This window comes from Trichosurus vulpecula, chromosome 7 (assembly GCF_011100635.1).
Source record: "Trichosurus vulpecula isolate mTriVul1 chromosome 7, mTriVul1.pri, whole genome shotgun sequence".
NCBI lineage: Eukaryota > Metazoa > Chordata > Mammalia > Diprotodontia > Phalangeridae > Trichosurus > Trichosurus vulpecula.
The window spans coordinates 163,983,845-164,055,933 of record NC_050579.1 but is presented as its reverse complement, the minus strand read 5'-3'; positions in this window follow the sequence as shown (position 1 = coordinate 164,055,933).

Here is a 72,089-nt window from a genome sequence, read left to right as displayed (position 1 = left end):
AGGAAGGAAAGAAGGAAGGAAGGAAGGAAGGAAGGAAGGAAGGAAGGAAGGAAGGAAGGAAGGAAAACAACTATGCTAAAATACAGAAATTCCTTTTCTGTATTTAGGGTACCTGTGCTTGTGATATTCTCTAATTGTACCTTTCTAATATGAAAGAGCATTGAGCCTCACAATGGAACTTCTTAAGTGCTTTTTAAGATCACCATTAATTAACTTCAGACCAAGGCCCTATGAGACTATTTAAATAAAATAAGAGATCACCAGAGCCTCTCATTAAGTTAAGACAGGATTCTTGTGTTGAGAATAATACTGATTTCTCATGTGAACAGATGAGAACAGTTTCTAATTGGATTACTGATGTCACCCTAGGGTCCCAAGGAGAGGTATACTGCTGAATTAGATGAAATTTCACCTAACTAAAAGGATTTACTGGAGGAAAGTGGTGGGAGTTTTCTTAAGTCTCTAGAAAGGAAATAAACTGGAATAGAATATCCAAGTCAAATTGGAATGCCATGGGAGTGTCTTAGACTGTATTAGTTGTTCTCAGGCTCCTTTAAATACAGAGGATGTGCCAGGTACTCTCAGGATGAATTTAAAGAAGTTGCACTTAAATAATCACCCCTAAGAATCCTACTATGAGCTTCCTTTAATAACAAAACTATATTAAACCTATAAAAGGCCCCACTTTTCTTACAGCTTAAACCTAATTCTTCTATAATATGTCCTATTCTCTAATCATGAGAACTCATATCTAATACCTGGGAACAAGAGATTGTTATGGCTATGGATCCGGGGAAACAAGTTTAAGAAATAATAACAAAAACCCACTTTATACACACTAAAATCCACCTTACAATTGTAAGAAGCATGAAAACTTCAAGAGAGGTGTATTTAGGATGCCACAATGGAGAAAACTGAGCAATTGGATTTGAAGAAAAGACATGCCAGCATATGAGAGAAAGCTATTTAAAAAAGGCAGGGTAGTTAAAAAGAAGAAAAAAACATCTTCAGCAATTTTCCTAGGGCCCTACTGGTAGCAATTCTAGGCAAACATACTACAGAAAATCACTTCTTTATCATGACACCTTTAACTCATTGCTATAAATCGACAGGATCTGTCAAACCATCTACACCTCAAGCAGGGAAGTCTGTTAGTTGAATAATTTGTCACAATATATAAAGCTACGAATCAGTGTTACTGAAGGTTTGACTGTGTTAACCTAATCTGGGAAATAATCTCTGTCACTAGGGTACTTAGGGATCAGAAAGTTTCTTGAGGAGCTTGGACACTGGCTAACTCTATTTTCCCTTAGTCTCTAGAGTACAAAGGGTTGAAGTACCAATATGTCCTGTCCGTGTGTTGTCCCTGCCTCTTTACCTAGGACAGTTTCAAGTTTCATGCTGTCTTTTTTTGAATGCCCTCAGGTAGGATAAACCTTACAAAAAACCGATTCTTTTCTTGGGTGTCTCAACTTATTTCCCTCCTTGGCTACCCAGATCTTATATAAGAGCAGGGGTTAGATTCCTGTGACACTATAAGTTAACAAATGTGAATGGTTTTCAGAAATGTATGAGAAGATTATCTGATGCCTAGTCTCTTTATCAGATGTAAACTTCTCTCTAATTGATTCAAAAAGGGTAGAATGCATTGGCAAAGCAAACAGACCAACCAGGCCTCTGAGGATTGTAAATAGAACAAATTTCAGAAGTTATTCAATTTGACAATAGAGGATTTTAGTTTACAAGATTCCAATTATTTCTAAGAAACAAGTATTTGAGGAAGAGGGCTAATCTTTTTATTGGAGAGCCTGGACCAGGGGAAGATAATACATTCAAAGGACAAATTGAGGATAGATATGGACATAACACAGACAAAGAAAACTATGTACAGTAGAAAATAGGGTGAAACCTTGAACCAGAGATCAATTTGAGCTATGAATTAAAAAAAAAGACATTTTCCAATAACCAAGAGTTGTGAGTAACCTCTTTGCCACACGTGTTCCCTGTACATGCCATTATACTTAAAGTTTGAACCCACTTTTATATATACAAGGAGATCAAATCCTTTGTTTGGGGGAATGTTTTATATTCATTGTAATTTCTATTACTGTTTATAAATAACTTTTTCTAAAAGTTAACTGTAGTCTAGAGCTAACAAATTGTTAATGAAAAGCACACTAGTGGGAGTTCAGAAACAATAGTACTAGAAACCCAGCCCCTGAGAGTTACATTTAAAACTCTTTCAGCCTCAGCAATGTCATTCACTAGCACTGAGTTAACTCTTCTCAGAGCCAGATTCTCTGGGATCTTTAAGATAGCAATTTGCAGATCTTATTACCTCCTTAGTATGTATTAGTCTACAATAATTGAAAAAGAGTCCTTCCTCTTTCTCCACATAACTCACACATTTTAGTAGTCCCTTTCTGGAGATAATGGTATACCTTTTTTTAGCTTACTGATACCTCATGGTAGATATATTTCAAGCCGGAGCAGAAGCCTTTATTCTACAACTAGGATAACTAGTGCCTGGAAGGCCTTCTCAGAACATAGCATTTAAGCAGCTTCCTCATTCATTAATACCTAGGATGGGCCCATTCCTGGTATTTGGGTATTCCATAATGTTCTTACACAAAGGTCAATTTTATAATATTACCTACAGCTCATCTTTGTATAGCATTCTAAGATGAAAAAAAAATGTAAAAACCCACTTTCTCACAATGGTGAAATATTAGGGTGTGTGTGTGTGTGTGTGTGTGTGTGTGTGTATGTGTATGTGTGTGTGTGTGTGTGAGAGAGAGAGAGAGAGAGAGAGAGAGAGAGAGAGAGAGATTCTCATTTTATAGATAAAGAAAATAGAAGAGATATTATTCGAATCCTCATGTACTAACAAAATCTAGCTGTGTTCGCACTCCACAGACTGCTCTAAAAGTGAGTAAAAAAGTTGATGAATTGCTTCAGTTCATAGTTATAATTCTCATATTTTTGACAACCAGTTTTGTGTAATGTTTTTGTTTTGCTCTTTTGAAACTAGCATTCAAATTTTTTTAGTATTTTGTATCTGTTATCATGTAGATAAAAAGACTTCTCTTGGGTTAGCTCCACATAGGCAGGGAGGAGAAGAATCTTATCCTTAAATATTTGATAAAATTTATTTGTAAATGATTTGGGGCCTAGAAATTTTGGGTTGTTCTTAATAGGAGTTCATTTATATCTGACATAATTTCTGTTCCTAGTATTAGCTGATTTATATAATTTTTTCCTTCATTTTGGCATCTTCAGTTCTTAAACATAATCATCCATTTGCTTTAAGTTCTAAATTTTATTGCTGCATAATTTCCATTTATTTTTGTATATTGTCTCATTTATATTATTCTTTCTAATTTTCTTTTCTGTTACTAGGATTTAATCTTAACTCATTAAATAGAATATCATTATTTAGTTTCAAGTTAAGTCTATATATTTTTGTTTCAAGTTTCCTCCATAACAACTTTCAGTGTATTGTTTGTCCAGTCAATTATATTAATCTACTTTTAATGTTTTTCTTAGTATGCAATAATTGTGGTAATTAGTAGAGTTATTTATTATTATCTCCTTATATATTCTTGATGTTTTCTTCTTTCAGGGGAATGGAAGACAGAGTGACAAAGACAGAGAGACAGAGAGAGAGAGAGAGAGAGAGAGAGAGAGAGAGAGAGAGATTTATAACAACATACTATTTTGTAATTTGATTAGTTTTATAAGAAATTCATACATTAATCAGGGTAGTCCACCATTTTAACTATATTGGTATGGCCCAACTTTGAACAAAGAATATCTATCCAATTATTGAGGTCTTTTCTTTCTGGAAAATTTTTTTGTAGTTGTATTTGAGTCCTGTGTTTCTCTAAACAGCTTAATTTTCAAAACTATTTAATCCTTTTTTTTCTACCTCAAATGAAATTGTTTGTTATATCCTCCTGCTGGGCTTTGTTACTTTTGTTAGTAATCTCATAGCAACAGTTGCTTTTGCAGATTCTGGAACCCCTTTTTCCTCAGCATCCATAGCTCTTAAAGAACCAGAAAAGATTGTAGTCAAAGAGAATAAGATAGAACATCAATGGAAATGATGGCAAAGAGCATGCATTACCATTTGCCTTGTGCCCAAACCTTGAGGAACACCAAACCTTGCCATCAGCCATGCTTCTTAAACCTCCTTTATATTTTATCTCCCATTATTAGAATAAAACATCTTGAGAGAATTGTCTTTTTAAAAATTTATATCTACAATATTTAACATAGTATTTTGCAAATGGTAAACACAAATTTCTCTTTCATTCACTCAGTCTTTCATTCCATTTACAAAAAGGTGGTGGTTTGAGGGATTTACTTTGTATCCTGCTAGATAGCTAGAGCTATAATTTTCCTAGATTGGTTTTTGAACTTCGCCTAAGATTCTCTAGGTAAACCAACATATTTTCTGTAAATGTAGATGATTCAGACTTTTTCCTTGAATTATTTTTCTTGCCATATTGGCAGATAGCTAGATAGTTATTCAAAATTATATAAAATATGAGATATAGGGGCAGCTAGGTGGCGCAGTGAGTAGAGCACCGGCCCTGGAGTCAGGAGGACCTGAGTTCAAATCCGGCCTCAGACACTTGACACATGTGCTAGCTGTGTGACCTTGGGCAAGTCACTTAACCCCAATTGCCCTGCCAAAAAGCAAAAAAAAAAAAAACATATGAAAAAAAAATATGAGATATGTTTATCTCATCACTAAATTTCTTTTTTCAGATTTTCAACTATCTAGGTTTTTTATGATCACTCAGTTTTTTCTTGGCCAATAATAGAGATTATGGATTCATCCTCCTAAAATTTATTCTGACATTCCTTAATTTCATAGTACTTCAACATTTTTGAAGATTTTCTCTTCTTTCTTATTCATTCTCTTTACTGTTTTAGAGGGCATTTCTTGACAACGATTTCTTTCCTTATTGCCCCCACTATTTTGTTTTATTTTAAAATTTTCATGATATTTTGAAGGGATTTGGAGGTGGGGAATATCTTGGCTTAAACACAATCTTCCATTCAGCTATTTTGCTAGAATTTGTCTAGTTTATTTAATAGAAATATAGTAAAAACTCCTTCATATCTCTGATTTAATGCCTTGGGAAAGGGGGTGTTTTAGGCTATACATTATTAAAGTTGAATAAAAGCTGAAATATCTTTCAAAATCAGGTTGAATCAAAACAATTGTAAGTGGTCTGAAAGTACACTAAAGAAAATTATGAAGATATGTTTAATTTGTATATGTTTTCATTGTCTTTAAATTAGAACTGATACCAGCTCTACCTTCTAATGCCTTAGAAACCAGATGGAGATGGAGAATTATAGGGAAGGTGATTAGTAAAAGAACTCAATAAAATGTTTATAAGGTATGATAATTATGCTACCTGATGGGAACTTACCTTAATTGAAAACAAAACTCCTAACAGAAGTTCATAGAATTCAGTGCTATAACTTTGCAAGGCCAACCTTAAGAAACATAAGAAGTTTTACATGAAATAAAATAAATTTCAGAGATATGTGAGCTTGATAGCAAAACTGGCTCAAAAAATCAAAAATGAAAGATGAATAAAATTGGTTAAGTGATCACATAAACCTTTCAGGAAAAACAAACTATCGTGTAATTTTTGTTTGATGGAGTTCAATGAGGCTGGTTCTGTGTATGTATATGTGCATTTGTGCTTGTACAAAGCTAAAATCACACTGTTAAAGAGAAAAATGAGAGATGGGGAAAAGAAGCTTATTCAGAAAGTTGGGTTAGTTTCTTCTACGAAGTTGTGTTTGAAGTTTCTGCTACGAACATTTAAAAAGGAACTTGCCTAAAAACAATATGTATGTTTCATTTTGAAAACTGAAATTTAAAGAAAAATACATACCATGATAAGTTTATTTCCTAGTAATTTCTTAAAGATTCATGTCAACATCTATTATATCTGGGGAAATATGTCCTCAATAGAGATGACCCCTGGTCACTATCATATTTTGGTCCTTCCAGTTACAAGTTTGAGGACCACAGAGGTCTTATTCTAATGAAATCCCTTACTTGGTAATGCCAATAAAAGAAAGAAAAAATAAAACTGCGGCAGGAGTGCTTTAAACAGACAGGCGACTGAAAGTTGTCATTGCCAAACCAACTATAGCTCAGCCTTTCTGCTCATACAAAAATTGGATATTACTATATGTGGTATTCACTTTTATGCTTTCATATATAAAGGCAATGTGGCTATGATACTGTTGCTCTGAGAGATGACTACAATTTATGCCCCAGGCTTCACCTTGGGACAGGGAAGCTCCAGAGCCCATAACTATTCTTTTCTCTGTCTTTTTCCCTTTGGCAAAGAGTAATAAAAGGCATTTGCTTTACTACTTATTTGCCACCTATAAAAGAACCCATCCTTTTTCAAGTGTTAATTCATGTAGTCCTCCTCCCCTCCCCCCACTAAAAATAAAAACAAAACTTAACACATTTTTGAACAGTGTACGCTTCTCTGTATTCCTAAAGGGAGAACTTCTGTTAAGATATTTTTATAGTATATTTCTAATATAATACGATGGATTGGATGCTGTGTCCCCATCTGACCTTTCTTCTGCTCTCTTCTATAAATTTTTAAATGCTTCTTTGACATTCTTTTTTCCTTTTTTTTTTTTGGAGGAGAGAATATCACTATTATTCCATGCTACAGTCTTATGAAACTTATGAGAGTATCTTATGAGACTCAAGTCACAGTGCTTCTACTTTTGTCCTGAACCATAAAGATAAGTTTGTCTCTGGAAGATTACTACTTCATGAGAATTGTCTATTAGAAAGGAGGATGAAATCAAAGTATCAGAGGTACTCTATTTTTCTGGCCTTCACAGAATCAGCATTTGGCAGGCAACAATATATCAGGACTTTCTGGTTTTTTTTCCTGTCAGCATAGAAACTGAATATTGCCATACATGCTCTCCCAAGTCCTTTTTGCATTCCCATCTCTACAGAACTCCAATAACAACTCTGAGAGATTATGAGGGACCAAATTAACTACAATCCATTTGTGTAGCTCCATGAGTGGCAGGGGACAATACGCAACGTGCTACCATTTACAGAGCTATGTGGATTGATGCTAATTGAATTAACTCTCCCTCCTTGTCCCATGTGGTTCCTGCTCAATATCCAGAGCCCCAATCTCCATAAAAGCACATGCTGAAGTGAGGCACTCATCTACAAGTACCTAAATCACCTTCCATTTGCGTGTAAAAAAATACAGTGAAGGAAAATAAAAATTTTCTTTCTGTAATAAGAGAAAAATTATTGAAATTCTGTGACTGGCTTGCTATCAACACATCTAGCTCTAAAAGCTGTATTTCTAAATGTTGTATTTGCAAAGAAATGCAGAATTCATATGCAATACAGATATTCAGTAAAATCTTACCCATTTTCCCCCAGAATTAGGCTTTTATCATTATTCTGACCTTCATGGTTAGAAAATTAACTTTTTTTCCTGTTGTATAACTAATTGAATAAGGGTATGTATGAGTTATTATTCCTCACCCTGAAAATAAGTTGGAGAGAATTTAGGCACAATTTCCATTTTGACCAAGGGAAAAAAATCATATGAATTGCAGCCTGTGAATCAAAGCCCATTCACCTAAAATTTTCTGTTGTTAGAGATTTGTTACTCAATATTCCATACTTCTCTTAGGGGTGAAATTGATTGCAGTTTAAGAGAGGAGTGATCTTGAGCTTCTGGCTCCCAGCTTGGAGAGAAAAGTCATGACATTCTGGATTCTCTATGCAAAGGGGACCCTGAAGCGAAAGATTCTTAAAGAAGCTTACATGTAGAGAAGCCAGAACCTTATATCTTATTCATGTTCTCATTCCCACCAGAGACTTCAAGGAATTTCCACTTGGAAATAATATCTCTCCCACACTCCCTGTGGCTGGCACTCTTTCTCTCTCTCTCTCTCTCTCTCTCTCTCTCTCTCTCTCTCTCTCTCTCTCTCTCTCTCTCCCTCCCCTGCCACCCCACCTCATTCCAGGGAGATTTTATAAGCTTATTTACTCTGTGTATTATCTGGTATATTCTCATCTATATCATTCTCTTATTTATTTGCTACTTGTTAGAATAAATGAGTTTTGGTTTTGGTTTTGGGTTTTTGTTGTTGCTGTTGTTGTTTTTGTTGTTTTTGCTATTTGACTTATATGGTCATTGTGTAACTAGAATTTGGTGGGAAGGGAATCAACCCCTGGATCACTCCTCATCTCTTTAAGAATAATAATCATGAGTGCAGCTTAATTCTAAAAATTATTTACCCTATACAAACAGTAGTTGGGCTAAGGACAGATAGATATAACTTCAGCCCAGTAATCACTCTGAGGAGAGCAGAGTATTCCAGTTTTCTTAATCCCCTCTGGGCGGGAATCTGACTCCTTGAATAGGGATGGGTAAAGTTGAATTCCAACTATATTTCACACACAATGCTAGTCACTAGTGGTAGAATTGGTGGTTCAGCAGGGGAGGGAGGGTGTCTAAAACTATTTATTCATGCCCTCCTCTGAGCTACATCTATACCAGAACTATGTGGAAAACTTACTCACTTTATAGAATAATAATTGTAATTCATCATTATTTTTCAATTTGTAGATAATTTTCTATACTACACACCAGTGGTACAGAGAATACAGATACCATTTCTATTTTAAAGGGAAGGAAACTGATATATACCATAATCTGGGGGAAAATGGAATACTACATGACATTGGTTACAGAAAATCTCTCCCATCTCAAGTCATCTTAGAATTATTTGCTTATAGATTGTGCTGTCCAGTAGAGTATAAGCACCTTAAGAGGAGAAGCTATTGATTTTGTCTTCATATTCCTAATATTTGTCACAGTGCCCTGCACGAAGTTACAGAGGAGCAGCACTTAATTATGATTTCTCCAATTGAATTCCAGGAAACTTAAGTTTTTTTTTCTGATATCCATTTAGATCTAAGATCCTAAGAAGGAGAAGGAGAATATGCCAAACATTGATTTGTGGTGATATCTTCCTTAAGGAAAAGTAAACTGAAGAAAACATTGGAAATACAGAAAATTCCCATATATTAATTCTATTAGACTGGGAAATAGACTCACTAGGGATGTCCTTTCCAAGAATTCACTGAAAATTAATTTAAGAACAGTTGTAAACAGAAACTATAGAACCTTTTTTCTACTCTTTCAGGAAAATAGAGTAGATGATCTCAAAAAATATTGACTGGGTTTCATTTTTTTAGACATATATGACTTCATGATCCTGAGTTTCTGCTCCTACACTCCTGCTTCATTGTGTATATTTCTCAAGCCTCAATTTAAGACTTTGCCCATAAGTTTGGAGTCCCCTCCTCCACCTTCAATCCACATTATTCTTCGTTTCAGTTCACAATTTTCTCATTTCCCTCCAGCTTTCATGGACTTCCACCTCCAGTGCAAAAATCCCCAGATTTCCCATACATGGACATCAGTTTCCTACTTGGGAAAGAAATGCTGAAGAAACATCCAGAAAGAAAGAAAGAGAGAGAGAGAGAGGGGGAGAGAGAGACAGGAAGGAAGGAAGGAAGGATGGTAAGAAGGGAAGGAAGGAAGGAAGGAAGGAGGAAAAGAGAGGATGAAAAATCTTTCTCTTCAAAGGAAAATAATTCCATTTTCAGGGAAGGTGACTTTCTTTTGCTCTGTATGCATATTGTATGTACTTTAGCTCCCTGAGACAGGAACTTTTGGCTTTTGCTTTGTTTCACAGTGCCTGGTACATGGTAAGCATATAAATGTTTATTCGTGGATTGACTTGGCTTGGCTGTGGTAACTCTAGATTCTGACCTTCTAGGTTTTCATCTACTGACTCTCTGGCAATGTGATTCCATCTTTGGAACTTAAACTCTTTTCCTTTTACCTTGATCATACTAATCTATTGACTTTCTTTGGGCTCCCTATTTTCTATATTCATATATCCTACTGATCTGTTTTATTTATATGTCCCTGCTAACTTCTTAGTTCTAATTGTAGTGTCCTACTTTTTTTCATTCTGTGCCTGTCTTTGGTGCCTGATAAAGGATGACTCCTCATACTTGAACCCTAACTACCCCCTGGATTTCTGACCTTTTTACGGAATCATGGTCTCTGGAACATGTGTATCCCCTATGTCCTTTCTTCTTGCCTGTGAGGAATATGTCAAAATTCTTTCTCTACTCTTAGAATTCCTCTGGCCCTTAGAATTTAAAGCAGAGTGTTGATGTGACTTGCTACACAAGATCTTTCCTGATGCTCCTGTTTGTTAGTGCTTACTACCTCAGTCTACTAGTTTATACAACTGGCTATCTAATTTGTATAAACTGATCCATGTATGGGTTGTTTCCTCAACGCCTCCCCCATTTGCCTTTATTCAATAAGCATTTGTTAACTTCCACCTATATTTCAGGCACAATGCTAGTCACTAATGGAGGAATTGGTGAGTCAGCTGAGGAAAGAACAGTCTATGCCCCAAATGAGGTTACAGTTTATCAGTTTTTGAATATAAGTCCTTTGAGGTCATAGACTCATTTTTTGTTTTTTTTTTCTACATTTAATGCCTTAGCATGACATTTCTTTTTTTACTGATTTATGCAGATTGTTGGCCAGATGTGAAGATATAGGTAAAGAATTGTCTCTCCTTTATCTTCTAATGAATAATAATGGGGCTTTTGTGTTGTCCATGTCTCCATAAAAATAAATTTTGGTATGACAAGAACATGGAGGGGTGGAGACTGAAGTTGTGCTCTGGATAGCACTTATGTTATACAGCTGAGTGATCACAGAAGCTGCCTAATATTAGCAGAGATGATGGCTGCCAATAAACAATGATGGCCTCAGACAGCAGCTTCTGGTGAAATTCCTGGCAAGAGGGTAAAAACAACGACAACACTATGAAAGCCTTATACACTTCTTCTGCTAGAAACTATACCAGGCTGTTGGCAGCAGAAAGCTGGGGGTTGGGGGGGGACTTGGGTCATTGGAGAAAACATGGAAAAGAGCACAGAAGGATATCTTTATGTCATCTCTTCTGGAGAGGGGAAATTACTGAGGCCCTCCTTTCTCGTAGGAGGAAATGGTAGGGACTAATTCACAGTGAGTTTTGATGTGCTATTAAGGAACAGTGTGATCATCCTCTCTCAGCCCTATACCCAAGCTAAAAATCATATAAACCCAGTAATGTGAATGCATTGCAGGTTCCTATTACTACATGTCACATAAACTATCATTTCTTCTCGTTTAACAGAATCTCTCTTTTCTAGCCTGTAAATACTATACGCATCGATCATATTTTCATAGCTTTTTCTATGTCAGTGTTTTTATTGCTATAATAATGATAGGCTTATATGCCAGACTGCCTATTATAAGTACAAATACAACCTCCTTTGGTCACAGGAGAGTGGGCTTCCTAAGAACCATGTTTCATATAATCACGTATCATAGGATCATAGATTTTGAGTTATAGGTGACTTCAGAGTGTATCTATTCCAATTGTCTTATTTAATAATAAGCATATAGCAATAAAGTATTCTATCTGAGGCATAGAGAAATTAAGTGTTTTGCCCAAGGTAATAAAGGACAGAACCTGAGTTTACACTGACTGCATTACATTCCCTCCCCTCAGTGTACAAGATGAGCATGAATAAATGCATGTTTGATCGCTTGAAAATATATCCCTGTTTTTCTTGCTTTCATATTTACAGGGAATGTAGAACAGATGTGTAATATAAAGCTCTTCTCCCATCAGAATAAAACAAAAACATTGCAGAGAAATTTGTTTTTGCTTCTCCAGTGGAAAATGAGCTGCCACCCTACCCAACACCGTGTTTTATTTTGTTCTTTTCTCTAGGAAATCTATAAAACCACCTAGGTGGAACTGCATTTTAAAGAAAATGGCTTTACCCTATTTACATCTTGCAGAAGAAACCTAAGTGTCTTTCTAGTACTTAGTGGAAAAAACAATTAATAAGAAATTGCAAGAGCTCATTCAGGTTTCAATTTGGATTCCTAGGTAGTAAATGGTGATGAAGTGATTTGGTCTTTTCACATCGTGCAAGAGTTTAGAGTTCTCTATGTATTGTGGAGATCATGATGAACGCATAATAAAGAGCTGTCCTGTCATGGATCACCACTGCTTTCTAAAACCTTTGGCATAACCTCCTTGCTATGCAGAATTAGGTAAAGCACTGCGCAAATCTTAAAGAAAGATCTCGTTGACTGTTGCTATTGCTATCATTGCTGTCACAGTCGTTGCTGTATTCAGCTGAAATCTCTGAGCTACAGAGCTTGACCTCAAGCTTGCGTGATAGGCAACCAACTATGAGGTATGACTTGAGGAATGAAAGACTCCAATGTATCTTCTCCAGCAGTCAGAGATGGTTCTTGAAATTCTTGCTATTACTATTGCATGGTCAAGAGCCCAAAAAGAACTCTTGGAAGAATTTTAAAAGAAATTCAAAAATCAAATAAGAGAGATTGAGGGAAAATTAGGGGGGAAAAAACATTGCATGGATTGATCATTCTTATAGCTGCTGCGGATACCAACTGAGATACAAAGTCGATTACTATGTAAACTGAGTATGGAACTGGCCATAAGTTTCATGGAAATTATTACTATTGCTATTTCTGGTTTTTATTAATTAACAATAATGATACCATGATCACATGATAAATGGGGCTATTAAGGGCTGTAGAGATATATCTGCCTATTCAGGGTATTATCAGATCAGGTACAGACTATAAAAACCAACACAGTAACAGGCTTTCTACTTGTTGTCTTTTATTAATCCTCCCTCAGTGAACAGAGGCTACTTACAGAACCTGTCTCTTTGAGAGCATTGAGTGGAAGAATGAATGAATAAATAAGTTAATGAATGAATTAATGAATGAACAATTATTAAACATTTACTATATGCTAAGCACTATACTAAATCTGAAGCATTCAAAGGAAATATCAAGCCAGTCGTTGTACTAGTAGAGCTCACATTCTAAATGTGGAAAATAGTACACATGGTAGGGTTTGACTACTAGATGAATAGAACGGTGCATTGACAGATGCAATAGAAATTCCTTGTTATTTAGAGCATGTAGGAAGAAGACAGATTGCAAGTCTCTTTACCCCTTGTCTGAAAACTGACATCCCTTTTCCGATCCCTTTCCCTGAGAGAACTGAAAATCACTTCATTGCCAGGAATATTCAGTGGAAAAGAGCTTCCAGTAACATGAACTTCCTACTGGACCCACTGAATGGGATCTGTGCAAAAAAGGTGGGCCAAACAGAATTCCAAGTATAATAATTTCTTTGCATAAAATTGACTGTCTTTAAGTATTAAAATGTTGGCTGAGAAAGGTAATAATTATTGTTGTTCACTGTTCAGTCATTTCACTCATGTCCAACTCTTCATTACCCCATTTGGGTTTCTCTTTTCAAAGACACTAGAGTGGTTTATCATTTCCTTCTCCAGCTCATTTTACAGATGAGGAAACTGAGGTGACCAGAATTAAGTGACTCGTCCAGGGTCATACAGTTAGTAAGTGTCTGAGGCTGAATTTGAAACTCAGGTCTTCCTGATTCCAGGCCTGGCACTCTATGTACTGAGCCACATATCTGCAACAATTATTAATTATGTTAACTCCAATCAGTCTCATGAGAGTATATAGAAGTATAAGGAACCAAAAAGAACATCTAATGCAAGAGAAGAAACCGAGTCCCAGCGTGTTTAAGTTACTTGTCCAAGGTCAAACAGATAGTGAGCATCAGAGGTGGAATTTCAACCTCTTCTATCTCCAGAGCTAACAACCTTTCCACAATGCCATATCAGTTTATCAACTTAGCTGGTCATAAAGGAAGAGCCAAAGGAATGAAACCTTTAGAAGGAGAATTAAGCAATCACATAGTCTAAAAAGGGGATAAGGTGATAGATTTTTATTTCCTATTCTTTTCTTCCTTTATTTTATATACTGAACTTGGAACTCTCCCAGGGATTCTAATCCTTTAGAAATCCTTTGCCTTGAAATCCTTCTCCAATATCTCATCATGTCAGGGAGCTGATCCTGATGTCAAATGCATGTAGAGCAAATGCTGTGGCAGGTGCCACCAAGCTGGAAAGTCTTTGAGTTTAGCCTTACTGGTAGGCTTGCCATCTGAGCACCAGTCTAACTTAGAGAAATACATCACTAGATCACCCACAGGATCATGTTTTGGTGGGAATTGTTCCACCTCAAAAAATCTAACTTGTAAAGGGGAATGTGATTTGCATTCATGGAGCCAAAACTTAAATGAAATCTAGACCTTTGAAGGTGTTATTGTCAGAAAACTTATTTTCTTACACACATGCCTCACTACTATTGTGGTCTTTTTTAGGTCTACTCCTCCCATGGATGCTGTACGTATTTGTGGGAAGTAGTGAACCAGGTTCTAAGGAGGTTTGTATTAACTGTCTTTACCATGTTATTTGAGAGTAGTAGTAGAAGTTGGAAATGGTCTTCATCTTCATCATCATTTTTTTAAAAATTTGGAACAATTTAATTTTGTTCAACTCAATTTTCATTTTTTATTTCTCCAAATAGAGGTCTGAAAAATCAGGCTTTTAAAAAGGCCATTGCCACTTGACTATGCCTTTAAACCTGAGTCATTCTAGTTTTCATTGAATAATAGTCCCAGCCCAAGCGTTTGTCTCTTATTGTTTAAGTTTGAAGGTTTAGAGTGCACGTAAAAAGCGATTGTTTACTGCTATGGCCAGAAATTCTGAGAGTCTTCCCTTCCCAGATTGATATCTTCCTGAAGGTAAATTGACCCATCTTTTGTCTCAATTTTTTACCTAGCCCTTAGTCATTGAATGGGCATGGCTTCAGACAGCCTGAGACTTGGGAAAGACCTTAATTTAGAAAGACCAAGATCACCCACTGCATCCTGGGCCACCACCAGTTGTCCTCACCTTTGTCTTACCACTGGACTCCTTTAATGCCAGAGGAGAAACGGAGGCTGACAACTTTGCACTGCTCTGCCTCACTCAAATCCAATTCATGAGCAAGTCAAGACATCATGCTCAAGATGTCATTGCTCCTCTTTTAGAATGAAGGACAAACAACAACATTAGAAAATTTGAATAATAACCAGAAACATAGAAAATGAATATCTGATTCTATCTTTTGCTTTAGCACATTAGCAATGTTGATACCACCTATTCTCCTATGGGTTCCTTGTATTTCCCAAGGGTTACACATACACCTGACAAACTGTCTCAGAATACTATAAAATATACCATGTATGGTTACCATTGGATACAGAGGTAGGAAAAGAAAATTTATTCCAAGTTGGATGGTAAAAAAATTCCTCAAATTCTATATCCCATACTTCATTTCCATGAAGTTGTACACATCTACCATGCCTGGAATATGTTAGTACTCTTCTCTGCCTCTCAGAATCTTTATGTTCTTTCAAAGATCAGCTCATGCGTGATTTTCAATCTGGTCTCCATGGTGTCTAAAAGTCTCTCCTTCCTTAAGTTATCGTGTATTGTTTTATCTGTGTGTGTGTGTGTGTGTGAGAGAGAGAGAGAGAGAGAGAGAGAGAGAGAGAGAGAGTATGTGTGTGTATGTATGTGTATTTTGTGTCTGCCCAGTTGAATGCAAGCCTCTTAATGTCAGTGACTTATTTATATTTAACTTTAAATCTCTAATGTCTAGATCAGTTCCTTGCAAACAATAGATCTTTAGCAAATGTTTGTTGAATTATATTGAAGAAAAAAATTTTCCCCGTTCTATGGTCTGAGGTACCTCTAGAGCAGAGGTTCTTGGACTTCTGTGGATGTCTGATGAGGTCTATGGATCCTTCCTCAGAATATTTTAATTGAATAAATACAGAGGATTACAAGGGAAATTAATTACATAAAGTAGCTAATAAAATAACAAAAAGAGAGAGGAGGAAAAGGAATGAGCATTTATTTAGGGTCTATTATATGACATGCACTGTGCTAAGCAATTTATGAATATTATCTCATTTGAAGAAAAGAAAACACAAAAAACCAACCTCATGGATCTTTAGGGCAAGAACTGATGTGCTAGAGCTTGGGAAAGAGTATCAAGCTTTGCCTGATAGAATGGAAAGCATGTTGGACTTGGAATTACTTAGAAATTGGGTTTAAATCCTGCCTGACATTTGACACCTGAGTCAACCTGGGTAAATCACTTAGTGACACTGAACCTCAGTTTTCTCATCTGCAAAATTGAGATAATGATGCCCATAATTTCAATGTCATGAGAAGTATGGCACAATGGACAATGAATTAGCCCAGGAATCAAGACCTAGGTTTGAGGCCAGTCTTTGACAGAGACTGTGACTATGAGAATATTAATTAATCTCTTAGTATCCCTGGGAACTAAGACTGTTAAATTGCATAGCAAGTACTGAATTGCATTAGAAGATATTTTCTCTTGGTGGTATCTATACCAATAAAATCATGAGTCCAGTCTCCACCACTTACCTTACTGGGCTATTGTAAGGACTGAATGCTGCCATGTTCATTAAGCACTTTGCAGACTTGAAAGTGCTACATAAATGTTACTTGTTATTATTGACAGCTATTATGCAAATTCTAGCTAATGGCAACATAATAATACAAACTATTCACTTTCGGAGGAGCTAACAAATCAAAAACACCATTGGATCAGCTCCATTGAAGAACAGAAAACAATTTGAATTTTAAAAAAAATTCTTTATTGCATGATTTTGATTTGGTTAAAAATGAAGTTATTTATTAGAAAACCCATAAAACTGGGGCATGTAAAATAATGGAAGAGTAAATTTTTAAAGAGAACAAATATATTCATGTCTTTTCCACCTCACAATTTCTCAATTCCTTTTAATATAAATGTTTCTGGTGTCCTCTTAACTCACTTTAAAATTACATAGAACTACTCAATATTCACATGTCCATAGGTTTAGAGAGTTTCTGTTAGCTGGTGAACCTGAGCAGCATTTCAGAAACAGCCCATTTTAATCCCTGAAATGATCCAATTTTTATCTTTATCTAATTATAGAAATATATTATTTTCTCTTTCCATAATTCTATCAATCTGAAATTTCACAGGTGGCATAACAGTGCAGTTTTATTTCTTCATTCATAGACCCTTTAATTCTTCTGTTTGGGGACTATAATAAGAAATAAATTTTGGATTGTCTCTAGGTCTCTACATGTGTTGTAGTAAACACCTCAAAATAGCTATGGAATCTTGCCTTGAATTATGAAACAGTAGAACCTTCATGTACTCATATACTTAGAACTGAGGGTCACTTTAGAAGTCATCTCTTCATTTAGAAGTCAACTCCTTCATTCTATAGAAGGGGAAATTGAAATTTGGATAACTTAAATGACCACTTGCCAAAGATCACACAGGGAGAAAGTAATAAAAATTGGATTTGAATCCAATTACTCATATTTCAAATCTAGCATTCTTTCTACTATCCCATATGGCCCCCCAAAGAGAATAGTTCTTTTTCAATAATCTATGTTTACATTTTGTCTGTACTATTTTCTTCTAATTATATTTCATCCTAAGGTTCTCTTCCTTGTCTTCTTTGCAAAATTATATTATCTTCTTGTTTTCTTCTATCTGCTTTGAATGTTGTATACCAAATCCCTACCTGCGGATACTGTTCCACTGGTACTTCTCTCCTTCTTAGTCTGGAGGTCTAGACTTCAACCCTGTTTAATTTAGCAAAGACTACAAACTTTGCTTATTCCTTGAAGGTTTATTTTTCAACTTGGTCTATGATTTTGGATCCATTCTCTGATTTTGCACCTGTCTTAACTAATTGAAGCACTACTCTTTCAATGTCCCAAATCCCTTCCCTTCCCACTACTCCATTGTGACCTTAGGCCCAGATATCAAGCTTTTGACCTATCGTATTCTCTTGCCCCTCACAACTGAACTCTGACAAGTTGTAAATGACATAAAAGAATTATGAGCCTCTTTTTATTATCCTTATTTTACCCTGAAGTTTTAACACTTTTCACAATTCCTTTTCTCTGTTCCTCTTTCATGTGGAAATTGGTATTAGACACCATGAGATTAAAGTCTTTCTGTCCCAAGAAGATTTCTTATAGATTTACATATTTTTCTTTTAAAAAATCATTAAACTTCTTTGAATATATCAAGCATATCATTTAAATGAAAGTACTTAATAGTTTCCTTATGTGTTTTCTTTTGTTCTTTACAAGATTTAATGTTAGCCAATCCTATTTGAGTAACGTTAAGGTAAGTAGGACCAAATCAGTGTTAGCCACTTTATTGTCTAGCAACAATTAGAAAAAACATCCATAGTACTCTTCTGGTAGCAAAATGAGTAAAAAAAATTCAATCAGTATCTCCTATTCTTCACCAATTAAATCTTCAAATAAGAAAACTAGCTATTATGTTAATAGGGGTATTAATTTCTTGGAGATCTGTTTTATCTAGACCCCACTATTACTAATTCATCACAGAATAGGATGTTTACGGATAGTTTGCTCTAACACTCAACATGTGGAATCTCAGTGCCCTCTGGCTTTTGTATCTAGAATGACCAGTACCACCTTCACAAGATCTTGTGATAATCATTTAAAAATACTACCCTAGCCTTTCAATAACACTGTATTTAAGTAAATATTTATAATAGAAAATTATCTGGTCTCCATTCATACTGGAAAAGAAATTGAAAATATTCCAGTAAATTAAAAATCCTAATTGTAGCTCCTTCTGAAGCAATTCCTCTAAAGGTTCTCTAAAAGAGGGAGATCAGAGTAATGAGGAAGAAATAAGATAATTTTTCAAGTAAATCTCAAAATACCATGCATTAAAGTTTTGACATCCTATCTCATTATGTAGATCAAAGGATTTCTACAGTGAAAGCACTACCACATGGTAAATGTTTACCAGCCAAAAGTTCTAGGTTTCCATATTGGTGCCTCTAAATATCCTGACTCTTACCTTATTCAATATAGAATATCTGAAATATATCTAAGGCTTGGATTCTACATTAATTAAAAAACTATATCCTTTTCTGTATCAGTATTCAACTAGTATATTTACATGACTATGTTATATGGAATGTAACAGTCTCTCAAGAATTGAAAATGATTTCATGCACAGGGCAATGGAGAGGCAGTTGGTATATATAAGGAGACAACATATAACCAATGCACTGCTTTGAGGAATAGGAGAAAAGATATCATCAGGAAAATGTATGATAGGAAGAGAACTGACAAGGCTGAGGGAGGACAGGTGGATAGTTTAAATGTTCTTCTGATAACTTGCAGTATGTGAAAAAATAGTGAAGAAAATCACTAGTGTATTGGAAGCCACTCTACCTTTGTGGTGAATTTAAGAGAGAACATAGATAAGTATTACAGAGAATGGGCAAACAAGGATGACTGTTGATCTTCGTATTTGAAAGGAGGATACAAATTGATGAGTTCACCGATCCAGTTAATCATTTGACTACCATATAAATAATCAATATTAAAATTGTGATCTGCAAAGTAAATGGTCTTCACCTTTGAACCCATATGCTATCTTCCAAAGTTACAAGAAGCTATTTTTTAAAAAAATATTGTACCAGTTGACTTTTTACTTATGTATTATATATGTATGTATTATTATTTTCCTTTAGCTGATTAGCATGACTTTAAAAAAAATTTTTTTAATAGTTTAGCTACATTTTTCACTAAGCTACAAGTCCTTCCACTGCTCTCTTTCTCTGGTCATTTGAATATCAGTTATCTTTAAGGACACAATTAATAGTGGGAGATAGCTCAGTACCACTATTTTTTTTGCACAGTTAACAGCTTATCATGAAGGGCAAACCATCTGCAAAACACAGCTACTCTAGTATGCCTTAACTATTCCAATGTATCTAAGACACTCTGTTTAGAATAATATCTGTTGCCTCTATTTTTATTACAGGTCATAAGGCCATTGGTTCCTAGATCAGAGCATCATAGACCAGTAAACTTTGAAATATGACTGTGCATTCTTATTAGTGTTTAAAAATAATACAGTTGAATGTAAAAATTATTTAAGGGCCCTTGTTGTGAATCCAAATCTACAAAAAAAGAAACATATCATTTAGAGCCTGAGTGAATATGACATATGACTGAATTTTAATTGGCCAATTTGCTTTGCTTAACTAGTCCATAAGCTAATAGAAGTGAGCAGTACCTAAAATTAATATTCAATGCATAATCACAGAAAATCTGCAAAAGTCGTGGAAAACTACACTAGTATAACATTATAACATTTGTACTGCAATAATGTCAGCTCTAGAGGGGTACTTACTCTGAACATGTGAATGAAAATATCTGTGCTAATCTTATGGATTCCCCTGAAAATAGGGTCAAGAATTATAAAATGAAATTGATCTATATGTTTAGCATATGGCTATCTAGCACGTTGTCTTAAAGTTAGCAAAACAAATATGGTCATATCTAATATACCTGCATTATTTCCTAGAAATGCAGCTTCCTAGTAATTAAAGTGGTAACCTAATATCAGATCAGGTAAAAAAGAATGCTATTGTTAATCACAAAATTGATTATTTTTTCCAAAAGATATAGAAATAGCAAAAGAGAAAACCTGAAGGACTGCATTTCTTAATGTGTGTGTGTGTGTGTGTGTGTGTGTGTGTGTGTGTGTGTGAAAGGGAGAGAGAGAGAGAGAGAGAGAGAGAGAGAGAGAGAGAGAAAAGAGAGAGAGAGAGAGAGAGAGAGAGATAGAGAGAGAGAGAGAGAGAGAGAGAGAGAGAGAGAGAGAGAGATCTCAACTGGAAATTATTTTGTTTAAAAAGTCTTCCATTCAGAGAGAACTCACAAAACACACCCAATGATGATGGGAATTTGAATAGAAAAGAGGATCGGTTCATATATTCCCTCAAATATAGTATCTCTGCAGAACAAACTCCCATGAGAGAATATAATTGTCCTATGATTTCTTTGTTAATCATGTCCCATACTACTATTATAAAAAGCCTCCATTGTATTTGTCACACATAACACATAAAGATCAGAATTGTATCATTTCAACGATTTAACCCATTGTCAATAAAGTATTCTCATACTGACATCCAAAATGTGACTTTCTGAGCATGATTTTAGGCAAAAAATATAGACATACTGGGAAATGATAATACAATGAAAAAATAAAATTATGCTTATGCCCAACTGTGGTACTGCTCAGTGGCAGAACATTGCTTTCTGTTTGTTTTGGTTTGTTTTTTTTTTCCTGAGATTACTCACCTGTTTTCTGATCCATTAAGCTCAGCAGTCTTTACAAGGGATAGCAGATATAATAGTCTTCCCCTGTGTATATTTTTATTGTGACATGAATACAAAGTACATGTAAAGCATAAATAAAATATTCACACTGCCAACATATTTTTTAATACTCTTAAGCTGCCTGGGATGTGGAAATATTTACTATTGAAATAAATCTCCTAATTGTTAAATATCTAAAGCAGTTATTTCTTGATAGCATTGCAAGTGTTCCTTATGGTCTTATACAATTATTATTCTTTTCACTGATATATGCATCACAGGAGATACCCTCTAATATTTCATAAAGTAACAATATAGAGAATGATTAATCAGAAGCCTACCAAATCTATTTTTTTCTTTAAATATACATCTAAATTATAGTATACAACACCTCCACAATCAGTTTTCTGTATAGGACCTGATGCCCTTCATTCCACTTTATTAAGGAACCTAAATACTTCTCAGTGTGATTTTTTGGTTTAAAGAACAAATCAGAAGTTAACCAAGAAATCTCAAGAGTAGATATCCACTGGGAGTGTCAATGAGGTAAGTTTTATTTTTCTTGACATAGTACCCAGATTACTGAACTTCAATTTGGTTTGCAAGATTAAACAAGATTGAAGTAAATAAGCTGTGCTTTAATAGAAGAATAGCCTAACATCCAAGACACGTGTTTGAGGATGAAAGACGATGGCAGAGAAGAGTAGAAGCTGTCATGGGCAAATCAGGTTCCATTATTTTCTCCAAAATGTGCTCTGAAACCTAAATCTCTAATTTATGTTTCCACAAAGTCTGTTAATATGAAGGAAGTTGGGAATGTCTCTAAAGGTGTTCTCATTACTACTTTCTGCTGCCTTTCTACTGCACATGGGTTACCCTATTTGATCAGCCTGCCAAAAAGTTTGTGAAAATTCCAAGTCAGGCTGACAGTTTTAACTATCTTGACTAGTCACCTCAAGTCAATGCAGAAAAAGCAGTCTGTATGGTTTATCTATGCTGACTGTGAATTTGAATAGTAATTATTTAGTCATATTGCTCCTTAGGTAAACAAAATAATAATGGTGATAATAAGTAGCATTTATAGAGGTATTTTGGTTTGCAAAGTACAAACTAGCTATGTAATTCAGAGCAAACCACTTAACAGCTATTTGCTTCAGTTTCTTCTTCTGTAAAAAGGGGGCACCTATCAGGGCCAAAATGAAATAATTTCCATAAAGAACTGTTTAATCATTTAAAGATTTTTCTATTAAAATCTAGATGAGTTTTTGTGCTATTTGTACAAAAATCATATGAACATTTCTAGTGATTGGCGATAATAGGATCTGAAATTTTAAAGTTATATTTTTTTAAAGTCCTCTATTCTAATTTTATTCAGGATGCAACTCCCCACCACCATTTATCCACAATCTATTTTTGAACAACAAAGATACTCTAAACTTCATGAATTCATGATTTGTGGTAAGGACAAGGAAAGAGGAAAAGGCAACATGTTCCTCTCAAGGACAGTATCTAGATTGCAGAAAGAAAACCAACAAAAAACAAAACAAGCATCTGCTATATTGAGTATAAAAATGTTATCTCAAAGAGAATTAAACATAAGGAAAAAGGCTGGTTATGAAAACAAAATAATAGGTCCTGCTTAGGATCAAAACATATTGTTTTCTCCATTTCATTTTCTTTTTAGTTTCCCTATGCCCCATTGGATAAACATTATTTTATCTCCCTCTCACATTCCCTATATTGATTTAAAGAAAAATCTTGTGGTAGAATTGTACCTTTTATGTGGATCAGTTTTGCAGATATGCTGTTAACAAAACCTAACTAAAATGATCTCAGGAATCCTGGCACCCCAGACCATTTTGGAGGGCAGTTGACTCCAAAGCTAAAAGGAGTCTTCCTTTTCTAGGATTTAACATGTTTCCAAGCTTCTTTATATTCTTAATATTCATTTATCTGAATTGCATTATCTTTTCTGGAGTAATCAACATTTCCCTCTTGTTGGACTTTTAAGTTTCTTTTAAGTTTTTTTCCCCACAATCACAAATAATGCTAATAAAGATCTTTAAACCTATAGGTCTTTTATATTTTAATCACACAGGATATACCTCAACAATGGAATTATTAAAACAAGGGGGAGGCGTGATTGCACATACTCCACACTCATAGACTTCTTCATATTCAACAATCTGTGAAATTTTTGTTCATTTTTTTTTGTTTAGGGCTTCCACTGATAATCTTTTTGTTGTATTGAAGGCCTTGCTTCATTCCTCCAATATTTCATGGATACCACTGCCATTCTTGAGCTGTCCATCTGATATCCTTCATTCTCATCACATGACCTTCTTCTTATACCTCCTTTCTATGTTTCTGAGATCATAGGGACATAGGATGCCAGATTTATAGAGTGAAAGATCCTTTGAGTCCACCTAGTGGAACTATCTCATGTGAAAGATGAGGAAGCTGGGTCACAGACAGGTTAAATGCCTTTCTTCAGGTCACACAGCTAAGAAATGACAGAGGCCAGATTTAAACACTGAGCCTCTACATCCACATTCAGTACTTATTCTATTATGCCTGGCTAAGAGTAAATCCAATTTTCCACTTTATAGATCAGAGTTTTGATGGTATTATATCAACATAAGGAAGCTCTCCAATGCATTAAACCCCCATTTCCCTCTTTCGCCCTCTGCTTTCCTGTGCTGCACCAGCTAACAGGCCGTTTTCTTAAGTGTCGTCAGAAAGTGCATCATTACCTCTTGAAAGCTTGCATGGGAAAATTGTGAAAAATTCTACAGGTGAACTCAAAGAAAAGGACTAACTAATCCACAGAATCACTGAATACCACACTTTAATGGGACATGTTAAACAATAATTTAAAACCATTTCATAATAATTATTACCTCTTACAAACTACATCACAAATCTTGAAAGAAAATGCTTGCATAAAGCCAGTAATGAAAATTCAGGTTAAGTCCAGTTTATTAAATGTTTGCTCAGTTGGTCTGCATTAACTGTAACTGACCAAAAAAAAAACCAGAAATACCGAAGTTGATATGAAACTGACAAATGACTGCAAAGGACTGCAACAAAAATCTTTCCTTCAATATTGGTTTATTCTATTAAATAGTTCCAGAAAATAAGGAAGAAAAATAAAATGACATTAGTGATTTGCCTAAGATTCAATTGCTTCATATTAGCTTCAAGTCCCACAGAAGCACTATAGAAATCCCCCATAGATCTCTAATCTTACCATCCAAGAGACATGTCCCAAAGCCTGTGCCAGAAGCATCCAGCCTGTCTTCAGTATTTGATGGCTGAATCCAGACATACTGTGGAATAATCTGACTGAACAAATTGGTGAGTCTGATTTCCTAGGGACAATCCAATTGGCTTTTTGTAAAATGGGAAACCCAGAAGTACTAGTCCCATGAATCCATACTGAATAAGAGCTATCAAGCCTTTTAAATTTTAAATTAAATTAAATCTGGCATAGAGTCAACCTGAAATATATTTTCAGTTTTGGATTTGGTTTCCCTCTTTGTTAGAAACATCTATAGCCACCTTTAGATGTTTTTCAACAAAAATAAGACTTTCAAGAAATGGTTACATTGTTTGATTAAAAAAAACCACTTTGGCTCTTTTTTTCTAACAAGAAAAAATATATGCACCTTTTGCATAACATTTTGTTTTTTTTTTCAAATTATAAATTATACTTGTTATATATTGATGGTACTAGATACTGTATATTGAATTCACACTTCATGTATATTACATCTTAACATTAAAAAATTACAAGATATTCTTCGCTAAATCATATATATGTACATATTATTTCATAATGTTAATATTTCAGTGTGATATTAATTATTTAAAATAGCCAATGGATTTCAGTTTAATGATATCTTCTTGTAAGCCTTCTGTACAAACTTAATATTTCAGTTACTTTGTAACTATAAAAAAATTAGGATGATGGTCTTTAACTGAAAGTGACAGAGAAATAGGAATCCTCAAGTTGACATGAAGTTAAATAAGAACTACCAAGGATGTACAAAGCTACCCTGTAATATTGCATATTTTGCCTTATTTAAATATTACTGGAGGTTTAATTCTAATTTTACAATTCATTTTAAAAATTGAAGATAAATTCAAGACAGTCATAAATGATTACATTAGCAAGATGCATGACTAGAAAAGAAGGTAGACTGTTCACATAATGAAAGTGATGCTTAACAGATGGACAACCTGTGTGCTGCCCTGGAACATATGGAAGGGTAAGACACTTATATGTCCATGGTACTAAGGGTAAATCTACTGTGAAAGATTTATGGGAAGAAGAGGTAAGGACCAATTATGGAATTTTTGCAATCTGGGCTATTAATGAAAGAACGCACATTTTCAATTAAACATTTTCATTAGTTATTGAATTATAAATTATTATTATAGCAAATATTATCTATAATACTTAGTGTTTATATAGTACTATAAGATCTGCTAAATGTTGTATATGTTACCTCACTTGATCTTCATAACAACCCTGTGAAGTAAGTCCTATTATTACCTCCATTTTATGAATTAGTAAACTGAAAGAAATTAAATGATTGCCTATGGTCACACAGCCAGAAAATGTCTTAGCCAGGATTTGAACTCTTGTCTTCCAAGTCCAAGGCTATTACCCACTGTACCACCTAGCTGCCAGTCCTAGGCCCTTTGCTAGTTGGATGTAATCACAGATGTAGATTTAGATTTTATTCTAAAGTTGATGCTATTGTATATTGATTATAGAAGGAAAATAGGGGCCATGATTCATGAACTTCTTCTTGTCTAAACTTCTATAAATATTTTGCCCAGAGTAGGGATATGAAAAAAATGTGCTGAATTGAATTGAACTAAATTGAATAACATTAAGGTTCCTACTCTAGATTCCATGCTCCCACAAAGAATGCTTTTCCACCTGAAAATGACAAGATTTGGGTTTTTTTTTAATCACTAAGAACTAAAAAGATAAAACAGAAGCAGAGGGAAAAACACTCAAAGAACATAAATTACCAAAGTGAAAACCTCTATGGAAATGAAGTGTTATGGGATTAATTCCATTTTCTCAAGATCTCAGGTTCTTTGTTGTAAATTAGGCAACTTCAGAAGCCAAAAAATGTTGTAAATCCAGTGGGAATTCTTTCAACAAATTATATATGTTACAGTAACAGCTGGCTTTTATGAAGTAATTTTATAGTTCACAAATGTTTCTATGTACATAGTTTCATTCTATACTCATAGATTTATGCAAGTATTATCAACTACTTTCTACCATGAGGAAACTGAAATTGATGATGAGAAAAGTGACTTGTAGAAAGTCAAATCTCTGGGACTTTAACTTAAACCAGCTCCTCTTATTGCAAATTCCATGCTCTTTACATCACACCAAGCTGTCTCTGAATATAGAAAGAGGAATCCCTATGTCAGCAAAAGAAATAGTAAAAACAGATAAATTAGAGATGATTAACTGTACAAAAGAATTATTTACAGAATGATATAGTCTATATAGTTACGCTTATAGTCAAGAAGACCTGGATTCAAATCCTGTCTTAGTCATCTTATGACTATGGGTAGTCATTTAAGTTCTCTGAGACATAGTATCCTTATCCAGAAAATGATGTATTATCTACCTGGTAAGGTTGTCTGAAGTCAGGAGAGAGTCAGAAATGAATTACAATGTATGCAAAGTATTTTGTAAACTTTAAAATGCTATATAAATATTAGTTATTTTCCTCCTTGCAAGGTCCCTTTTAAAAAGACAGCATCCCTCAAAGTATAACTAAATTTTGAAAATTCTGGTTTTTTTCTTTTATTTTCCTTCTTTTTTATGCTGTATTGCCAAGTCATGCAGTCTAAGGATGCAAGTCGATCTGTGCAAGTAAATAGAAAGCTTAATCTTATGCTACTCAACTAGATACTTCACTCTAGGTGAGCTGCTATCCATTTGGATGCAGGGCATTTCTCCCAGAATTTAGTCATAGTTACACAGGCTACATTGACATTGAGCCAAATGTTTAGGTAGAAAGGGAAAATGTGGTCATTCACCCAGATGTTTCCAAATGCTTATTGTTTCATTATGTAATTAAAAATTCCAGAATTGTCATTGACTTTTTCTTCCTGTTTCTGTTGCTTGTTTGGCATACTGCAGATGTAGTCACAGATGCTGGGTGCACAATAAATATTAAATAATTATAATGGGCACAATATTCCTTCATAGTCAAAATTCCCATTAACTTCAAGGTTGAATATGGCCCCAAGACAGGAACATTTTTCCATTTTCATTGTTATCATGAATTTTCCCATTATCTCTAGACAGTACTCAAACTTTACAATGTAACAATGTTTTATTCTGCTTTTTTTTATTTCTATGGTTGCCATGGGGTAATAAATCAATGAATGATTCCATAAAAGTCCATATTTCCTGACAGATGTGCCTTTTATACTGGATGGAGGGGAGATAAACAATATATACCAGGGGCATAATTGCCAGTATCCATTTGAAGGAGATTGGGATTTTTAGTCTCAGCTCTACCTGTTATCACATTCAAAATATGGTAGCTAAGGAAGTGTCTCCCCATGTCAGACAAGTAAATCACTCCTTTGGTCCTTTCATCCTATTTTTTGTGTGTGTGACAACAGCGATGAACCTTCCCTTAAATGTTCTCTTTTTTTCTGAAATACATTTTTAGTAAACTCTTATAAGAATTCTGTGTTTGTACCCATATCCAAAAACTAGTCACTGGCCATTCCTGAGGCAAGCTTCTGTAGGACGTGGCCATTGAGTACTGTAATACAGCACAGGCATTCTTAAGCAATATGAAACAATCAGGTTCGGAATACGTATTGACAAAAAAAAAAAATTCATAAAACCATATTGACAATTTATGCACATGTGAATCACACAGGTCACACCAATTATGAACTGAGGAGAACTCAAATCAGAAAATATGAACCTTGTTGTGAACAGAAATATCTTCCTGCTGGTGTTGACTGTCTTTCCTAGGTTAGATTTGTTGTTATTCTTTCTCCATTTGCATCCACAGCTCTTCGGGTGATCATTTATTGAATGATTTCTCAAGTGCCTAATGAATTAACTTAGGATGATAAATCAGCCTCTACTCCACCATCAGAGCTGTTTTGACCATGCAATTATTTCACACAGGCATAAACAGTGACAACAATTCTCCAGCCTTAGAAAATACTTAAAGGGCTTATTATCTTATTTTGAAGATCCTGTGCCTAGAATATTAGACTTTTTTTAAGTTAGCTGTTTCATAAACAAATGCCGTTTGCATAGCTAAGTGTTTTGCATATTCAACACTAACCATATTAATAGGATCAACTTATCATTTATCTCTGAATCTGACACCTCTAGTTGGGAAATTTACATTGCTAGAGAAATGATTAGGAAAATTCCATTTCTCTTGAAGCTTTTGTTTCTCTAAAAGCTAGCCAGCAAATCACTCTCAAATTGTAGGGTTCAGTAAAGGGAGTTAGACAAAAAGGCAGACAGGAGCAAAGTTGGCACCACATATTTTGTATGTAGAAGCAGATTGATCCATTTAACTAACCTTTTTGTCATTTAATTCATCCACAAATGTATCTACACAATGTCAACACAAGCAGACAATTAAATGAAAAATCTCAATCAGGTGACATGGTGCCATGTAATCTGAAAAGAAAAATGAAATGAAGACATGATTATTTACTGATTTCTTTCACTTTTCCCATGACTATGAGTATATTTTTTTAGACATCACAAAACATGCGCATTTCTAAGAATTTTCATACTGAACAAAGACTCACAAATTATCCTTCTCTGGAAGCTTGCCACCTATCAATTTCTTGTGAAAATTATAATTGTGTATTTCTAATTTTCATATTATCTCCATATTATAAATAGAGTACTGAATTTGGAGTTAGGAAGATCTGGGTTCATATACTGCCTTTGCAAGGTAGTAGTCATCTGACTATTGGCCAGTCATTTTACCTGTGTTCAACTTCCCCATCTGTGAACTCAGTATAACAATATCCACAGTACCTATCTCACTTGTTTGTTGTGAAGTTCAAACAAAGGGAAATATTCCTCTTACACAGACACAAACACACACATATAAACATTTTGTGTGTACATAAACACACATATACATGCGCAAGTGTACCTTCACTATTTTTCTCTGTATACTCTCTCCTAACAGGTTATCTAGAGAAATGCTTCTCTAACTTAAAACACACAATTCCAAAAATCCGGTCACTTGCCATCTTCAGCTCAAATGTGTAAGGGTTCTTTGGTCACAAATATTTATCTTTCTAGACAAAGGTGTGATGCTTTTCCATAGAGATTAATTGTCTGCCTCTAGTGAGACTATATATTGGAAAGAAGAGCTGAGTTCTTGATTAAGGGAGAAGGTTCTATCATACGTAACATATGCATCCTTTCACATGATTGATTAGGCATTACTTCTCCTACTTTGATGAATGCTGCACTATACAAAGGATAAATTTTTGAAATAATTTGTTGATTACCCATGGGTATTCAAAGTGCAACATTACAAATGGGGAAGTATAAGGAAAAATATTTTCAATTAACATGTTCCTAATTTTTCTTACTTCATCATCCAAATAATCCCATGAGAGAGGTCTGCATTATTATAACAAGTTAAGTAATTTCTCAAGTGTTAAAAGATTTTATGTATCTAGTTGAAATTTGAATATAAAATCTCTTCTAGTCAACTTTTTTCCCAATGAGGAGTTATCTGGCTTTATATATATGTAGGAAATCCTAACACAATCATGGAATTTGTGGATAACAAAAAGTTTAGAGAGATATCATTATTCTTTCCACACCAAAAAGGTCACAATGGTGGCTTGAAGAAAAAAGGTGAAGTTCAATAGGGATAAATGTAAAATACTAAAAGTAGAGTTCAAATAATCAATTTCACAAGTATAAGTTGAAGGAGGACTGGATAGGAAGCAATTCATGTAAAGAAAATTTCAGGCTTGAAGAATAGAACTTAATTAAATGGTATGCATTAATAGACTATAGCATATGAAAAAGAGGGAAAAAAACATTGTATATTTAAAAGGAATAGCAAGTTATATATAATAAATTTTCAGTTTCACGTGCAATCATCTTTTTATTATATTATGTTATGGAAATACTTGTTTTATTCAATAAATTAAAAATAAATGAAAATTTTAAAATAAACTATATCATTCGGTATCATTTCAACATCCATTAATCATTGCATATTAATCTAGTAGCTATAGCTCTTCTGAGTTATCTCATTTGATTTTCTTTGTTCAGAATAAGTGTTTGTCTTCTCTATAGCTATCATCCATTTCATCCCTCCCTGACAAAACTATCTTATCCTAGGGCTTCTCATTTCTTCAGTGAAAAGCTAATATTTTCTTAATAATCTTAATGTCAGAAATCATGAATCCTTTTTGTCACTGCAGCTGAATAGTTAATCCTAAAGACAGCAAAATTAAATATATCAAAAAGCAAAAATTTAGCCAATTGCCACATAGAGAAGTTAATCATAAAATTATTTACTAATGACTTAAGTCATAGAGTCATAAAATTAATTACTAATGAAAAAAGTTATCTAAATGTGGGTGGCAGAATGACATTGCAAATACCCAAGATCATTTAATTATCATTAAAAATTAACCTTAAAAATCACCAAGATAAAGACTATGGACATAAGATTAATCAAATAAATTTATCAAATTATTTTAGATGATTAAAAAATTAAGCAGAATCCAAGAACTAAAACAGTACTTTTTGGCATATGAAAGGTAAAAGACATGGCTAGTGTAATCTTTGTCAAGTTGATATGCTTGTGCCAAGGGAGAAAGAAACAAAATGAGCTCTTTAACTATCTAGGAGTGGAAAATGTCCTTTGTCCTTCATCCAAAAACAAACAACAAAAAATATGCTAAAAATGTTAATTTACCAGCTATTTTTATATATGGACAGCAGCTGCTTTATCTAAAGGATACTGCAAATTACACAGAAACTTGAATAGCAAACTTCTTTCCATTAATTTGCCAGAGCCTCTGCAGTCTCCATTTCAAGTAATAGAAGTTTATCTGAATACATTGTCTAATTAAATAAAACATATATAAAAATCAGTATAAATGTATGTTGGTTCCTGTACAGTTCCTAATCAATGGATTTACAAAGATCCACAATGATTATGTCTGAGGAAAATTATGTTTTCAGAAGAGTTGGTTTTATTTTTCAAGTTTCCATGACTTACTCAGCTATACTCCATGATGGTAATAACATTGAACTTTCCACCACTCACAGCTCTATCACTTCCTTCTTCATGAACTGTGGAATTCCTTTATTTGATAATAATCTTTTTGTTATCTCATCTTCTCTTAAGTTTTATGACCCTTAACTCTGCTCCCCCCACTCCCGCCCCTGTTCTTTACACTGAAAATATTCTCCTTCTTTTTCTCTAACTCTTTGTGAACCGACCCAACTTTACACTACCCTCTACCCTTAAATGCCTTGTTGTTCACTGATCATGTCCCACCAAGCCGAACTCATGAATAATTTTCACCATCTGTCTCTTTGGTTACTATTTCTATGTTGCTGAACAGATATGGAAGAAATCACAACACCATGCTTACTAGGTCAACTTTATTTATATTATCTCACCTCATTTGGTTGTCATTGCTGTAAGGCAGAAGCTGTTCTAAATCTTGCTTTTGTCACCACTCCCTCCACCAACTCAGCTGAGAACCTCACATTATGCTTCACTAAAAAGCCCTTCTTCTAGCTGAGGCAAACCCCATTTACATGGATCATTGATCCCACTCCCTCTTAACTTCCCCAGCTATTTGTCCCTATCATCTTCCTGTGCCTTTTTTATCTTAAATATCTGCTACCTATAAACATGATCACTTCTCCCCCATCATCAAAAAATCCTAACTTATTCCTATCATCCTTACTAGCTATTGTCTTTTACCTCTCTTCCCCATTGTAGCTAAACTTTTTGAGTGATCTACACTCTGACTCCACTGTATTTTGGCTTCTGTCTTCATCATTCAATTGAATCTGGCCTCACTAAAGATATCAATGATTTCTTAATTGCCAAATCTTTTCTCAATACTAATCCATCTTGACCTCTTTTAAACATTTATTGATTATCTTCACCTCCTGTGTTATCTCTCCCAAGATTTTGTGTCACTGTCTCCACAACCTAGCAGTTAGGTGGTACAGTGAATAGCGTGACAGGCCTGGAGTCGAGAAGACTCATCTTACTGAGTTCAAATATGGCTTCAGACAGTTACAAGCTATTTGACCCTGGGAAAGTCACTTAACCTTGTTGGCCTCAGTTTCCTCATCTGTAAAATAGATTGGAGAAGAAAATGGCAAATCATTCTGGTATCTTTGCCAAGAAAACCACCATTGGAGTCACAAAGAATTAGATGTGACTGAACAATAACAAAAACCTTCACCACATCTCTCATATATGTCCCCTTCACTCCACTCACCTAGCCACAGCCCTACTTCAGGTCCTTATCATCTGCTGTCTTATCTCTTATTATAGCCTTCTAACTGGTCTTCCTACTTCAAGTCTTTTCCTTACCCCAATCCATCGTCTACTCATCAGCCAAAGTGATTTTTTTTTAAAGTGTAGGTTTAACCATGTCATTCACCTGCTTCATGAGCTTTACTGAATCCCTATGTCCTCCAAGATCTTATATAAAATCTTTTTGCCATTTGAGCTATTTTGTTTCATGGTTCTTTCCTAACTTTCTGGGCTTCTTATAGTTTATTTTACTCCATACACTCTATGATCCAGGGACACTGGCCTCATTGTAGTTCCTTGAGGATCCTAAGCCATCTCTCATCTCTGCAATTTTTCACTGGCTGCCACACAACCTGGAATGCTTTTCCAACTTACCTCTGCTTCTTAGCTTTCCTGGTTTTTTTCAAGATTATGCTCAAATTTCAACTTTAGGAGGAGGTCCTGCCTGACTGCCCCAGGTGCTAATGCCTTTTTTCCTCAAATTATCTTCCATATACTCTACATATGGTGTTTTTCAAATGTACCTATTTATTTACTGGTTGCCCCTTCCATTACAATGTAAATCCTTAAGGATGGGGGCTTTTTTCCCATTCCTTTGAATGCCAGGTTAATTATCACAGTGACTGATATACAGTAGGCACTTAATAAATGCTCGCTGATTTACTGGCTGATTCAAGTCAGAAATGAAAACAAAGATATGAATACTACCTCTCCGTGCTGTGGTGGTCAAGAGACTGAAATAGCCAGACCATCACCATTCATGGGGCCAGCTAATGCCCACTTAAATGTATCTTTCAGTTTTTAGTAATAAATAGAAAGGCCAATCTCAGCCATGTAAGAAAAGGCTGATTGGAACTTGAGTGCCAGGAGTGCAGTATATTCAGGAGGCACTCTTGATATGACATAAAGCTCAGTGCTTCTCTTCTGTCTACAAAATGGAGAAATGAACTATCACCTACTTCATAAGAGGGTGAGGCAATCAATGATTTTAATATATGCTGTAACATAAAATGTGAAATAATGAGGAGACATTCATCCTTACAATACAAGCAGAGTATCTCAGCAGGTGAAACAGGAAAGAAAGCAATCATGAGTGGAGGGGTGGAATTTCTTCTTCATTTCTTTACCTGATGAACATTCGATTTTCAAAATAATATTTAGCTTATTCAGTATAACTGACTCGGTCAATGTAATAGAGAAAGAAGAAATCATTTTATTGTTTACCATCTTACCCTCTCGCAGGAGAAAACTGAGAAGATACATTCAAAACAATCAAACATCTTTCTGGAAGCCTAGGTAAAATTATTAGGATATGACTGCCAAGAACAATATTAAGTGTGCATATGGAATAGGCGTCTTTAATGTCTAGAGAAATGTGAAGATATCATTCCATATTTTGCATTCCCTATCTTATATTTAAATTTATTTATCGATCTTTTTATTATTTATTTTATCATATTTATTTGTTTAGTTTTATTTATTTACTATTTTATTTTTATGTACACTATCAGAGTTAACACATAACAGAGTTATGTAACTACAGAGTTAACAAATTGATTCATTCATAGGACAAAGGACTAAGTTAGTGGTGGGAGACCATATGTATCCTTCTAGGTCCTTGGGCGTGGCATTTTGACTGAGTACAAGTTTTAGAGAACAAATACTTTTATTAAGAGGATTTGTTCTGTGAAGTTTGTATTAGGTCAAAGGGCCACACTTGAGGACCTAGAGGGCCACATTTGGCCTCGAGGCCACAGGTTCCCCACACCTGGACTAAGGGATGAGACTGAGACCTAATTAGCTACTTTGAGAAAAACAGGATAGCAATCTAAGACATGACTTTTTGCTACTGCAATTGAAATAGAAAAAAAAATCATGACTCCAGAATTCTGCAATAGTCTCACTTATCTTTTTATTTTATTGAGTCACAGAACATATTGCCTCCCATAAAGAATTTGGAATATGATTCTTGAACTGGCAACTTGGGTGAAGATTCACACTCAAAGGAAATAATCTAGATCAGTGAATCAAATCTGTAACCAAATTCCACAGAACTCCCCTCCCCCCTCAAAAATGAATCTTGCTGGATGTATTGATGATACAGTAAAGTCACTTCACTTTAATCTACTTCAATAGAATTGGCATTTATTAATTGTCTACTGCGTGTCAGGTAATATGCTAAGTGAGAATAAAAAGATGTGAAAGATGGAATGTTTGTTAGAGTTAACCAAAAATACGTCTGTTTGACTGGAACTTAGAAAACTTGCAAGGAGTAATATAAAATCATTCTGGAAATGAATGAAAAATCATTTTTTGATTTTGTTTTTGGAGGGGGTAGGCAAGGCAACTGGGGTTAAGTGACTTGCCCAAGGTCACACAGCTAGTAAGAGTAAGTATCAACTGTGTGAGGCTGGATTTGAACTCAGGTCCTCCTGACTCAAGGGCCATTGCACTATTCACTGTGCCACCTAGTTGGCCCCCATTTGTTTCATTCTGGAAAAACATTCTGGAAGTATAAATGGGAGGCAACTTATAGAGTATCTTCAAATGTCAGAGAAATGAGTTTTTATTTGATCCCAGATCCAACAGAGATGCACTGAAGTTCATTGAGCAAGAGAGTGGTATGATCAGACTTCTGCTTTAGTAGTGTCAATTTGGTAGCTGTGTAGGGAATGACTTGCAAAGCTAAGAGATTGGAGATGATGTAATTCAATGCAACCAATAGAAAAGCTACCATTTTGCATTGTGCTTTGAAGTACGCAAAGCCTTTTATATACACAACATTTTTTTTCCAGCTAAAGCCATGCTTCTTTAGTATAATTTCTTTTCTGCAAAGATAGCTATTTGGAACTATGCCCTACTACAAGGAATACTGAGAGATTATCTATTTCTAAAACCTTGGTCACACTCTCATGTCAATAGTGTGATAATATAACAAGGAATTAGAAATGGTCAAGGCCACAAAACTAGAGAATAACTAGTCCTCTGGTTCAGAGTCAGCCCACTTTGTGCACTAGAACGATAGATTTACAATAAGAATACTTGGAATCAAATGTGGCCTCTGTCATTTAGTCCCTGTGTGACCTTGGGCAAGTCACTTAACTTCTCTGGGCCTCAGTTTCCTGAAATATAAAATGAGGGCATTGGATGAGATAACCTCAAAGGGCTCTCCCATCTCTAAGTGGGTGATCCTTTCACTTAAGTCTCAGAGGAAAATACTCTATAGCAGGAATGCCCTTAGGGAAAAGGAGTTTATGATAATAATTTCTAGCATTTATATACAACTTTAAGGACAAAATGGTTTTAATAAATAAGGCCACTTGATCTTCACAACAATCCGGTGAGGTAGGTGCCAGTACTATCCTCATTTCGCAGATGATGAAACTTAGGCTAAGGAAGGTTAAGGGACTTGCCCAAGGTCACACAAAGCTTGTAAGTGTCTGAAATAGGATGCAAACTTGGGTATCCTAAACTCCAAGACCTATGTTCCATCACCTAGGTCACATGGATGTGCCCAAGCAGAAGTATCAGATTGGCAAGAATCTGTCATGCCTGTAGACATATAACTCAGCAGTAGGCACATTCTTATTCTTGCTCAGATTCCCTAAACCACAAGCTGCTGGCAAACAATCAGAAGAAGAGATAAGAATCAACTCGAAGGATTCAAAAGTCTTTCAAGGTAAAATCTCTCATCAAGGGACAAACCAGGAAGGCAAAAGACCTGAGAAGAAAGGGAATCCTAGATCAGAGTGACCTTGATGCCTCTTTGTATCAGAGACCAATAGTCAGTTGTCTCATTTCTATTTAGTTGTTCACCTTTTGTCTACTGATTGATGGAGCCAGTCTCTGAATAGCAGGGATTTTTTTTAAGTTGCTTTGTCCTGATTTCATCATTAAGTGATTAATTATTCACCTTCTAATGTGCAAGTGGAAGCCGAGTTTGCTGCTTTCCCAGAGTGCCCACAATCAGCACTGCTGCTATCCCTGCTGCTTCTGACACGAGCAAAAGCAGGCAATTTGATCATTTTATCAACCCTGACTTTATCTTGGTATCACTTGACCTCAAATAAAGTTACAATAAAGATTCCAATTTATCCATTACTTTTCTAGAACTACCTGACTCTTTCTAGGATAAAATGTAAACTCTTCCCTTTCCCAAAATGACTCAAACTTTCCAGAGTTACTTCATATTATTCCTGGTCATACAACTTTATATTACACTAACATTTGCCAACTTGTCATTCTCTATACTAAAAGTGTTTTGAATAGGATGTGTCAAATGCTATGCAAGCATACCCAAATCACATTTTCCTCTTAGAACCCTTAGCTTCAGGCACAGCCAATATGGCAGAGTAGATGCAGAAACCCAGCTGAAATTTCTCAACACTCCCCTCCAAACAACTTTAGAATAATGCCTCAAATTGAATTCTGAAGCAGCAGAGCCCAAAAAAGATCAGAGTGATCCATTTTTGCAGTCTAAGACAACTTAGGAGGTCAGCAAAGGTCTATGAAAATGAGGTCAGGCCAGACTGGAGCATATACCTTGAAGGTGGTTGTGGCTATGGTAGCAACAGCAACCACTCTGGGAGCTTCCAGCCAAGAGTCAGTGAGGGGTTGACAATTGATCAGAAAGATTACAGGGGATCCTTTGCTGACACTAGGCCTAGACCTGAGACTGTTTGGCAACTATATTGCCCATATGCAGTGGTGGGACCCAGTTCCTAGTCACACTTACAGGGAGAAGGGCATTTGTGAACATTCACAAAGGAGCAGAGTCTCTAGTTATGATTCCCAGGCAAAAAGAAGTGATTGTGGCTGTAAGAGAGCAAAACACCTGGTCACAGTTCCAGGGATAAGAGGAGCACTAGCCTTTGTAGCTGCAGGGGAGCAAGGACCCTTTCTGGGCAAAGTACAGACCAAGAGAGCAGAAACCACAGCTCTGCCTAAATCATACCACCTTGGAAGCACTGAAAACTTACAGATTCCCAGAACTAGCTCCAAAAACTGCAGTGCAGAAATGGCCTGAAGCTTAGGACACTGCCTACTCATTCCCAGGTGGGCAGAGTCCACCTTTAACATAAAGTCCAAAAATAGGTTGGAAAAATAAGCAAATACAAAAAAAAAATTAGTCATAAAAAGCTAAGGAGTCCAAGAGACATCAAGAAACAATAAAACAAAGTCAAAAGAATTTTTTAAAAAGAAGAATAAATATCTCACTGGATAAGCAACTCACCTGGAAAATAGATCAAGGAGATATAATTTAAGAATTATTGGAATACCTGAAAACCGTGATCAAAATTTTTTTTCTAAAGAACCTAGACACAATGTTTCAAGGAATTATAAAGGAAAACTGCCAAGATATCTTTGATCCAGAGGGTAAAATAGACATTGAAAGAATCCACTGATCCCTTCCTAAAAAAATTATACTCACTTTTGCTTAGTAGGTTATTCTTGGTTGTAAACTAGCTCCTTTGCCTTCTGCAATATTGCATTCCAAGCCTTCCATTCCTTTAACATGGAAGCTGTTAAATCTTGTGGGATCCTGATTATGGCTACACTTTATTTGAATGGTTTCTTTCTGTCTGCTTTCGATATTTTCTCCTTGACCTTGGAGCTCTGAAATTTATCTATAATATTCCTATGAATACTGCAAATTCAAGTATCATTTTCTCACTTTGTTTTTTTTTGCTTTTCTTGTTGTATTTTGCAACATGGCTAACATGGAAATATGTTTTGCATGATTTCACATGCATGATTGATATTACATTGTTTGCTTTCTTAATGGGTGAAGGAGAGGCTGGAGGGAGGGGGGAATTTGGAACTCAATTTTTTTTGTTAGAAAAAAATCCTCCTAATTTCATTTCAAATACTACATCATATAGGACACACTTTCTAACCCTCCACCCAGTTTTTCATATGCCCCATTCTGTATTCATTTTGTGCATATTACTTCTCCCAATAGTAGGTCAGATGCAATGACCATTTTTGCCTCATTATCTCCAGAACATAATGAAGTGCCGGATGCATGTTAGTGACTTTATAAATAATTGTTGAAGGCTTGAACTTTACCTTTATTCAGAGAAATTGCCTACTTGAGAGGACTAGGTCTTTGGTAAGAATTATATCAAGATTTCTGCTTGGGACCTAGGTAGCATTAGATTAGAGATTAGTGCTCTTACAATAAGCCACCTGCCACCTTTACTTTTGTTATGATCTTTAAATAAAAGACAAAAAACTAAATTATGATTTATGTAGTGTGAGAACTCCTGATGAGAAAACCCCCTTCAACCAACCTGGTTGGCACTTGCTACATACTTTTTGGTCTTAGTAAGCTGCCTGGAGCACTGAGTCAATATGTGATTTTTCCAGGGTCACCCAGTCAATATGTACCAGGGATAGGATTTGCATCCAGGTCTTCTTCTGAGACTTACTCTATAACCACCAAATCTTTCTCCATCTCTTGTTACAAAAATGAGTTAAAATAATCAGTAGAAAAAGTCAATTTAACTGAAGGATTATCATTTTGGGTAGCTTAGATCTAATTTTTTGCAAACAAATTGAGGAAGTAAGTCTATAATATGTTCTGCAAGTATGATGTGGTCTTATATTTATTTTTTTAAATTTTTTTTGCAGTGCAGTCTTTTAAATGCATCCTATTGGGGTTATTATTCTACATCTGGTACAATGGATCAGTCAAAACCAGAAGGTTCAGACACAGTATTTGAACTAAAATCACATTCTAGTACTTCCAGGTAGAAGCAATTTTCAAGAGAGGTTAAAATAAACTCAAGGAATAACAACAAATGAAAACCTCTGGCAAGAAGGTGAAAAAAATCAACAAAACATTCCCTGAGGTCTCAGCAGCTCCAAGATAAAGTCTTTTTTTTGTATTTTTACACAAGATTTTAATATTTTTTTTAATTTTTTTTAATTTAAATTTATTTATTTAACATATTTGGTTTTCAGCATTGATTTTCACAACAGTTTGAATTACAAATTTTCTCCCCATTTCTACCCTCCCACCCACTCCAAGATGGCTTATATTCTGGTTGCCCTGTTCCCCAGTCAGCCCTCCCCTCTATCACCCCCCTCCTCTCTCATCCCCTTTTCCCTTCCTTTCTTGTAGGGCAAGATAAATTTCTACACCCCATTGACTGTGTATCTTATTTTCTAGTTGCATGCAAAAACTTTTTTTTTTGAACACCTAATTTTAAAACTTTGAGTTCCAAATTCTCTCCCCTCTTCCCTTCCCACCCACCCTCCCTAAGAAGTCGAGCAATTCAATCTAGGCCACACATGTATCATTATGTATAACCCTTCCACAATACTCATGTTGTGAAAGGCTAACTACATTTTGCTCCTTCCCAACCCATCCGGCTTTATTGAATTTTCTCCCTTGACCCTGTCCCCTTTCCAAAGTGTTTGTTTTGATTACCTCCACCCCCATCTGCCCTCCACTCCATCATCCCCCCCTTTTATTTTTTTTAATCTTCCTCCCTCTTCTTTCCTGTGGGGTAAGATACCCAACTGAGTATGTATGGTATTCCCTCCTCAGGCCAAATCTGATGAGAGCAAGGTTCACTCATTCCCCCCTCACCTGCCCTCTCCCCTCCTCCCACAGAACTGCTTCCTCTTGCCACCTTTATGCGAGATAATCCACCCCATTCTATCTCTCCCTATCTCCCTCTCTCAGTATGTTGCTCTCTCATCCCTTAATTTCATTTTATTTCTTTTAGATATCTTCCCTTCATCTTCAACTCACCCTGTGTCTGCTCTCTCTCTTTTACATATATAATATATATATATATATAAACACACACATATATATATATACACATACATACACATACATACATATACACATAGATATATACATACATACATACACATTCACTTATATATATATAAATATATATATATATATATATATATTATATATATGCATATTCCCTTCAACTACCCTAATACTGAGGTCTCATGAATCATACACATCATCTTTCCATGTAGGAATGTAAACAAAACAGTTCAACTTTAGTAAGTCCCTTGCAATTTCCGTTTCTTGATTACCTTTTCATGCTTCTCTTGATTCTTGTGTTTGAAAGTCAAATTTTCTATTCAGTTCTGGTCTTTTCACTGAGAAAACTTGAAAGTCCTCTATTTTATTGAAAATCCATATTTTGCCTTGGAACATGATACTCAGTTTTGCTGGGTAGGTGATTCTAGGTTTTAATCCTAGCTCCATTGACCTCCGGAATATTGCATTCCAAGCCCTTCGATCTCTTAATGTAGAAGCTGCCAGATCTTGGATTATTCTGATTGGGTTTCCACAATACTCAAATTGTTTCTTTCTGGCTGCTTGCAGTATTTTCTCCTTGATCTGGGAGCTCTGGAATTTGGCAACAATATTCCTAGGAGATTTCTTTTTGGGATCTATTTGAGGAGGCGATCGATGGATTCTTTCAATTTCTATTTTGCCCTGTGGCTCTAGAATATCAGGGCAGTTCTCCTTGATAATTTCTTGAAAGATGGTATCTAGGCTCTTTTTTTTGATCATGGCTTTCAGGTAGTCCAATAATTTTTAAATTATCTCTCCTGGATCTATTTTCCAGGTCAGTGGTTTTTCCAAGGAGATATTTCACATTGTCTTCCATTTTTTCATTCCTTTGGTTCTGTTTTATAATATCCTGATTTCTCATAAAGTCACTAGCTTCCACTTGCTCCAATCTAATTTTTAAAGTAGTATTTTCTTCAGTGGTCTTTTGGACCTCCTTTTCCATTCGGCTAATTCTGCCTTTCAAGGCATTCTTCTCCTCATTGGCTTTTTGGAGTTAGTCTGTTTTGTAAGATGTTGTTTTCTTCAGTGTATTTTTCAGTATTTTTTTGGGTCTCCTTTAGCAAGTCATTGACTTGTTTTTCATGGTTTTCTCGCATCCTTCTCATTTCTCTTCCCAATTTTTCCTCTACTTCTCTAACTTGCTTTTCCAAATCCTTTCTGAGTTCTTATATGGCCTGGGGCCAGTTCATGTTTTTCTTGGAGGCTTTTGTTGTAGGCTCTATGACTTTGTTGTCTTCTTTAGGCTGTATGTTTTGGTCTTCTTTGTCACCACAGAAAGAATCCAAAGTCTGAGACTGAATCTGGGTGCGTTTTTGCTGCCTGGCCATATTCCCAACTAACTTGACCCTTGAGTTTTTCAGTGGGGTATGACTGCTTGTAGACTAACGAGTTCTATGTTTCCACATTTGGGGGGGAGGTGCCAGCTCTGTCAGACCCGCACTACTCCTTCCCCAAGAACCCCCAGCCCAGGCTGGGCTTAGATCTTCAGCAGGCTGTTGCACTCCTGCTCTGATCCACCACTTAATTCCTCCCACCAGGTGGGCCTGGGGCCAGAAGCAGCAGCAACTGTAGCTGCCCCACCTCCACTGCCCCCGGGGCTGGAAGCCGAACCGCGAACTCAGCTTTTCCACTTTTTTTCCACTCCCACAGCTTTTCCCACTAACCTTCTCCGCAGTCTTTGGTGTTTGTGGGTCGAGGGGTCTGGTAACTGCCGCAGCTCACATATTCAGGGCCCTAGCGGCCCCATCCGCCTGACTCTAAGTTTGGTTGTTCCACACCGCTCAGGCTGGGCTCTGCTCCACTCCACTCCCAGCTCCCAGCTCCCAGCTCCGTGTGGAATAGACCTCACCCAGAGACCATCCAGGCTGTCCTGGGCTGGAGCCCTGCTTCCCTCTGCTGTTCTGTGGGTTCTGCCATTCTAGAATTGGTTCAGAGCCATTTTTTGTAGGTTTTTGGAGGGGCTCTGTACGGAGCTCACTCTAGTCCCTGCTTACCAGCCGCCATCTTGGCTCCGCCCCCCCCCTCCAAGATAAAGTCTTAAAATACCATTGTTTTCCCAAAGGACAAGCAACTGGGTCCCAAAGCAATCCACCTGGTGACAAAGTTAACCCCATCTCTGCATCCCAACTTCCTTCATGGTTGGTCTTTCTGACTTAAGTCTCTCCCCACTCCAGTGACCTTTTTAAATTGTAAGTCTAACATATTACACTCCCCCTGCCCCATTAAATAATCACCTGAGGCTTCCTAATACCTCCAATACTAAATATTAAATCTTATGTTTGCCTTTTAAATCCTTTTATAACCTGACTTTTTCCTAACTTTCTAATCTTCTCATACTTTATTACCCCACCAATTACTCTCTCATCCACCTTGCTCTTCCCCACACAGGACACACCATCTCCCAACTCCAAACATTTTCACTGTCATGCTTGAAACATTCTCCTTCCTCATTTACTCCTTCAGCTTTACTGGTTTCCTTCAAGTCTCACCTCAAGTTCCACGTTCTTCAGGAAACCATTCTTAGCCCTCAGTCTTTGTGTTTTCCCTCTGTGATTACCTTCAATTTATTTTGCATGTATCTCTATTTGTATAAAGTTGTTTGCACATCATCACCCTCATTAGACTGTGAACTCCTGAAAAGAGATTGTCTTTTACATTTCGTTGTATCCTCAACACTTAAGTGCTTGATAAATACTAGTTGATTTGTGGAATGATTGAGGTTGTAGAAATGAGGGAAGTTAATTCATACCTCCTAGGCTATAGCAAGATTAATTAGGACAGTCAAAACTTAAGGTAAATCCTTCTTTCTATCTTTCTTTCCTTCCTTCCTTCTTTCTTCCTCCCATTCTTTCTTCCTCCTTACTTCTCTCCCACCTTCCTGCCTTCCTATCTTCATTCCATCCTACCCTCCTAAATTTCTTTCATCCTTCCTATCTTCTTACCTTCCATCCTTTCTATCTACCTTCCTTCCTAGGAAGTAACACTCCCTGTCATGGACTATTTCGTTACCTCAAAAAGGAAGGTAAAAATACTTGTTAAGCCTACCTCATAAAGTTCTTGTGAGCATCAAATATGATATATCTAATAAGATAATTTAGGGAAAGGACTATATAAATGCCAGTTGTTATCATTACTTGTCTTTCAATTGAAAGAATTTATACATTTGTAATAAAACAAGTTACTGATATCCAGAAGCAGCTCTGGGACCTGAGATTGTACCTGCTTGGTGTTCACAAGGAGAGAAAAATCCTTATCTTTCAAAGGAGGGAACCCTAACATTGAACAATTAAGAGTATATGTCTGTGGATAGACTGCCTTCTCTCTTCGAAAACCAGCCCAGCTGGGTGGAATTCTTCTCAGCACTTATATGCTCAGTTACTACATTATTTGTTTTTTTTTTTTCTGAGACTAGGTCTCCTTATGTCACCTGGGATGAAAGTATAACAGTCATCCATTGGCTCAATTCAACTACTGATCAGTCCAGACATTTTGCCATGCTCAGTTACTAACCTGTGCCAGTTTGACCATGCTTGGGAAGCCCAGTTGACACCCCACTCCAACAGCTCACCATATTGTTGCTAAATATCCAAAGGACTTTAGCTCTGCTGTGGTTTATAATTCTAAAATTCAAGTGATCTGTAAGCCTTACCTTCCTCAGTAGGACAGATTACAAACATGATCCCCAACATTTATTTATTTTTAATAGAAAATTTTTGCAACATTGCCTCAGGGGATGGGATCAATATGAGTTTGCAATTCAAGACAATCAAACAAATATTTACTAATCAGAGAAGCCACTTATAATGCCATACTATAAGAATTACAATATGAAGTTATATTTAGAGGCAGTAGTCTAAATATGTAATAATAATAACAATAATGTTATATCATAAAATTATGGGATTATAAATTCAAGAGCAGATTCTGATCTGCACTAGCAGATGATTTCATCATTGGGAGTTTCTTACACCAAAGAAATCAAATGTATGGCAATTTTTTCAGAAGAGAGTTAGTAGTTAATCTTATCAGGTACCTGTCTGTGTCAGTGAAGGAAGCATTTGTTTCTGCTTGAAATGACCATCAGGGTATAAATGCAAATACATCATCATCATCATCATCATCGTCGTCGTCATCATCATCACTTCAGAGGGACAAAATATATTTCAGCTGAGGGAAACAATATGAATAAAAGCTTGGATTGGAGAATGGGCATGGTGAATGCAGACCACCCAAGCATATTGTGCAGACAAAGTTCAACGAAGTAGGGTTAAATAATAGAGGCCCTTGGACTCGAAGCTAATATGTTTGAATTTGTTGTTGTCGATTAATCATAACCAACTCATCTGACTATATTTGGAGTTTTCTTAGCAAAGACACTTGAGTAGTTTGCCATTTCCTTCTCCAGGTCATTTTACAGACGATGAAACTAAGGCAAACATAGTTAAGAGGTTTGACAAGGGTCACACAACTAGTAAGTGTCTGAGGTCAGCTTTGAACTCAGGTCCTCCTGACTCCAGGTTCAGCACTCTATTCACTGTGCCACTTATCTTCCCTTAAAGTTTGGACTTTATTAGTAGGAAATAAAGAATCCCTGAAAGTTTCTGAGCAGGATGAGAAGTTGATAGGACTGTTAATAGGAGAACCAGGTGAACAGTTTGTTGGAAAAAGGAGAAACTGGAAGTCAAAAACTGATTAGGAAATAATCATTAGAGTCTAGACTAAAGGTCATTAGAACTTTGACTAGGATGGTTAGAATGGCAACGGAAAGAAATAGATCCAAGAAATTTTAAAGATATAACATGAAAGTAGAAAGCACTGGATTTGAACCAGAGAAACTTGGTTCAAAAACTTGACACTTACTACTTGTTTACTATGAGATGTTTTGTAAATCAGTTGATATCCCTGTGTGTCAGCTTATTCATGTGGAAAATTGAAGCAGTTGGATTAGATAACTACTAAGGTTCTTTCTAGTGCTTGACCTATAATCCTAAGTGACAGTCTCCATAACTACTCAGGTGTGTGTTACAGGGATAGGTCAGGGAGGGCAGATAATGGGAAAGAGAAGATTTGAAGATTCTTATAAAGTTTGGAGTCTGCATGCCTGGAATAATAATGTATTGACCCCAGTAGCATCCTGTACACCCCACTAAACAAAGAACCTGGGAAAATACAAAGTCCCCTGATGGGGATCCTCTATGTTACCCTGTCAGAGTAAGACCAGGAGAAATGGCCCAAATACGATTTTTTGTCAGGCTGGGAATTTGAATATTAACTAACCTCTAATTCTCCCATGTCTTCCCTTGCCCCACTAGCATGAATCAGCACTAGGCCTCAGGTCTAGGCTCCTTGTTCTCTTCTCCCAATGCCTAATCCTGCTAGACTCAGATTAGAATCCAACAAAAATCTCTAGACTTTACTGATTTGGTATAAGGTGCCCTATTCCTTTTGGGGTCCCAGAAGTGTCCCCAGTTCCAATTGGGAGCCCAGAAAACCTGCCTTGCCTCTATCATTCTCCTTGACTGCCCTTTATTTTCTGAGTATCTTCCTTCAATAAAACCAACTTGCTTTTCTGTTTTATTGGGAGCTCCATATTTTCTTATATGAGAGCTTGATATTTTCAGCCTTTTAAAATCTGTGTTAGGACAAACAGTATGCTATTCTTGCTATCACCATCTTGCCATGGACCCACTTACTCCTTTTCTAGGAAAAGAGCATTCTTCTCCCTAAGTGCTGGCATTAGTTGTATGAGTAGATAGATGAAGCAACTGCCTATGTGACATGAAACCTACTTGTTTGAAACAAATATTGCTCTTATTGGCTACTAGTGTCAGGTCCTAAAATTCTCAGCATCATCCCTAAATTAAGGCATCATATTATCTGAAACATTTGGAGGCCAGTTGCTAATGGTGAGGTTGAGAAAAGGTGGGAGAGAGAAATCTGGGAGTTTATGGCTGCAGAGGTAGGAGAACTCAGTGGCAGTATGAGTTTCTTCACACTATTACTTGACCTTAGAGTCAGCCAGCCTAGCAGCATACCATGAAATCTCAGTAGTTCCCTTTGGCTCAGTCTATCCCCAAATGATTATCCAACTTCTTCAGTAACATGTTTCAAATATGTCAACATTCTCCAAAATAGGTGAGCATTTGAGCAGTAAATGTGATGTGCCACCTTGACACAATGATTTATAAATTAAGGGGACAAGGGGAAAGTACCTAAGGGGAATGAATGGGTTTTCTATTGAGTATGTCTTTTTAATTACATGGAACAATAGGTGATTTATAATTAAGGCATCTAGGGACTACTAAAAATGGAAATGAATTCCCAAAATATGTAAGAAAGGGAAGTGAGTAGCACTAGAAAAGTTAAATTTTTTAAGTTATCAGAATTCGCATAACTTAAAAAACAAGTATTTTCCACCCACTCCCATACTTTTCAAAATTGAGCTGCAAACCAAAGAGCTGTTTCCCTTTCTTTTTTGCTTTGCCAATTTGCCAGTAGATTTTGAAGGACTTGGACAGAATCAGTAAAAGCTTTAAGGCCCTCAATATCACAGGAGGAGGCACTGAAAACTCATTTAGCTGGGGAAAATGAGTCAGCCTGGAAAATTCCACATCAAGGGGCCACTTAGGTTGTTTTGCCAGAGAATTTGACAAATGGAACCTGAAATTTGGCTATAACTTTTTAAAACACACTGTTTTTTTGTGAGGAGGCATTTACAATTAATAGATAGTATAGATAGAAAGAAAATGTTAGAATGAGGGAAAGAATATGGCCAGATATGAATCCCTGATATTAGTAGTTTGTTTTCTTATTTTGTGTATTGTATGATGAATGAATCACTTGTATATTAATAATCTTTGGAATATTGATAATTGTCTTGGGTTTGTTCTGTTGGATTCAATTCACCAGATGTTGCTAAGGCAGATAACACCATCAAGGGATCATGTCAGTGCCTCCCAATGCTCATCAGTGCTCTGTGGACAAGGCAGACTTGAAAAGCAGTTATCTTCAACTATTCATTGAGTAAATAAACAAAAACTATGCTTCATGGGAGAGGTTCTAAATTTCACTGAATTTCTCTTGATTATTGAACCCTGTTGGTGAATTGATAAGTATTCCCATTTATGCAATTAGTATTCACCATCCCCTTACTTTACTATGCCAACTGATTCCCAATAAAAGAACTCTTCTTGGGCTTAGTAACCAATTATTCCCTCCAATTTCTTGGTCCTAATTCACTCATTTTAATTCAACAGTCATTAAATGACAATTATGCACTAGGCATTGGGGATACCATTATGAGAGAGAGGAAAGGGAAGGGGGAAAGACAGTGGGGAGGGGAAAAAGAAAGAGAAAGAGGAGTGAAAGAATAGTATCAATCCTGAAGAAGCTTACATTCTACAACATATACAAAGATAAGTAAAGGGAAATATATTTAAAATAAGGGGAGGATGGGGGAGGGCTAACAAATGAGGAGATCAAATGAGGTAGAAAGTGGCACTTGAGCCATTGCACAGAACTAGAGTATCCAAGAGATGGAAGTAACAAGGAGCCATCTCTTCTCCAATAATTCACATAGACTATCTGGACAGACCTTGAGACAGTACCTCAACAATTGAACTTTCCCTCTTTCTGAGTAACTATAGACACAAAAGAGCTCAGGCATGACAAAGTAAGCAACAAAATTCTGAGAAAGAAGGAAATTGCCCCATAATGATCCATTGTAAGAATTGCAAGAAACCAATAGTAATAACTAAGTTAATAAATTTTGGGTCTCTTGTCAACTCAGTGGAAGATGAAGTTACACAGAACATAAGGGACAATTTCCAGAAGGAAATAACAAAGATATGATGGATATGAACATTTCTGATTTTTTAAATTCAGTTTCTGGTACATACTAGCTGCATACCTATCAACAACAACAACATATATATGTATATATGTATATATACATATAGACATGCATATGTATATGTGTATTTTTTATATATATATATTAAAATATATATTATATATATATATATATATTTAAAATACAAGGCAATTTGCAGGGGGAAGCACTAGTGTTTGGGGGTATTAATCAGGTAAAGCCTTGTGTGGAGGTGCCATTTGAGCAGTGCTTCAAGGATGTCTTAATGTTGTTTGAATGCAGTTCAGGATTCCAGGGTGAAGTACAAGAAGAGGGCAGACATTGTGTGCTACTTATGTTCCCTGTGGTAAGATCACAAGGGACACAAGAATCAGGAGAGGCTCCTTGTCATAGCATTTGTGTCAGAGAGAAGTAAAGAGGTGAAATTGTACTCTTGGGTCAGGGGTTCTCAGTCCACGTTTTCATTCTCTATTCCCCAAGCTATGGTATAGAAAGTAGGGACCGGTGCCAAGACTGTTAGTCCTAGCCCTGATCAAAGACTGATGTTTCTAATGAAGAAAACTAATGTTTTCAGAGACAAATAACCATAAGAGAGACTATAGCACAAAGAAAAGAACTAACGGATAGAATATAAAGGAAGCTTAAATGATAGGAAATAGTCACAGGTGCAGTCAGGGAGGATGGAGACAGATCTGTGTGAATACTTGGTGGAAAGGGCAAAAAAATTACTAAAAACCCAATGAGTCTGACCCTTCTATGGGTCAAGCAGGACCAGGTATCAGGAGTCAGAAGCTAGGACCCAGTTTTACAAGTCATGGTTCAGAAAATGGTGTTGTTTCACGATTGCAGGGGGGGAGGTGCAGGGAGGAGACACAGAGGAGACTGTGGTGGTGGGAAGAAAACCTATGGAAATGGTGGAGAGCTGATAATTTAACTACCTACCGTTGGCAAAAAGGTACTTCCACCCAAGGTCTTACTTGGTGGAAGGTATGACTCAGCAGATATAGGACTCCCAGTTTTTTCATTTAACAAGCTCAGGAGGCTACTGAAGTCTTTTCAGAAATGAGATTAATGATTCATAGGCAGGGGTAAGGAGGGATTATATAACAGACAGAGAATGGCCAGTCCAATGACACAAAGATAGGGGATGGAATATGCTGTGTGAGGAACAGCAAGAAAGTCATTTTGGTTCTACTATGAGGTACATTGATATAGGAGCCAGGGGAGGGCAATATATGATAAACCAGGGAAAATAGATTGAGCCAGGTTGTGAAGAACTTCAAATGCCAAACATAGGAGTACATATTTAATCTTAGAGTCAATCAGTAGCTACCAGCATTCATTAAATGAATCATATTGTCAGACCTCTGCTGTAGAAATATCACTTTGCCTGCTATGTAACTAATAGATTTGAGAAGGGAGAGACAGGGAGATTTACCAATTAGCATTCAACACATCAAGCAAGAGGCAATGAGGACTTGAACCACAGTGGTGGCTTGTGAAGGCAGAAAGCAATAGATTTGAGAAAGGTGAGAGTATCATCATCAAGGGTTTCACAACTGATTAGATATGTTGTGTGAGGGATAGTGAGCACATAAGGGTGATTTCAAGATTATAAACCAGTATAACTTGAAGAAAAATGAGTTTTTTAAATCTCTGGGAAATCTAGGGCTTCACTTTTGGAATTTAAGTGATAATGAGTAACTTTGAAGAGTGCGGTTTGAATCAACTGATGGGGTTGGAAGACAGATTACAAGAAGATGAGAAATAAGTGAGAGAAGGGGAAGTAGCAACCATGAGACTAAACAGCTGTTTTTCTTTTTTTCTAGGAATTTGACTCTGAAAGGAAAAGCGATATGATGGCTTAAGGCATGGTAGTGTCAAGTGTAGGCTTTCTCCCACTCTGTTGGCAGCTGTGGCAGCTGCTCTCATATAGTAGCAAGCACAAATGAATTCTGCATTATCATTGTTGAGACATAAGAGACATTGTCTTACATGAGACTAATAAGGGACTAGAATGCCATTGTTTTTTGAGACAATGGATTTATTCAAGACTTAAAACTGACTTAAGCATGGTGACATCATCATTATTAAATCTGACAAAAGACTGAAGTTTCATCCTTGTTGAGACTTACACAAAGCAAAAGAAGAGAAATCATGTCTCAAAACCAACTCTTCTCATTCCAAATTCGATGTTTTCAACACCATTCCACATTGCTTTCACATCTCTGATCACATTATAAATACGTGAAAGAAAGCTCTGCACTTTAATAGAATTAAAATCTGAAATTAAAAATTAAAATCTGATTAACTCACATTCTTGAACTCATGATATTCTATGACTGTTTTGTGTTGACTGTTCTGTAATTGCTTTAATTACTGGTTGGCAAGGTTTTAATCACCTCTAAAGTCCATCATCTTATAAAATGTCAAATATTTCAACAAGAGCCTCACTGTTAGTGCCTTTGCATGACCATTCATTAATTTAAAATATATACATATGTGTATCTATATCTGTATATACACACATATGTGCATGTATACACATATATGTAAATACATATATGTAAATACATAAAACCAACAACAACCAGCTCACAGAACACAGCAAGCCCAGGTTCTCTTGATCTGCTTTGCTAAGGAAAGCAATGTTAAGGGGTTAACAATCCTACTTCAATCCAGCATACAAATATCATTCACTTAGTTCAGGGGAAAAAGCCTGCACCCTGAACTTCAGAGCAAATACAAACAAACTACAAACATCAACAGACAGACCAAATACAATTCATAGTTACCAACATCTGAGTTCAGCCGGGAGCTCAACAAGGGCTGGCCCAGAGTCACACAATACTCCTGCTGTGGGTCAGAGCTCCAAAAAAGAGAAAGCCAATTTCTGGTTTTATATCTTTTCCAGGGTCAAGGGTGAGTCACACGTGACCTAAAATTGTCCCAAAAATGTGACTTAAACCCACATGGTCTAAAAGCCTCTGATATCATAAAACATGTCACTCAAACCCTCATAAACTAAGCTTTCCCTTGAGGCAAGGAGGTCATCAAGGTCTCCTAATTTAGTCAAGGAAATAAAGGCCAAACTCTTCAAGAGCACTTGGTTGAATTAAGTGCTAAGTGCCCATTTTGATTGCCAATACAATAGGTGAAGCATCAAGGTACCCTGAGGGAGTGACAGGAAGTGATATATGCAAAGCAAGTCAAACCACCACCACCTTGACCACCACTTCCTCTTAAACTATTATTCTTACAGCCCAAGAACCGTAGGAAGAGCAATATCCCTCACACTACTCACCTTAATTTCAACCCAGCTGAAGGAGATTAATCCTTATGAATGAATGGAGAAGTGTTTATTAAACACTCACTTTCACCAAGCATTATGCTAACCACTCTGGATACAAATAGAAAAAAAAATTGACAATTCCTGTTTTCAAGAAGCTCACTTTCTAACTGGGGGAGATATTTCATAAACAAAAGTTGAGCTGAAGGGTAGATGGAAAGGTTTTTTAAGTATTAAAAATATAGTGGCAAGGTAGATGACAAGACCCCAAGGTCTTTAGGTTATTTAAGTAGATAAGATGATAGCACCTGGGGATTACAAGGACTGGTTGTCCTCCATCTATTAAGAAAGAGTTGTTGAGTCCCATATCCCATTTAAAATATACAAGCAGTCAAAAAGACCAGGAAAAGGAAAGGGTTTAAGTTGCTCCCAGTGGTGTTGGCTCTTCCCATCATCCCACAAGTATATAATGGATTCTCCATCATCATCACCCCCTCTAACAATTTCTAACCAATTGTCCATTAAAGTAACCCCTGACTATCAGTCCTGATTGTGCCCAATCCCCATTAGTCATCATTCCAGGAATCAACCCTGGGAGATGGCTTTAATTTTCCCTACCTCTACCCCAGCGGATTCTTAATACTGTCACCTGACCAAATGACAAAGCTAAAAACTATCTGAATCTTGCCATCCTTCTCACAGCTACACCCTCAGGTGATTCCAGGTCTTTCTATCTGCTCTTCACTTGAATTTTCTTTTATGTGTGTTCTCTTCCAATTAAAAAGTGAGCTCTGAGTTACATCTAAAAAAGTGAACCTGAGCAGATTTGAGAGAGTTAGAAGCCTCTAGTAGCCAAGAGGGGTAGGAGCACCGGGCACGCAGATTGGCACTAGACCAAACCAACTCGGAATAGCAGAGGAATCCAGCCAGTGTGCCAATCTGGGAGAGTGCTGGGTGAGCAAAACACTGGAGCAGGAGCAGGCCCAGGGCAGAAGTACCAGCTAGGGCCACAATGGACCCCAAGGCCTCTCAGCCCAGGACCCAAGTTTGTCAAAGCACAGAGCCTGCAGCCTCTGGAGCAACTAGCCCTGAGGCCTCCAACCCACAGTCTAAAGGTTTGAAATTCATCTTCTTGAACTTCCAGGAGCCATGATATGCAGGTAAAATGGCTCAATTCCCTCCCTTGAATAAACCCAGAGAATAAAACCTCAGGAGAAACAGAGGAGCTAGAAGGGGGGCTTCAGTAGCAAGAGAAGTGGGGGAGAGGATCCTTCCTGTGCTGGCAGAAGGTGACTAATGCAGGAAGAGAGGTGTCCCAGCAGCCCTCACCTCAGGAGAACAACGGGAGTAATTGAGCCCCAGGGGATAGAGCTAACTAATGTCAATGCCAGGACCCCAGACTTGGCTTAGCACAGCCAGGGGAAGTGGCAGACACCAACATAGACATGAGCTGAGATCACCCATGCTGTAGAACAGTCCTGGGGAAGAAAAGATTCCCAGCAGCCAGACCACCCCTCCCCCACACCTCACAAAAGCAGAGGACATAGCACATAAAGCTAGATCCCAACACAAGAAACTTGGGACAGAGCCCCCTGAGCCCCAGAAGCAGAGATCCATTTCATAAACCAGGAGAAAAAAAAACAACATGAAAAAGAATAGCAAGAAGCCTTCAAAGATGATTGATTCATATTACGGAGACAGGGAATATCAAAATATCAATTCAGAAGAGGACAGCATGGACACCACACCCACATCTGAAACCTCAAAAGGGAAACTTAACTGGTCTCCAGACCAAAAAGCATTCCTGGAAGAACTCAAGGAGGACTTTAAAAACCAAATTAGGGAGGTAAAAGAAAAAATGGAAAAAAAAATTAAATGAGGAAAACAAATCTTTAAAAGGTAAAATCGGGGAACTGGTTAAGGAAAATCAGAATATAAACGGAGAAAATGTCTCATTGAAAAGTAAAATCAACCAAATGGAAAAGGAGATAGAGAAGATAAAGGAAGAATACAAAACATTAAAAATTAGAATTGGGCAAGTAGAAGCTAATAACTCTATGATACATCAAGAATCAGTCAAACAAATTCTAAAAAATAGAAGAAAACATAAAATATCTGATTGGGAAACAACAGATCTGGAAAATAGATCCAGGAGAGACAATCTAAGAATTATTGGTGATGAAAAAAGAGCCTGGACAGTATCTTCCATGAAATCCTTAAGGAAAATTGCCCAGAAGTCCTAGAACCAGAGGGTAAAATTGTCATTGAAAGAATCCATCGATCACCCCCTGAAAAAGATCCCAAATTGAAAACTCCAAGAAATATTATAGCCAAATTCCAGAACTACCAGGTCAAGGAGAAAATCCTGCAAGCAGCTAGAAAGAAACAATTCAAATATCACAGAACTACAGTCAGGATCACACAGGATCTTTCAGCTTCTACATTAAATGGCAGGAGAAATTAGAATACAACATTTGGAATACCAAAAGGCAAAGGAGCTTGGACTACAACCAAGGATCAATTACCCAGCAAAATTGGGCACAATTTTCCAGTCAAGGAGATGGACATTCAATGAAATAAGGGAATTCCAGACCTTCCTGATGAAAAGGCCAGAGCTCAATGGAAAATTTGATCTCCAAATACAAAACTCAAGAGACATAAAAAGGTAAATGGGGTGGGGGGGAACCCAGTTAATCAATAAGGCTAATTAATTACATCCTTATATAGGATTATTTTGTTTTATATACATGTCAATCTTGAGAATAGTATACTCATTATGACAATTGAAAGGGATATTCACAGACTATATCAGTATAAAATAACCAATATAATGATTAAAAATATAATTAAGAGATATAAAGGGATGGTTCTGGGAAAAGAAGTAAAGAGGTAGTAGAAAAGGGTAAATTACATCACATGAAGGGGCACAAAAACATATTGTAGTAGAGGGAAAGAAAGGAGGGGGAAGAGCAGTATTTGAGCATTACTCTTATTGGATATACTTCAAAAAGGGAATAACATACCCTGATAAATATAGAAATCGAGCTTACCCTACAGGCAGTAGGAGGGGAAAGGGAAAAAAAGGGAGGGGGTGATCAGAAGGGAAGGAAGCAGTAGCAAGTAGAAAATGGTAAGATAAGGGAGGGGAATCAAGAGGGAGGGTAAACTGATGAAGGCAACTGTCAAAAGCAAAACTTTGTTGAGGAGTGGAAGGGGAAAAGGAGAAATAAAAGCATAAACAAGGGGGAAGTAGGATGGAGAAAAAAACACAGATAGTAATCATAACTGTGAATGTGAATGGGATAAACTCTCCCATAAAACAGAAGCAGATAGCAGAATGGATTAAAAACCATAATCCTACAATACGCTGTTTACAGGAAACATATTTGAAACAAGGGGATACACACAGGGTAAATGTAAAAGGCTGGAGTAGAATATATTGTGCTTCAGCTAAAGTAAAAAAAACAGGGTAGCAATCCTAATCTCAGACAAAGCAAAAGCAAAGATAGATCTAATTAAAAGAGATAAGGAAGGACACTACATCCTGCTAAAAGGCACTATAAACAATGAAGCAAAATCATTGTTTAACATATATGTGCCAAGTGGTATGGCATGCAGATTCTTAGAGGAGAGGTTAAGGGAGTTACAGGAAAAAATAGACAGCAAAACTATAAAAATGGGAGACCTCAACCTCCCCCTCTCTGAACTTGATAAATCTAACCTCAAAATAAACAAGAAAGAAGTTAAGGAGGTGAACAAAATTTTAGAAAAGACAGATATGACAGACCTCTGGAGAAAACTGAATGGGGATAAAAAGGAATATACTTTTTTCTCAGTGGTATATGGCACATACTCAAAAATTGACCATGTGCTAGGGCATAAAATCCTCACAATCCAGTGCAGAAACGCAGAAGTAGTCAAAACATCCTTTTCAGATCATGATGCAATAAAAATTATTTGTAATAAAGAACCATGGAAATATGCTAAAATTAATTGGAAACTAAATAATCTAATTCTGAAGAATGAGTGGGCCAAAGAACAAATCATAGAAACAATTAAAAACTTCATTAAAGAGAATGACAATAATGAGACAACATACCAAAACTTATGGGATGCAGCAAAAGTGGTTCTTGGGGAAGTTTTTATATCTCTAAATGCTTGCATTAACAGAGGAAAAAGGAGATCAATGAATTGGGCATGCAATAGAAAAAGCTAGTAAAACAAGAAATTGAAAATGTCCAGTTAAATACCAAATTACAAATACTGAAAATCAAAGGGGAGATTAATAAATTGAAACCAAGAAAACTATTGAATTAATCAATAAAAGGAAGAGCTGGTTTTATGAAAAAAAAACAATAAAATTGATAAACCTTGGTCAATATGATTTGAAAAAAGAAGAAAATCAAATTACCAGTATCAAAAATGAAAAGGGTGAATTCAACTTCAATGAATAGGAAATTAAAACAACAATTAGGAACTATTTTGCCCAATTTTATGCCCATAAATTTGACAACCTTAGGTATATGGATGAATATCTACAAAAATATAAATAACCCAGGTTAACAGAAGAGGAAGTAAAATTCCTAAATAACCCCATCTCAGAAAAAGAAATTGAGCGAGTCATCAATTAACTCCCTAGGAAAAAAATTCCAGGGCCAGATGGTTTTACATGTGAATTTTATCTGACATTTAAAGAACGATTAATTCCTATACTTTATAGACTATTCGGGAAAATAGGTGAAGAAGGAGTCCTACCAAATTCTTTTTATGATGCAAATACCCAAACTGGGTAGAGTCAAAACAGAGAAAGAAAATTATAGAAGAATTTCCCTAATGAATATTGACACAAAAATTTTAAATAAAATATTAGCAAAAAGATTGCAGCAAACTATCACAAGAATGACACATTACAACCAGGTAGGATTTATTCCAGGAATGCAAGGCTGTTTCAATATTAGGAAAACTATTGACATAATTGATCATATCAACAACAAAACTAGCAGAAACCATATGATCATCTCAATAGATGCAGAAAAAGCCTTTGACAAAATACAACACCCATTCCTATTAAAAACACTAGAAAGCATAGGAATAAATGGAGCCTTTCTTAAAATTATAAATAGCATCTACCTAAAACCATCAACAAGCATTATTTGTAATGGGGAAAAGCTAGATGCATTCCCAACAAGATCAGGGGTGAAACAAGGATGTCCATTATCACCCCTACTATTCAATTTGGTACTAGAAATGTTAGCTGTAGCAATAAGAGAAGAAAAACAAATTGAAGGAATTAGAATAAGCAAAGAGGAAACTAAATTATCCCTTTTTGCAGATGATATGATGATTTACTTAGAGAATCCTAGAGAATCAAGTAAAACACTCCTTGAAATAATAAACGACTTTAGCAAAATTGCAGGATACAAAATAAACCCACATAAATCCTCAGCATGCCTGCACATTACTAACAAAGCCCAACAGCAAAAGATAGAAAGAGAAATTCCATTCAAAGTTACTGTAGACACTATAAAATATTTGGGAGTCTATCTGCCAAGACAAACCCAGGGCCTATAAGAACATAATTATGAAACACTTTTTACACAAATAAAGTCAGATCTAAATAAATGGAAAAATATCAGTTGCTCATGGTTAGGCAGAGCTAATATAATAAAAGTGACAATTTTACCTAAATTAATCTATCTATTCACTGCCCTACCAATCGAACTACAAAAAATTACTTTACAGAGCTGGATAAAATAATAACAAAATTCATCTGGAAGAACAAGTGGTCTAGAATATCTAGGGAATTAATGAAAAGAAATGCTAGGGAAGCCATACCAGATATCAAACTGTACTATAAAGCAAGAGTCATCAAAACTACCTGGTACCGGCTGAGGAACAGAGTTGTGGATCAGTGGAATAGGATATGTACACAAGATGCAGTAGTCAACAACTATAGCAATCTACTCTTTGATCAACCCAAAGAATCCAGATTCTGGACTAAGAATTCACTATTTCACAAAAACTGCTGGGAAAATTGGAAAATGCTAGGGTAGAATCTGGGCATAAACCAATATCTTACATCATGTGCCAAAATAAAGTCAAAATGAGTTTACAATTTAGGAATAAAGGCTGATACTATAAGCAATTTCGGAAACCAAAGAATACTTTACCTATCAGATTTATGGAAAAGCAAAGAATTCATGACACAACAAGAGATAGAGAGCATTACAAAATGCAAAATGCATCATATGTTAAATTGAAATGTTTTTGTATAAAAAAAGCCATTGCAACAAAGATTAGGAGGGAAGTAGAAAAGTGGGAGAAAATCTTTACAACTAGTATCTCTGATAAAGGCCTCATCTCTAAAATATACAGAGAACTGAGCCACATTTCTAGGAATATAAGTCATTCCCCAATTGAGAAATGGTCAAAGGATATGAACAGGCAGTTTTCAGAGGAAGAAATTAAAGATATCCATAGGCATGTGAAAAAATGCTTGAAATCACTACTGATTAGAGAAATACAAATCAAAACAACTCTTAGGTACCACAACTCTCCTGTCAGATTGACTAAAATGACAAAACAGGAAAATGATAAATGCTTGAGAGCATGTGGGAAAATTGGAACATTGTTACATTGCTGGTGGAGTTGGGAACTGATCCAGCCATTCTGGAGAGCAATTTGGAACTATGCCCAAAGGGCTATAAAAATGTTCATACCCTTTGACCCAGCAATACCACTTCTAGGGCTGTATCCCAAAGAAATCACACAAGTGGGAAAAGGACCCATATGTACAAAAATATTTATAACAGCTCTTTTTATAGTAGCAAAGAATTGGAAATCAAGGGGATGCCCATCAGTTGGGAAACGGCTGAACAAGCTGTGGTATACGAAGGTAATGGAATACTATTGTGCTATAAGAAATGGGGAAGACATGGACTTCATAATAACCTGGAAAACCTACATGAGATAATACTGAGTGAATGAAGCAGAACCAGGAGAACATTATACATAACCACAGATATATGGATTCTGTGATGACTAACCCTGATAGACTTTGCTCTTCTCAGCAATGCAAGGTGCACAAACAACTCCAAAGGACTCATGATGTAGAGAGCTATCTATATTCAGAGAAAGAACTATGAAGTATGAATGCAGATTGATGCACACTGTATGCTCTCCTTTTCTTTTCCCTTAGTTTTTTTTCTCTTTTGTTTTAGTTTTTTTGTTTTTTTTTTTTGGTTTTGTTTCTTCTTTCTCATGATTCATTCCATTAATCATAATTCTTCTTTACAACTTAACTATTGTATAAATAAGTTCAATGCAAAGTTATATGTACAAGATATATTGGATTCCATGCCATCTTGGGGAGGGATGGAGGAGGGGTGAAGAAAATCTGAAACTGAAAATTATGTGGAACTGAATGTTGTAAACTAAAAATAAAAAATTTTAATTACAAAGAAAGTGAGCTCTTTGAAAGTAACAACTGTCTTGCTTTTTCTATTTGTATCTCCTTACCAAAGTACTTTGCATATATAAGATATTAATCATTTTCAAATCATTCATTCATTAACCCATTTCTTCATGTATCCATACAGGTCTCCTCCTCTGGAATATCAGTTTCTTGAGGTGAAGGACCATTAATTTTTGTCTTTGTATCCTCTTGCCCTTGAACAGTACATGGTACATAGCAGACATTTAAAATCACAGAGTCAAAAGTTAAGAGTTGGAAGAGACCAAAAGGGCCATTTGGTACATCACATACCCAGAACTAATCCCAAGGGTAACACAATAGTAAATGCCTGTTTACTAATTGATTTTGATCACAACTTGGCCCCACAAGGATAGCTACTTTAGTTCTAGAAAGATTGATTTTGGCTTGTAGGGGAAAATTCACTAAGAATTAGAGGTATTGGCAAGTATACTAGGCTTTATTAGCTCACAGAGGGTTCTTCATATCACCTTAGATCTTCAATAAAAAGCTGGATGATTACCTTTTGAAATGCCATAGAAATCAGATGCATGTTGACAATAGTATATGGTCCTGAGGTCCCTTTAACCACAGCATTTAATAGAAAAAGAGAATGGGTTGTCTTTGATGATGATGGTTGTGGGGTGGGGCACATCTTGATGTACAAACCTCACGACCTTTCCACTATGATCTTTTGGGCACATATCAGATAAGGGCTCCACAAATCTTCCTAGCCAGAAAGAAGCTAGACTGCCAGTGGAATTTATGGTTATGATTATTGTTATTGAGCTGCAGTGTTATCCATACAAAGGAGTATTTTGAAAGAGTAGTTGCTGTAACAATGCTGCAGACTTCAGGGGATCTTTTCATACCCTTCAGTCTACAATGCAAACGTATTTCTTATATCACCCCACACAGCTATGTAGGAAGCATATACGCTTATGGCTATGGCTATGACAAATTCCTGGAAGAAAATCTTGTCTGCAAGAACATCCGTTAAGCATGATAGAAAATAGACCATGAATTCCACTCCATTAGTCTTGGACTTGCTGCTTTTACACTGTGTAGTTTCATGCTTGCCTAGGAAAGCTTTCATAAACATACTTATTTTAAAAGAAGTGGGTTTTACTGTCTATCGAAAATAACACGACAGCACATAAAACAAGGGCTTCTCTGAATGAGCAATGTCACTGTCATCATTTATGCACAGCTATAAAATGGACCTTTTTCCAAGCAAAAGTTTTATGAAGAAATATGACATAATTTCCTTCCCTTGGAAAGACTTGGTGATGTTTTTGCCACCTACCTCAACCTTAAAATACAATTCCGTTTATGTGCTCTCCCAACACTGTTGCTGTTAATAGCACACAGCATTTAAGAAATGTGGGGAAAGAACCTTCATCAAACTCATATTCTCATCTTTTCAATGGATATAATAGTGAGAATTCTTTTTATAGAGCTACCCAAATGGCTACTAAATTTATTCTTTTAATCATCTTATACAATATTTATTAAAGTAATACTATTAAACAAAGCATATTTCCCACTTAATGAATATAAAAATGAGGCAATTGGATGGTGCTTTTGCAGTTCAATATACATATATATTTGATTCTAAAACTAAGTTTCTACTTTTCCATCAATAGCAGCAGCATATTTCTAATGATTTGGAATATAAAGTCTTATTCTCCTATGATTTTTGTTTGGCAGTTATTCAAGTTAAGTGATAACCCTTTTAAAATGAAATTTAATTAATATCCAAACAAATGGTCTAAAATAGAGATGAATAAAAAAGTTCAATAAAATCTAAGACATTTACTAGTAGGGAAAAGACCTGTATTTACACTATTTAAACACCCACATCATGGTGTGATGGAAGAATCCTGACTTTGTCATCAGACAATTCATATTCTTGTACTCTGCCCTTTACTAACTACCTTTTTGTCTTTGGGAAAAATCACATATCATAAGATCATAATTTGAGAGCTGGAAAAAGCCTTAGATTCATTTAAGCAAAACCTCTCATTTTCCAGATGAAGAAAGTGAGGATAATTAAAGTTAAATAACTTGCCCAAGTAACATGATTATGTGTCAGTGGCATTATTTGAATCCAGAACTTCTAGCACTATTCATTCACTTTGGTCATTTGTTGTAAGAGAGTTTGGACTAGATGACTTTCCAGGATTCTATCCAGCTCTATATTTGTAACTCTATAATATTTTTCACTACTTCTTTAACTTTAGAATATGTGTAATTAACCTATAGTCCATAGACAGATTTCAGTGGTTCATGAACTTGGATAAGAGAAAAAATTACATTTTTATTTTCACTAACCTCTAACTGAATTTTATAATTGCCTCCTATTCATTAAAAACATTATTCTGAGAAGGATTTAACAGGCTTCAACAGATTGCCAAAAGGTCCATGATACAAAAAGTATTAAAAAAACTTGCTTTAGAAAGATCTCTTAATTTTTACTGTGATATATTTGGATTTCTTCAGAAAACTTAAAGAAGAAATATTGAGAAAGTAGCTGAGTAATTTACCACATTTTTGTCAACACAGAGAAGTAGAATATAATCAATTCAGTCAACTAACCAGATGTTAACAAACTGATTTAACAAGTAATTATTGTGACAACTAGATGGTGCAATGTATAGAGCACTAGCTCTGGAATTGGCAGGATCTGAGGTCAAAGGTGGCCTCAAATTCGTACTAGCTGGGTGACACTGGGCAAGTCATTTAACCCCGAATGCCTCCAAAACAAGTAGTTACTACATGATTCAACCACATGGTTGCTGTTTTAAAATGTAACTTTATCAACTATTTACTTTGGTATTCCGTAGAAACAGAAACAACCAAAATAATAAGTCACTAGAAAGTATCTAACATGGGACCTTGCACATAGTAGTATTTACTGTATTTATAATTGAATTGAGAGGTAATCGATCAGGTGAATCTGAAGACTGCATCCTCTATCAAAAGTTCTACTCTATTTCTTCACATGGATTCTGTAAGGTTAGCTCAGCAAAGTACAAGCCTTGGCAAATCTAAGCAAGGCTTTGAGTATAGAAATAACAATGGATTGTCATCTTAGGACCAGCATAGGGAGTTCTTGAAGTTCTAAAGGGTGCATCATTAAAAAAACTTACTAGTTGATTTGTTTTGTTGTCATTTTAGTTTATGTTTTATGTTTGTGTTTCATCTTAGCCTACTTCTACTAAGATAAGGAGTGATTGTAATCTGCACTAATGAAAGGAGAGGTCCATGTCTTAAGTTGCATTTTTTTAAATGTTTATTTGATATTTTTAAATAACATAAAAATTATTTTTAACATTCATTTCAAAAATTTTGAGTGCTGAATTCTCTCCCTTGCTTCCCTCCCCTACCTCTGATTGAGAAGGCAAGAAATTTTATATAGGTTATACGTGTGCAACCATGCAAAATACATTTCCATAATAGTCATGTTGTGAAAGAAAATAGAGACCAAAATAAAACAAAAAAGAAAAATAGTCAAAAAGTATCTTTTTGCATTATATTTAAATTTATTTTAAAATAAGAAAAGAAAAAAAATATTACTATGTACATAGCAGAACATAAAAATGGATTCAAAATAAAGCAAAAAAAAAATTCCATTTGAAGAAAACCTATATGATGAATACTACAAATTATTTTTAAAGTTGTCCATCTTTTCTTTGCTTCCCTTGTATATTTTCTTTTTCTCTCTGCTATGTACTTTTTACTTTATTTTCCCCACTTCCTCCCCCCTCCCCAGAAGGCCACAAATAAGTGTGGAGATATATATGTGTGTGTATGCATATATATACATACATACGTATGTATATGTGCATGTATATATGTATATGCGTGTATGTGTGCATATGTATGCATATGTATATATATATATACACAGAGAGAGACATATATCAATATATACAGATATACACATATGCACTCAAACACATATATATATTAGATCATATTATGGTCATTTCCACTTCTCATCTGTTTCTTTACAGGTGGATAGCAACTTCCTTTACAAGTCCAAGTCTTTCCATATTTTTCTAAATCCATCAGCTCATCATTTCCTATACCACAATGATATTTCAATGCAATAACATTCTATCTGGGAGATTGTTTACAAGAGTTTTTCCTCCCAATATTTCTGTATTCCTCCTATTCTTAGTTATATAGGTTCTATTTATATAGGAAAATTTTAATTTAAAAAAAATCAAAATCATCCACTTTACACTTCAGCACTGCCCTCATCTTATAATATAATTTAAGGTCTAATGTTACTAAATCTAGTTCCTTTGCATCTTTTCCCCCTGGTTTTCTTGAAGTTTCTTACCCACTGATCTTCCAAATAAACCCTGTTATTATTTTTTCTGTCTTGGTAAGATAATTTTTTAGTAATTTAATTGGGATGAAAATAGATTAGTCAGGTAAGACTGTCATGTTTTAAAAATTATATTAGCTTTACCTACCCACGCACAATAAATATTACTTCAATTGTTTAGATCTAACTTTGTATAAAAGGTGTTTTCTATTTATATTCACATAATTCCCATGTCTGTTTTGGCAAGTATACTCTTATATTTTTATCCTGTCTAGTTATTTTATATGGCCTAAAACTTTTGATTAATATGGCTGATACATAGTGTAATTTCCCTACTTTTTTCATTTGATTAAATTGGTTTTAGCTTTAACTTTTTTTGAGATCATGATTGTTATCCCTGCTTTTTTACATAACAAATTCTCCTCCTGTCCTTTATTTTATGTTTGTGTGTATCTCTCATTTTATAGCACTTCCTAAAAGCAACATATTTTTAAATTAAAAATTTTCATCTGTCAGTTTCCATTTTATGGGTAAATTTGTCTCATTCACATTCTAAAACATAAATATTTATTATTTATTTTCCTCCTTCCTATTTTCCTCACTAACCTTCTCACCCTATTCCTATCCATCCTCTCTCTTCTACTTGACTTCTATCCACTATCTTGCCCTGGTTTTCCTTAATCTACCCTCCCTCCAAGAATCCCTCCCTTATCCTCTCCCTCCACCCTATCCCCTTACCCTCTTATTTCTTTGTGAATTTAGAAGATTTTTATATGCTTCTAAATGTATATATATATATAGTTCCCTCTTTATCCCATTCCCATTAATCTACACACAAAAAATATCTTTCCATCTGCATGCAGAATTTATCAGTTCTTTCTGTGGAGACTGATACCATTTTTCACAACTCCTTTGGGATTATCTTGGATCATTGTATTGCTGAGATTAGCTAATTCATTCACAGTTGATCATCCTACAATGTTACTATTACTGTGCAGGATGTTTTAGTTCTGCCCCTTTCACTTTTTTTAACACAATTAGATTTTTATTCCCAAAATGATGATGGATTTTTTTTCTCTTCTTGCTGAAAATTACTGGAAGAGTAAACTAACAATCTCTTTATTATAACTGATGTAATTACTTTTTTCTTTTTATTATTTTTTTTTAGTTTTCAACATTGATTTCCACCAGATTCTGAGTTATAAATTTTCTCCCCATTTCTACACTCCCCAGCCCCAAGATGGCATATATTATGATTGCCCCTTTCCCCAGTCATCCCTCCCTTCTGTCACCCCACTCCCCTCCTTATCCCCTTTGTCATTACTTTCTGGTAGGGCAAGATAAATTTCTATACCCCATTGCCTGTATATCTTATTTCCCAGTTGCATGTAAAAACAACTTTTTTGAGCATTTGTTTTTAAAACTTTGAGTTCCAAATTCTCTCTATATTTTCCTCCCCACCCACCCTCTTTCAGAAGGCAAGCCATTCAACATAGGCCACACATACATCATTATGCAAAACACTTCCATAATAGTCATGTTGTGAAAGACTAGCTATATTTCCTTCCCTCCTATCCTGTCCCCCTTTATTCAGTGTTTTTTCCTTGACCCCGTCCCTTTTCAAAAGTGTTTGCTTTTGATTAACTCCTCCCCTGATCTACTCTTCCTTCTATCATCCCTTCCACCTCTTATCCCATTCCCCACTGCTTTCCTGTAGGGAGAGATACCCAATTGAGTGTGTATGTTATTCCCTCCTTAAGTCAAATCCTATGAGAACAAGATTCACTCATTCCCTTTCACCTGCCCCCTCTTCCCTTCCAATAGAACTGCTTTTTCTTGCCACTTTTATGTGAGATAATTTACCCCATTCTGCCTCTCCCTTTCTCCTTCTCCCAATGCATCCCTCTCTCACCCATTACTTTTATTTTATTTTTAGATATCATCCCTTCATATTCAACTCATCCTGTGCCCTCTGTGAATTTATATTGAGAAAGGTCTCATGAGTTACAAATATCATCTCTCCATGTAGGAATGTAAACAAAATGGTTCGACTTTAGTAAGTTCCTTATGATTTCTCTTAACTGTTTACCTTTTCATGCTTCTCTTGATTCTTGTATTTGAAAGTCAAATTTTCTATTGAGCTCTGGTCTTTTCATCAAGAGAGCTTGAAAGTCCTCTATTTTATTGAAAATCCATATTTGATGTAGAGCTGTGTGTGGTAAACTAAAAATAAATAAAGAAATTTATTTAAAAAAAAAAGAAAGAAAATCCATATTTGGCCCTGGAGTATTATACTCAGTTTTGCTGGGTAGGTAGGTTGGTTTTAATCCTGGCTCCTTTGGCCTCCAGAATGTCATATTCCAAGCCCTTCAATTCCTTAATGTAGAAGCTGCTAGATCTCATGTTATCCTGATTGTGTTTCCACAATACTCATATTGTTTCTCTCTGGTTTCTTGCAATATTTTCTCCTTGAGCTGGGAACTCTCGAACTTGGCTACAATATTCCTAGGAGTTTTCTTTTTGGGATTTTTTTCAAGAGGTGATCAGTAGATTCTTTTAATTTCTATTTTACCCTCTGGTTCTAGAACATCAGGGCAGTTTTCCTCAATAATTTCTTGAAAGATAATGTCTAGGCTCTTTTTTTGATCATGGCTTTCAGGTAGTCCAATAATTTTTAAATTATCTCTCCTAGATCTATTCTCCAGGTCAGTGGTTTTTTCAGTGAGATATTTGACATTGTCTCTCATTCCTTTGGTTCTGTTTTATAATATCTTGGTTTCTGATCAAGTCACTAGCTTCCACTTGCTCCAATCTAATTATTAAGGTGATATTTTCTTCAGTGGTCTTTTGGACCTCCTTTTCCATCGGGCTAATTCTGCCTTTTAAGACATTCTTCTCCTCATTGGCTTTTTGGAGCTCTTTTGCCATTTGAGTTAGTCTATTTTTAAGGTGTTATTTTCTTCAGTATTTTGGGGGTCTCCTTTAGCAAGTTGTTTACTTATTTTTCATAATTTGCATGAATCACTCTAATTTCTCTTCCCAATTTTTCTTCTACTTCTCTTACTTGCTTTTCCAAATCTTTTTTGAGCTTTTCCATGGCCTGAGACCAATTCATATTTTCTTGGAGGCTTTTGATGTAGGCTCTTTGACTTTGTTGACTTCTTCTGGCTGTATGCTTTGATCTTCTTTGTCACCAAAAAAAAAGATTCTATACTCTGAGTCCTTTTACACTGCTTGCTCATTTTCCCAACCAATTACTCGACTTTTGAGCTTTTGGTCAGGGTATGATTGCTTTCAGAGTGGAGAGTGCTTTGTCCCAAGCTTCAGGGGCCTTGTACTGTTGTATTTGGAGCTACTTATATTCTGCAGTGGTATGATACTCCTCTTCTGGTCTGTGTTCTGGTCTTTGAGTAAAAGGACTCCTTTCTGCCACGTAGCTACTAGGAGAACTCCCTCTCCACATCCACCACTAGCTCTGCCACACCAGCACTCCTGCTTCCCAAAGAACCACCAACCAGGACCATGACCCAGATCCCTGCCTCTGTGCCAGCAAAGCACTCTCTGTACTCCTGCTCTGATCTGCCACTTGATTCCTCCCACTGTGTGGGCCAGGGACTCAGGAAGCAGCTGAAGCTGGAGTTCTGGAAGCAGCCACCATAACTTCCTGCTGCTGCTGCCCTCCACCCCTGGGGCTGGGGCTGGACTGAACACTTCTCTCACCCAGATCCAACAGTTTTTCTACTGACCTGCTCAGTTTTCTTTGCCATTAGTGGGTTGAGAAGTCTGTTAACTGCTACAGCTCAGTAATTCATGGCCCTCAGGCCTGCTCTGCCTGATCCACTCCTCTCCTGGTCTGTCCTGGTGCAGCCCACACTGAGCTGTGCTCTGCTCCCAGTAAAGCTCAATAGACCCTTCCCAGCAACCATCCAGGCTATCCTGGGCTGAAGACCTGCTTCCTTTTGTTATTTTGTCCGTTCTGTAGCTCTAGAATTTATTCAGAGCCATTTTTTACAGGTGTTTGGAAGGATTTGCGGCAGAGCTTAAGTGAGTCCCTGTTTCCCATTCACCATGTTGGCTCCACCCTGCCCCATGTCTGCTTTGCATTAATTCATGTAAGTCTCTCCAAATTTTTCTGAGAGCCTCCTTTTTGTCATTTTTTATAGTACAATAGAGTTTCATTGCAATCATATATATCCCAACCTGTTCAACCATTCCCCAATTGAAGGATATTCCCTCAATTTAAATTTGCCACTATTAAAAGAGCTGCTATAAATGTTTTGTAAATATAGGTCTTTTTCCTCTTTATTTTTTTTATCTCTCTAGGATTCAGACTTATTAGTGGCATTGTTGGGTCAAAAGTTACGAATGGTTATATAGGCCTTTCAGCATAGTTCCAAATTGCTCTCCAGAATAGTTGAAACAGTTCAAAATTCCACCAACAGTGAAATAGTGTCTCAATTTTCCCATATCCCTCTAACATTTATCATTTTCCTTTAATGTTATATTAACCAATCTGATGGGTATAGGGGGGTATCTCAGAGTTGTTTTCATTTGCATTTCTTCCTTCAATAGTGATTTAGAGCAGAGCTGTCCAACCTTAGGTTATTTTTTGAAACAATAGACAATATATTTTGGTTTGCCATTTTAGTGAGAGCTCTGTGGTAGCTTGGGTTTGTTTACTAAAGCATTTATGTAAATATATGTGCTTGTAGGTGGGCCACATAAATCACACTGTGGGCCACATGAGGCCTGTGGGCTGCATTTTGGACAATCCTGATTTAGAGAATTTTTAGATTAGCTTTGATTACTTCATCTGAAAAGTGCCTATTTATATCCTTTGACCATTTATCAATTGGAGAATGGCTATTATTTTTTATAAATTTGACTCAGTTTTCTATATATTTGAGAAATGAGGCCTTAATCAGAAAGACTTGCTTTTTATGCTTTTCTTAAGTCTTGTGTATAAAAATCAAATTTTCCATTCAGCTCTGGTCTTTTTATCAGGAAAGCTTGAAAGTACTCTATTTCAATGAATATATATTTTCCTCCTGAATGATTATAGTCAGTTTTTCTGAGTAGGTGATTTTTGGTTGTAATCCTTGCTCTTTTGCTCTCCATAATAACATATTCCAAGCCCTCTAATTCTTTAATGTAGAAGTGGCTAAATTTGTGTTATCCTGACTGGCTTCACAATGTTTGAATTGTTTCTTTCTCACTCTTTCTCACTGCTTGCAATATTTTCCCCTTGAACTAGGAACTCTGGAATTTGGCTATCATATTTCATTTTGGGATCTCTTCTAGGAGCTGATTGGTGGATTCTTTCATTTCTGTTTTACCCTCTGGTTTTAGGATATCAGGGCAGTTTTGCTTGATAAAATATTATGTCCAGCCACCTTTTTTCATCCTGGCTTTCAGGTAGTCCAGTAATTCTTAAATTATCTCTCTTCTATCTATTTTGCAGGTCAGTTGTTTTTCCAAGGAGATATTTCCCATTTTCTATTTTTTTTCATTTTTTGATATTATTTTATTGTTTCTTTATGTCTAATGGAATCATTAGCTTCCACATGCCCAGTTCTAATTTTTAAGGATTATTTTCCTCACTGACCTCTTATACCTTCTCTTCTATTTGGCCAATTCTACTTTTTCAGAAATTCTTCTCATTAGTGAATTTTTGTATATCTTTTTTACATTTGGCCAATTCTGCTTTTTGAGTTCTTCTCTTTGGTGGATTTATGTGCCTCTTTACCATTTGACCTGTTCTATTTTAAGGTGCTTTTTTTTCAATATTTTTCTGTGCCTCCTTTGCAAAGCTATAGATTTTTTTCATGATTTTCTTGTGTCACTCTTATTTCATCTCCCATTTTTTTCTGTAACTTTCTGATTTAATTTTTGAAATACTATTTGAGCTTTTTCAGGAATTCTTTTTGGACCTGAGAATAATTTCCTTTTTTTTTTTTTTGAGGCTTTGGATTTGGCAGTTTTGACTTTATTTTCTTCTCAGTTTGTGTTTTGATCTTCCCTGTCACCACTGTAATTTTCTATGGTCAAGTTTTCTTGTTGTTTTTGTTGTTGTTGTTTGCTCATTTTTCAGGCAATTTCTTGACTTTTAACTTTATGTTAAAATTAGGCTCTGCTCCTGGGGGGAGGGGACACTCTCCCAAGCTTCAGACTTCTTATACAGCTATTTACAAAGCTAGTTCTGAGAGTCTGTAAGATTTCAATACTTCCAAGGTGGTATGAACTAAGGAGAGGTTTGTTTACTACTCTCCTGGCCTGTCCTCTGGTCTATGAGTGACCACAAGAAATCTTTTCTGCCATGGAATTGTGACCAGGGATCCTGATGCAGCTTTGTTGTGCCAGTGCTCCTTTTTGCCCTGGGGCTATGACCCAGGATGGTGACCCAGATCTGCATATGGGCAACGCAACAGAGTCATACAGCCAGTGCAAGCAAACAGACCTCTGTAATCTTCTTTGGACCAGTTGTTCAGCCCCTTTGCCATACGTGGGCTGAGAACTCTGGAAGCCTCTACTGCTACCATTCATTGTCACACACACACACACACACATATACACACATACACACACACACATATCAAGGCCTGCTACTAGTGTGCTAAGGTATGGCCTCCACTGGTGCAGCCTGTACTAGATTGCTCTCTACTCTCACCCTAGTGTGGCAGCCCTTTCCTGACAACTTTCTAAGTTGTCTTGGGCTGGAAATTTTCTTCACCCAGTCCTTTTGTGGGTGCTACAACTCCAGAATTCATTTTAAGGAATTAAAGTTTTTTAGAGAGGAATTTGGAAGAGCTCAGTTGAGTCCCTGCCTTTTCTCTTCCATATTGGCTCTACTCTCATAACTTTGTTTTAAAATATTATATAAATGATGATTGGTTGTTGTCCTTTGTTGTCAAAAAGGACCGAAATGACATCACTATGCTGGGGTAAAGGTGCAATATGTCCAACTGTGGCTGATCAGACCAATACAAGCTTGGAAGATTCTGCTACAGGTCAGGAACAAATAGTCCATATGAACATTTGGAATGGGGATATATCTAAATTTGTGTATCACACATTTCTTTTGAGTGACTGTAATTCTGCTTTGCTCAGAGAACAGAGTACTTTCTTTGATATGAGCATGCCTTGCTGGGAGATCCTGTCCCAATGTTTCCTCACAATTGATTCCAAAGTTCTTCAGAGAGACCTTAATAGTGTCCCTGTAATGCTCCTTTTGACCTCCATGTGAGCTCTTACCTTTTACGAGCTCTCCGTAAAATATTTTTCTAAATGTGTTCAAATAGCCTTTGAAGAACCTAGCCAGCCCAGTGGAGTTGTGCTCTCTGCAGTCGAATTTGAATGCTTGGCAGTTCAGCTCAAGAAAGTATCTTAGTGTCTGGTACCTTATCTTGTCAGATGATCTTTATAATCTTCCTAAGACAATTCAAATGGAAGAGTTTCAGTTTCCTGGCAAGTCGCTGGCATAATGTCCAGGTTTTACAGGCATACAACAATGAGATTAGCACAACGGCTCCGTAGTCCTTCAGTTTGGTAGGCAACCTAATAGCTCTTCTCTCTCATGTTTTCCTTCTGAGCCTCCCAAACATGGAGCTAGCTCAGCAATGCATGCATCAACCTCATCATCTATGTTGACATTCATGTAAAGTATACTGCCAAAGTATGTAAACTTATCCTCAGCATTGAAACTTTCTCCATTTGCTATAACTGATAGTTTCACATATGCATAGTGTGGTGTTAGGTGATGGACAATCTTGGTTTTCTTGGTGCTAATTGTTAGGCCAAAATTAGCACAAGCAGCAGAGAATTGATCCATACTTTGTTGCATCTCAGCTTCAGAGTCTCCATTGAGCATACAATTATCTGTGAACTAAAAGCCAAGTACCAACTCTTCCTCCATTGGCTTATAGCCTTTTCAAGTTAAATAATATACAGTCAGTGTAGTAGCTGACCTTACTGCTATTTTTGTCTACATTGAATGCATCCAACAACATCACTGAAAAATATGTAAATGACAGTTTATGTTTATGCAGTCTTTCATGATTACAACTCATTTTCACATATATTGTTCCATTTGAACCTCATGATGATTTTGTAAAACACACAATATGAAAATGAACCTCACTTTGAAGATGAGGAAGCTGAGAGTCAGTTTGAGTAATATGCCCAGGGTCATGTAGATACTAACATCCACAGATACTGAGTAGTTGGGATACATACTAAGCATGCAGTGTTCTTAACTCTAAGTCCAGTTGCCCTTCTGATAATTCAGCATAATAATAAACACAACATTGAGAATGCAACCCATTGCATTTATACTGACTTACAAAT